This window comes from Amblyomma maculatum, chromosome 1 (assembly GCF_055883805.1).
Source record: "Amblyomma maculatum isolate TAMU_Amacu chromosome 1, ASM5588380v1, whole genome shotgun sequence".
Classification (NCBI taxonomy): domain Eukaryota; kingdom Metazoa; phylum Arthropoda; class Arachnida; order Ixodida; family Ixodidae; genus Amblyomma; species Amblyomma maculatum.
The window spans coordinates 391,174,006-391,246,094 of NC_139344.1; the positions used below are offsets into that span (position 1 = coordinate 391,174,006).

Sequence of the window (72,089 nt, forward strand, 5' to 3'; positions counted from 1 at the left end):
TTTTCCGCTTTTGCACGTCAGGAACACTGGTGCTCAGAGTTAAATTGCCTACCAAGGCGCCTTAGACTGTAAGAACAATCTAAAAACGCGTGATCTAAAAGGAGAGCCATGGAATCTTATTCTTTTTGGTACATCAGAATGGGTCGGTGCATCACGTAGGATACAATTAAAATTCTAAACAGCAGTTGCTAACTATGGGCCACGGGGTGTGTGTACTACTCCGCTAAACAATTAAAAATATCAGTTCTTGAAATATGAATATACCAAAATAGCCAGTGGCATCAAATTTCTTGAGCTGATGTAACATAGCCTGATACTAATAGTTTTTATTTTGGATGCCGCGGAAACGTTTCAACAATGAACTACTATAGCTGTCCCGGAGGAATTGTGTGTGGCGATTACTTGTTCACGAGTTGATCTGACTGTAAAGCAAGGCTGCAATTAAGCATAGGAATCAGTTGCTGAAAATAACAGTACAGACATATTTACATAGCATCACGGTGAAGTGCCTTCTGTTGTGCTTGTCTTTTGTTCGTCGCCATCGTCAGCCAAGATCTGATCACAGGATGAATTATGCCTTACACGTTTGTTAACCGAAGGGGCAATGTGGCCTAACTAGAGCTGTCGTTTTGGCGTGCTTTTGTGTGCAGGGTTCCAAATTTGCTTTCTAACGATCGTCGTTACACTTCGTCTAGACTATGATCTATGAGCGACGTTCGTGTCATTCAAAACAGCAAAAGCTACAAAGCAGCGGTCACCGTTTTTTGTGTCATGTGAACTTCTGCACATTCATACTATAGGTGTTCATTCCTCGTACAATTCTCAGTTGCCATTTACTGGTGGCGGAAAATATCTCCACTCCGTTTGAATGTTCGACATCCACGCTTGTATCTGGCAAAAGAATTGAGGATCGCTAGACACTTCTTATATGTATTTGAAATTCTGGTCTTCCAGACCCAAGCACAAAGCGTTCGAGAAGCTACCCGTGCACCACTGTGGCAGTGAAAAAAAAAAAGTCCTTTAAACAGTCCAGAGCAACTTGAATCAATTGCAGGACATAAGCAATAAAACAATGTTAATTAGTCACACTTAAGTAAATATATATATTGGTGCGCAGCTATCACTGCAGAAAGTAAACTGATGTTCAAGGGTGATAAGCAAGAATTTTCTGTTCATGAACAACAGTTTTCATACTGTTGTCATTTCGTAAGCGAAGCGAGGCACAAGCCAGTATTAGCTGATGGGCTCAGCTCCACCCCTAAACATGATTTGCCTGTGTTCGTGTCATGCTTCACCAAACTACCTGGAAAGTGGAGCCAGACATGTGCAATGTATGCAACCTGAGCCTCTGTGGGCTTACCTTTAGGATCCCAAAACAATATTAAAATAGCACTGAACTGTCAGTTCCAAACACCACGCTACCATCGCAGAGGATCTGCTTCAGACTGATGAAAACCTGAGGCTAATTTGTTAAGAAATCTAAACCAAGACATTCCTGAGTGTTGACGCCAAACAAGAGAGAAATAGCACTGAGTGCTCATCAAAGCGAATAATGCTGAAAGCTAAGGAGAAGGTGAAGCTGTTCAGGTAGGTAGAGTTATGACTGTGTGTGCTTTTCCGCAGACTTTTGGAATCGCAGGTGTCATTGCGGACTTGATACCAATCTGCTTAGACTTCCACCTTTGAATAATGTCATGGCTTCTATGTTGAACACACCACAAGCCAAAACATTCAGAAGTGCCTACAGAGAAAGGGTTCACATCCATATGAATTATGGCTGCAATTAAGATACAATTTGAACAGTTTCTTTTTAGATGCACTGGATTAGGTCATCCTGAAGATCTGAGACACCACCAGCTCACTACAAATAATGAATTGCACAAGTGTCACCGATTCTAAGCCAACTACCATGAGTTAACAACTACTGTTTGACGAAAAAAAAACCAAAAGTTAGTGCCTATGAATTATCTTCCATGCAATAGCATTGGCAAAGTGAACTTCAACATAGCAATCTTCATTATATTACCTAATATCAACAGAGCAATCAGAGTACAGTTGAAGCTTCATCGTAACTAGCATGACACTATAGACATGCCAGCATAAGTGATGTTTACCAAGTGAATATTAAAATAAAAAATTGTCTCCATTTCATGCTCTCTATAAGCACGCCAGACAAGATCTTGTGTTTGCCCTTAATTCCTTCATACTTGGATTAGATGGAATTATGTATAGAGGCTGACTGAGGGGTTTCAGTGAGCACAGAATATGTGGCATTGCAAATGTACATGCACCAGAACATGTGAAGCACTCCATTCATGGAAGACTGCGGATATAACCTGTGATTGCCACACTCAATATTGGCCCAAAGCAGCAGATTTTCTAGAAAAATGAAGAGCCCACAACCTAAAGATCAATGCTGTTTCTCAGGGTGCTTTTACAAAAAAAAAGAAAAAACTTTAAAATTCTACTTATCTGCAAGGTCCAAACTTAACAACTTGTATCACGGCCCTGGTTATTACTGCAGGAAGCAAAAGTACTCATAACCAAGAGTCTAACAAAAACAAAGCACACAGAAAAGTAAATGCTCATAAATAACACTTTCTACTCTGCACTACATGTACACACTACTAAGAAACGAGAGCATTAAAATGTAGTAAGGAATGAAAATAGGGCGCATTAGAAGTGGAGAATCCCATGATGACACAGTAGGAAAGGCATGATGATGACCCTCGTACCTACAAAAATGTTTCACTAAACGTGAAGAAGCATTCGATTTCAGCAGTGGGAATATGAATGGTGAGAAGCTTGTTTCTGGATGAACACACTTATGACTGGTGCCTCAGTAGGGTTGTTGCATGCTATCTGAAAATCAGGATATGCAATGGATAGGAAAGCTGCCACACTTCAATGTTTTACAAAATGGGCCGCACGGCTTCCTTGTATCTCAATGCAGGTTTCAGAAGTACTATGCTTGGCATGAATAATTAAGGTATCTGCCTTGTGCATCAAATCTATGCAAAGGCTTATGTTTTCTTGATCACAACCTGACTATGAAAAAAAAAAAAAATTAAAAGGATCTATAAGTACAAGGAGCACTCACCAATGAAGAGCAGGAATTCCCATGTATGCACTTCTTGTCTATGATCAATGCAAACTGCACTTGACACGAACCCTCGAACAGCCCAGACATAATCTACTAGCTTGCTTTAAGCAGAGTATACGGGGATCCTGGCAGTTCTTACTGCCATGGAACCGCTCAAGTTTATGTGGCATGAAGTGGCATCCACAGATAGAAACGTACACACCATGCACAGCTAAATCACAAATAAAGATGCAAATGAGAATGCAAAACTAGCTTCAAAGGCCTTTGATAACAGTGCTTAGTAAACTGCACATCATTTACATTTATAAATTAAGGTATTTCTATGTTGTCATTCTAATTTGTATAGGTGCATCCCTCTTTTATGTGGTCACAACAGTACCTCTGTGAAGCAAACTGCCAAGATGTTGAAACCTATGAAGCCAATTGATATTAAAGCTTGTTCTAATTTTTGCGCCTGAATGGTGGCTAGCAAAACTAACTGTACAAACTTGTGCAGAATTTACATGAGCTGCAGCCCGAGTACTGCAATTGAGATATTGGGCAACAATTAAGAGTAATCTGTATCAAGCAATTCTTGTGAAAATGCATACATAAGCAAATGAAATAAATCAAACACTAACAGACATACCAGGAGAGATACGCTACAACATCACGTTGCAGGCAGTGTCAGAATTTTCACAGCACAATGTGAATGCCTAAAGGAAACCTAAGCATATCAGCCCCACAAAGCAAAATGTAAAATGGGAAAAAAACAACATTCAGAGCCATCGAAGTGGCAGGCACCTTGCTGCTACAGGTTTCACAGCTACTCAATGGTGTAATGCCGGTAAAGATAGTTTATCACAATAGCCCTGCATCAACAGGTGCTTCAGGAAAGTGAATGCAGTCCAAGGTGTGTATAACACGCTATATATATATCACACATCTTGCAACAATTTTTGGTTTAACCAAGGCATGAAAGATCTATAACAAAAACACTAGGTCTATGACCAGAAACCTTAGATTTATGAACATTCCATAAAGCTGGCTCAAGCAGAAGGCACTGTTTGGTAGAGATACAAATCTGCACTAGCTAATTTAGCACATTGCACTAAGCATTTCATGATGCAGCATACGTGGCTTGCTAGGCTCTAAAGCAAGTTTATCCTTTGCTGCAAAAGCTTAGAGAAATAGCATGACAAAGACAAAAGTCCAGGACACTGCAGAGATGATACACTGCTTGAACCAATTCACTCAAATGTTAGCATGCATCACAACCGCTGCAGAGTTGCTCAATTTCTACTGAGCTCATTCACACAAATGCAAGGAAACAAATGCTGCCTGTTCATGGTGCAAACCTTAGGGATTACTAAATAGTATTTGAAATCCAGCAGCAAAGCTGCAGAAAGACCATGTGCACTAAAATTGAAGTAATTATCTACATGCACACAGATGTACAACTTCACACACTCTTTTCCATTGCAGCAAAACTTGTAGCAAACCATTCTTGCACACATGAAGAAAAAAAAAACCTAAACAAAAACTAAATTCACCAAAACTAAGTTCACCGGTACAGCACAGCTTACAGTAAACTATGACAAAAGTATACATAGCAAAAATGCTGCCTAGAGCATCAGTTTTCTGATGCTTTCAAATGCATTGGTACCAAGTACCATAATGACCCTGGCTTCTCCAACAATATTTGTGGTGCGAGATACCTTGGATCACTGTCATTCACAAGCTGTACATTATCATGATGAAATCCTTGTTCCTTCAGTCTTTTCATTAAAGTCATTCTCCATTCTAGATTAGTCACTGTAGATCCATTCATACCTCCTTCCGGAAACAGTGAGATTGAATCAGGAAAGGTCACACAGTTCTTGCAATTCCAGCCAGACGGCTCACTGCTTGTGCCCAGCGTCCAGTGCTCTAAAGCCCACCCATGGTTTTTGGTGAATGCTTTCAGCTGTGCCACTGGAAACGCAGCTGCCTTTGGTGGTGTGGCACAGGTCAGGTTGTAACGGCATAGCACACTCAACACAGCAAAGCTTGAAACGAAGGGGCTCTCTTGCTTCGAATTTGGCTTGACCGAGGTGTCCAACAAAGCTCCTGGCTTACTCTCCCAAAGAAAGCTGTACGCCAACCTCCGAACGTTCAAGTAAACAGGTTCTGAGAAACCTTCGTAAAGTTTGAGGAAGAGAAGAGCGTCGGCTAGTGGCACTGTGGTAAGGTTGGTCCAGACCAGAAGGTCGTCCAGGCGGAAGTCAGAGAGACGCTTCCAAAACAGCTGCTGAAGCACATCTTCAGCTGACACAGACGAGTTCTTAAGGTCCTTGAGGGGAAGGTATACAATCCTTGTATATTCCTCTTGACCACCAAACGTACGCTCTATGTCTGCTAGGAGCCGACTAGTCCTGTCAGCAATGACAAAAACATCTATGACTGGTCGCAGGTATGTGATCTGGAGCCGGAGGAAGTCTAGTTGTGCTGGGCCTGTCACAGTTGCAATGCTCAGAAGCCTCCTAGGTTTGACGCGACGTCTCACCCAAGCACCATGTCTTGTGCCGGCCTCAAGGAAGCTCGAGTTCCACACAACCTATGGAGGGTATGTAGCAAAAACACATGTTTTAAATGTCAGCCAAATTGTTCACCCCGAGCACTGCATGGCTTTAAAGAGGGCGACCACTTTAAGCACAAAATTTTTATCAGTGCAATGGAAAGCTGTCTAAGGTGCTTGATTCCACTATGTTTTGCCAGAAACAGTGTAGATTTTTACCGATCTAAGGTGGCATTTATGGCTGGTTGCAGTCACTGGAAATTGAAGCGGTGAATTTTTTCAATGAGTGCATCAGCATTTTTTTTGTCTGTCATAATGCCTGAAGCTATGATAGCATTTGCAATGACTACTGCATGTCGTCAAAAGATATGTACTGGAAACAAATACATTTCACTTGCCAGGCAGCTAGTAAATAGACATATTTAGTATAGACTAGCATCCATTTCAGTTTTTATGCCCCAAGCTGCTATGGCACAGCGATACACGCCTTGTCAAAAAAGTTTATGTGGACCATGGTTACCGTTCCATCCAAGAAGTGCAGAACACTGGCGCCATCTAGTGACGAAAGCTATATGCAAATCTACAATACAAAGGGAGTGCTGCTTTATGTTAAAGGACACATTTGAGAGAGCTAAAGCTGTAACACAACATGACGAACACTCCTGAAAGGAGAAAACCACTGTGCACCTAAAACAAACCAATGATGTTTTTATTGTGATGTGGTCATGTGACAGGACACACAAATAATGGCAGGACCACAAGATGACTCTACAGTATGTTTTACATGACTTTCAATGCTGAACAAAAATTACAGGCCCTCATTTCTGGGACTTCTAAGTCCTTACAACATAAAGCAATACCTTTTCAGCATAACCTCACGACATGATTTCGTCCATGATAAGCTCATTTATTAATAAGAGCAGGAAATAGTGATCTACAGATTAGACTAGTTAGTGCACAATAATTTTTTTGCCATTTTACAACTCTTCAAAATGCTCTGGCACTAACTTTACATTCTTGCACTGCCAAATCTCCACAGCTACTCCGCTTTTTCACTGACCCTGTATGTCTTGGAGCTCCTTAGTGGTCTGCAGTTTACCTAGTGCCCTTTATGTAGTGTGCACACTCGACTTGTACTCGTATTAAGGGACCAATTACTCCCTTATTATAAATTTAGAATGCCTAGGGCAATAACCCTAAAAATTGAACCAAATTTTACTTAATGGCATACATCATTACCTAGACGTAGTATGATATGCATGCAAATTTAGAGTGATAGCATTCTTAGCAAGAGATACCAGGATGTGGTAAATATATGAAAAACTGCCGACCTTTTGATCTTGCGTATAACAAGAGACCCAGACAACACACCAACTCCCAGGGACGTCCCGTTTAAATCGCTATCTCCCACATCCCAACAGGGTAATCCGCAGGACGTCCCTGCTAGCTCCCTTCTGGGCTATGTTCGAATCTCCAAAGGATCTCCGCGGGACGTCCCATTTACTGGCCCTTTTAAAGACCATGCTGAACACATTCCACGGCAGTTGTAAGGGATCATGCACCCTGTTGCATGAAAGCTAGTGAACAAGAACCACACAAATTCGCCTGAAATGTTCAATGGGAATCGTGTTTGCAAAAAGGGCATATGCCAATTGCAACAGTTAAACGTGGCGCCCAACTAGCACAAGGCACCCAACTTCTCCAAAAAACACAAATCAGCTCTAACTAATGGCTTTATTTTTATTGTCGACAAAGCAATGAAGAGGCTCAGTTAACAATGTGACATGTGACCTTTGTTAACTGCACTGCTAATAAAATATATAACTATCCAAGAGATAATTTTATATAGCTTTGCATATATGCAGTGTATAGCTTGCACATATCAGGACACCTTTGTTGTGGAGTATATATTGAAGTGCTTGAGAAGTGTGGTGATCACAAAATTGTGACTCCTCTGTTCTTTGCAAAGTGTGGATATGTGTGTAAGTTGTGTGTGCAATTTCTCAAGAACCACAAGGTTTTCGCTGAGTGGTTATTATGCATAGTATGCGACACCCGGTATATGGGCACATGCAGAAAACGTGCAAGTTGCAGCATGCAGTGTTCAACGCCCGCGAATATTGCTTTGCACATGGGCGTTTATCAAGTAAAATGTTTTTTAGGTAAATATTATTATATATGTTTTGAATCGTTAGTTCAACACAAAATAATTATAAGTAGAAATTTTGAGAATGGTCACCTCCAGCATAGTGGTTTTCCCGTTGAAATTCAACTCTGCCTCCGATTCTTCCCAAATCATCCCTGCCCTAATGCCCCAATAAAAATTAAAGATGGCAACTTGAGTCTGCTCATAACACTAACATGAGCTGAGATTCATATAACTGCATGCTTTTTACGAGGCCTCGACAAGACAGGGCCTAGAATAACAACCAGAAGAAAATCTAATAAACAATGTCCCAATAAGCTCCTAAAATACCCCGAACATGTCCCACCCCGGTATTGTTTGGGACGTCCTGAGGAAGTCACTTCTTATTTCATTTCGAATGTTTTGGGGGATTTTTGTGGGACGTTTCCGGACTTCCCTAGGACGTATGTGTGTTGTCTGGGGAGGTACACTTGCTTGCATTTTTGTTCAAAATAGGAGGAATGCAACATGAAGCAACCAGCAGAACAGCCGCAGCACCAGCAGTTACATACTGGACCCAGCAAAAAAAAAGCAGCATCGAAGATTATAATTGGAAGCAATTGATTCTTGGACACCACGGGTGCAAAAAAAGTCAACTGGTTCCAGTTGGGACTAACGGTTATCACACACAACTGCAGGCAGTTGGTGCACTCTGCCTTGTGCAAATGTTGTAAAGGGGAATTGAAATGATAGAATCTGCCTTTTTCACACAGCCACTCTGTGCATGCACACCTTGCCTTCTCCAGGTCCACTTGTTTAAATTTAAATGAACCTCAGCCCCAATACATATGTACAGTTAACGTTAGTTCCATGCACATGTGACATAAAGTGGCAGCTGTCAAATAAACACCTTACAAAGTTGTACTATACGGCTGCATTTCCTATTTGTTTGTTTTCAACCAGTAGCAGATGAGTTCCTGCCACTCCGCAGAAGGTGCCATATCTTGTGTAACAGATATGGCTAGATATGGAATAGATATGGCTCCTCGAGCTAGAGCCAATAGCAGTTGTTTATTGTGCAAAGTTACTCTATTATCAATCGCAGTTAAGGAAATCTCCAGCTGGAGCTAATGGCAGTTCACATTTACTAGACGAAGTAATATTGATATCATTCGCAGTTATTGTGAGAATCATTAAAACAATTAAGCACATAAACCTGCACACCAAATAACTTTTTCTACAGAAACTTAGTTCATAAGTTAGTGTTAATAAGGGGCAGTGCGCAGGCATAAATACATGCACATTCGGAACCAACAAGAACACTCAACAGGACTGCCCATCTGGTTTACTTGCAATTCTGGTTAGAGCTTGCAATCTGCCATTTTCACACCACCACTCTGTGCATGCATGCTCCTTTGCTGGTTTTTTCCCAACCCAGCTGCACATGCAGAGTTCATATTCGTTGCAGATGTACATGAGATACAGTTGTAGCTGTCAAGCAAACGCCGTCACTTTGCAAGTGGCTGCGTCTCCCAAGGATGTTTTCAACCAGTAGCAGATGAATTTTCCACCTCTCCCCAGAGGACCTTTAGTGAATAAGTGGATTCTGTGAAATGCATAATTGTAACTCTCTTAACCGAAAAAACTAAGTGGCCCCCATTTTTTTTTTTGGGGTGAAGAGGCGGACCCAACTCTTTACCTCAGGAACCAAATGAAAAGTCGAAGTGGGTTGAAAATAGCAACAATCTGACAGCAATCCAATTTATAGACCAATTTGGATTGCCAAACTGGTTTTTCTGATTGAAAGGTTATTCTAATTGATTCCTATATTCAAATTGGTGTCACCGTCTCTTAACTGAATTATCCAAATGAAAGACATGACACCACTGAAACAGTGAACTGGAATTTGCAAGACCACTTAGTGCTAAGTCTGAATGGTTCCACCTGGGTTCAAATGGCACCAAGTGGACCTCAAGTGAGCCCAATGTGTCTTTTTTTTTTCTTCTGCAGAGTTAACAAGGCAACAGTTAACTTACTCGCTAGAAACAAGCAAAGCGAAAAACCCACACCTGTGGAATTCCGCAGTCAGCGCCATAGTAGGCCTTGGCGCAGAGGCATTTTCCAGCCTTCTCAGAATCGGTGGCCGGTAGCGAGCCCCGGCGGAAGCACCACTTTCCGACCGCGTTCCCCGCCGACGGCAGCGGGTAGTAGTGGTCGCTCATGTCGGCGTTCTCGAGCAGCGGCAGGTGGAATATGTCGGCGGCGATGTCGCGGTACGAGGCGTCCCGGTTGTGGCCGCCGCCGCCGCAGTGCTGGCACAGGTCCGTCCAGAGGCCGCCCCCACCGCCGTGCCGTACACGGGACATGGTGCCCGAGTTGACTGCAGCTAGCAGGAGTATGACTACGTTGAACGCTATGAAGCAGCCCACGATGAGTCGAATGCGGCGTACGCTGCAGCACCAGGCCGGCAGGCTCATCTCCGCATGGGTCTGCTTCTTGCCGCCGCCCAACGCGACGTTCTCCGAGCCGTAGTGCCCTGCTAACGACAATTAAGGAGAGCAGTGGATGAGCACGCTTGTTTGGCCATTACCGCGCTGCAGCAATTGACACCTCGGGAAACGAAACGCTGCGGCGAACGGTAGGGTAGATGTAGTACAGGAAAGTAGCCGGCGCAAAACCTGGGTCCGTATTAGGAGTTTGTATCGTTTGATTGATTGATTTATAGGAAGGGAAAGGCGCGGTAACTGTCAACGTTTCCTTCGTGTCCGCCCGCATTTTCATGGTGAAAACACAGGAACCGTAAGTGGTGGCAACCGAACGGGCATCCGGTTCCTGCATCTCCATCAATCGGATGGCTCAATGTCAGGGAAAACGCGACACTTCTGAAGAGCGCGGACCCTGCGATCCAGCGACGCACCGTCCATCTGGCGGAAGAGGCCGCAACAAGCCAAGGGCTACCTGACAGCCTCTAATCCACGGGCGCACGACTTCCCGTCTTCCCCGGCCTGCGTTGTGGGGGCGGGAAGAGGACGCCCTTTTCCGGTGGAAATAAAAGTACAACCATGGCCAACCAACGAGGCAAACTCTGAATAAGGACCCAGGGCAACCCGAGTATCAATGACCCTGCAGCGGACATGGCAGATGACGCAGTTCAAATCTAACATGTGGCGTTTAATGCGAACATGTAATTAGAGCGATCGAGATATTGTAGCGATGAGGATGGATGTATGTCCCAAATCTGCAAAAAAAGACAAAAAAAAAAAAAAAAAACAAGACAGTGAGTCAAAATTTTCCCCGCCAAGTTCGACACCCATATGTGCAGGGTTGTCCACTTTTAGGGTGAACTCGCGAGCGTGTAGCCCCTTTCTTCGGAGGGCCCTTGCGTCCTACCCGGAAGCGCGACGAAGCCACGTGATGCCACGCGTAGCACGACCTCCAGGTCCAACTGTGTCTGCGCCACTTCGATGTGCGGCCGTGTAGAACGCAACGGCGTTCGGAAGAGAACGACCACCTCACCTGCTCGCGACTTGGGGGCGAGCGAAAGATTCCTGTGATAGAAAAGCGAGAAGCTGTTGCGATCGAAGTAGAAATTGGGAATTCGCAGACTGAGTCGCCGTATACCCTATCGCTATGCATGCAGAATCCACCAGACCTGCCAACCAGATCGTTGGCTTCGGAATCCACGTGAACACGTTGGACGGGACTGACCCAGTCATTCAAATGTGCTAAAGTCCTATAGGGAATCAAGCTGCACTGTGACCTGCCGTTCTGTTTCGCTGCTGCCCTTTTGCTGTGTAGCGTAATGTGCCTGACTATTGTCACGTGCACCTCACCTTGCCCGCGCTCACTGCGCGGATAAGGTATGCCTCCTGCAACAGAGTTGAGGCCGATGAATGCTAAAAGTGTGGCACATTCAAGACCGCAGTTCTTGAAGAGGTCAGATCGTCTCCGACGCGGTGTCGAAAGCGGTTCAAGGAGGCAATGAAGCGCGAGCACGAAAAAAAAAAAAAAAAAAAAAAACTCGAGAAACTTAGAATCGCCTATATACTTGTATGAAGGGCGAAAGCTCGCTCACGCAGCATCTCTAATTCGATGGTTCGACTACGGCTGTCGTCACAGTTGCTATGGCAACTGAAACAGTTGTAGCGTCACAGCATAGCTTCACAGCTGTAACTGTGACGCGCGCGAGGGGATCGAACCCACGGCGTTTATTGAAACAAACCTACGACCCTACTTGAACCCATGACCTTTTCGGGACTCGAACCACGACCTTTTCTGCTTCCGCAATAAAATTCATGGGCATAATTCCCATCTCATACCGGGACATGCTTCGATTATTCAAGATATGCGTAAATAAAGGAGCACGTTGTTTCGATAGTATAGTATAGAAGACAGCCCGCCCTCTAGACCTATTTGAAGAGGATAAAAATACAGAGGCAACAACCGTATGGTATTCGGCAATGCATTCTGCACGAACGCTCGATGAGGCATCGCGCAAGATCACGGTAAACGCATCCGACACTTCGTGTGTCACCTGAAGGATCACCCCGCTGTCCGCGCTCCGATCGGAGAGAGAGAGAGACAAGAGCAAGAGCAATGTTTTCCTCAAGGGGGCGCGAACCACCCAAGCAAAGCAGTGAGCTCTATCAGACAGTGCACGATTGTGACGTGCTAGTCGTTGAGATAAAAGCACCAAGAGCAAGCGACCAGGTTAGATTTTCAAAATCACAAAAAATATCTAAATATACAGTGCGCAGACGTACCCATCGCCGTCATTCTCGACACAGAAGGGAGTTTATCGCGCTTAGGTAGACTTCCTGACAACAAGCAAATACCGCGAATCCGGAAACAGGATCACACTGGCCGCCTATAAACTTGGAACGAGAAACACTGAGGCTGGAGACAACCCAGAGTGCACGGCTGTTGTGTGTCTCGCGAAGGACGCCGAAATGCTCGATTTTAAAGGGACACTAAAGAGAGAAAGGAAGTGGGGTTGCATCGATAGAATGCCAGTTCCTGATTACAAAAAGACCCCTCTTACTGAAAACAGAGCTGTTATAAGGTAGTAAAGAAGAATAACAGAAATACAGGTATCGCCACCACAGCCAAACGGCCGAGGCTCGCAACAACAAATCACGTGACGCGCTAGGGATCCCGGAGGCTGACAAATGCGAATTACGTTGCATGTTTGAGTGCAGTAGTACGTTTTTTCTCAAACATGATAACACGCTTTTATCATACGTAAACGACGGCGAAAAGACAACGTAAACGTTGCAAGGCAAATACAAAAATATATAGTTGGAGGCGCCACAGGCGCCCACTTCAGTTTTGGTTATGTTTCGGCTCAGGCATTTCGTGCGCACTCGGATAGTTTGTTTGAACCTGCAGCGCCTGAATTACGAGCTTGGAGCAGCAGATGCGCCTTGATGGTTCCCATTTGAGCATTCGGAGGCACGAGCGAGCGAAATCCGCTACCGCCGACACACTCCTTCGTTCACACTTCTGCGCCAACAAATCGCCGCCGTTGCCGCTTCGACCGCGACCTGACCGCTTGATTGCAGCTACGTACGCCACGAAAAGCATGCATATGCTATGTACCGAAGGAAAAACGCATTATCATTCAATTGTTCACTAAATCATGGCACATCTGACCAACATATACTGCGTCAACAAGACCTTCAACGTGCTATTTGCAGGCGTCGTAAACAAAAGGGGCATACTTGCCGCTCATACCAAGGAGAGCGTCGATATATTGCGCTCGTCGCCCGGCGAAAAAAAGGGCCTCGGGTAAAATGTAAAAACTAAAAATAACGAAGCACCAGAAATACATTACAAAAAGTTAAAAAAAAAACAATTTGTAAAAAAGAAGAAAAAGAAAACCGACAGAAGCGGTAAGACTCGAACTCGGCACTGCTTGCTCCGTAACATTCGGCGCTAACCGCTCGGCTACGCCGCGCCACAGGAACCTTCGAAATATTTCTAGTTTTTATGTCATGGCCCCATTTACAATAAAGTGTTTCTGCTGCAGGTCTAAAAATTACAACTTCTTGATCATCGGCGCATGCTGCCTGCTCTCACGTCTTGCAACTAATGTTCTGGATGCCTATGCGCACTATATTGTGCACTGGATCCATTTTAACATGTGGAATTTCACAGCGCTGGCAAATGTAGTGGCGCCGGCACTTCGGTCATGTTCTGCTAGCGTGGACGTAATTTTTGCTGAACACGGAGCAGTAGCACAAACCTTGAAGGAAAAAAGTGCGACGAAGCTTCAAAACTGACAAGCGCAGCAGCGAGGACACTATTTTGCTGGTAACTAAATCTTATTTGTATGTAAACATGTCAGGAAGCGTTGCGATGACCGAGGGCTCGGTTTGTTTATACACAGTGCAAGAAGGAGCGCAAAAGCTTGAGAAACATGTAAATTATTGTGCATTACAAGCGCTCTGTTTTTTTTTTCTTCCTTTATGAGCCCATCGCTCGGTAAATTACTCTCTTCATCGTTTTATTTATTTCGGCTGAGGCCGTCATAGCGAGTACGCTGTTGCCAAGTTGGCCCTTGAGGGATGCGACGCCGCGGGCCGTGCCGGCTCGCTAGCTGTCACGGAGTCTCCGCTTACGTCATATTGTGCGTCACTCAACTCCAACTACGTAGTTGGAGGCCACAGTTTGAATTCCACCGGCGGGAACAAGAAAAAACCTCAACTTCTTATCGCAATATCTCAGCAATTATTCGATTTTTTGCTTCCGGATATGCGGCGACAGTGTCACCAAATGTAGTTTATTAGATTTTCATACCATCTTTGGCTGTCTTTAGTGTCCCTTTAAGGGAAGATTGGGAGCTACAAAACCTGGCCAATGGCAGCGATGAAACGGTTGCAAACCAACTCAACCCGGCCGAACGGCGCCTACTGAGAACGGCGGCCGAACGGCCTCAACTGAGAAGCGGTCTCCTCGGCCGGGATCGAACTAGTGACCTTGGGTTCAGCAGTCGGGCGCCTTAATCACTGAGCCACCGCGGCGGCATGCGCTCAGATAAAGGCTATTTACACTTGCGAGTCGCGAAGGGCGTGCTAGCTGCTGTCGCATGCGACCAGGGAGCCGCTCAGCTCGACCAATGTTCGCACTTGCAAATTCGACCCGCGGGTCGCTTTTCCAGACTTGTCTATCTTGACTGTCGACCACATAGAGTAAAGCTGACTTCCGTTCACTTCTGCTCAGCCGCTGATTGGTTACCCGGTTTGCGACCAACAATCGCAAAGCTGGAAAATCGAGCAGTGGTCGAACGGCCTGCGACAGTCTCTTTTCGACCGAACCGGTCGCACGACCACCGCGAAAATCGCAAGTGTGAACGGGTCTTTATCGATTCTCAAGATGAGACGCACAAACCCTGCTCCATGCACTATCAGGAGGGGAATAAACCACTACTGTTCCTGGGTTGATCGCGCTGCGTCGGCGGTTGTTCCCGTCTGCCTCTGCAATCGTGCGCATGCGTGCGTGTCCTTGACAACTTAACTGTGAAGTGTTTCAGAGACACTGTACGGAAATGTCCTTTGAGAACTGTGGTGTCTGCACGACGGCAAGAACTGAGACTCGCCGCGAAAGTAGTGCACGCGGCGAAGTGGTTGCACGAAAATTTGTGTCGGTAGGCAAGTTGCGGTCTATTTTGCGTGTTCAGATTGGCGGGCCAAGAAAGTGGTATGCTGAAAACGGACTGCGCATGCGCCAGATGCGACAAGAGACAGACCTGAGCGCGGCGCAGATATATCCGTACATGACAGATATAGCCGCCTGCACGTGCGTCGGAAGCGGCTAACCCCTACTGTTTTCTTCGTGGCTTGAAATTCTTTCAGAAGACGTGAGAAGGTAAGCGAGCCAGACCCGGGAAGATGGAGACGCTATCGCCCGCGACCGCATCCCAACGCACGGCCCAGCCCTTTCCTACAAGGCTCTCTTGTTGTGACCTAGACGAGCATTGAGGGTAAACAGCGCAAAAAAGACGACATAAGAAGTGCACTTTCAACTAAATTTTATTGCTTGTCCCGCAAACATATATACTGGGAACAATCAACAAAAGAAAACGTAATGACATTGATAAACATAGATAGATGATAGCTCCAGCTGCGGACGACAACATTGCCTTGCATGCAGAAACCTCAATTCCTTCACAGTTAGAGGCACCGAGGCACTACTAACACAATCATCATCTACCTTCGCGATTTGTTTGCGGGACAAGCAATAAACTTTAGTTGAAAGTCAGCGCTCGTTTGTGCAACTATTTATGTCCTCGTCTTTTTTGCTCTGTTTACCCTCAATGGAACACCAACTTGCCCAAGCGTCTGTTTTAGACGAGCAGGCGCGCGCAGAAAAAAAGATATAGAGAATTCGAGCTGACCCTGGGAGAGGGCGCCGCCTCGCGCGAGCGGCGGGGGCTTCACTCTATCACAGCACTCCGCGCTCATTTCTGGGAACTTCCAATTTAAGAGTGCGTTGTGTTATGAAGGTTGGTTCTTGGTCAGGCTTAAGACAAGAAAATAGGCAGGCCTCGGCGTTTGGAGAAGCGCGAGCGCGCTTTTTTCAGCAGCGCGCTGTGTTAAGCCAGTTTTGGAAACTGCAGTATTGCCAATACAGAAAATAAGTCTTGAGGAAAGGAAAACTCGGCACCAACGGCACCTATTCGAAAGCACGACGCGAGAGGGACGGGATCGTTGGCGCCGCGGCTGCGGCGTGGACGCTAATGACGCGCAAATGTTGCAGCACGCGTTGTCGCTTTCTTTCTCTCTGAGCCCCACCTGCTATTTTGATACCGAAGGCCGCCCCCGGAGCAGCGGTTCAAGGCGGCCAGCCAGGCATGTGACACGAAGCGGCAGAACGGAGTAGCCGAAGCAGCCGCGTGTTTGGCATTAAAATATACGTGGACATCCGATAAAGATGTCCGTTCTGTTCATGTTAATGCTGTGGTTTCCGTGCCTACCCTTTGCGTTACCGACCTTTTAGCGGGAGCCAAGGGTGATGGGCTTTCTTACCTATGAGTACGCACAACAGCCGCAACGTTCAGCAGAACTTGTGTTTAAACTCTGCTGAGTGCGAGTTCTCGCATTTATGGGATCTGCTGCATACGATTTGTTGCGTTATCGCGATTGATGAAACTGCGCTTGGCTACACACAGCATCACCGAAGCAGCAACAAATGTTGTCAAACCGCAAATATTTTCCGGCCGTGTCATTTTCTTTTTCCTTTTTACTACACGGCTGGGGAACATAGTACGAACGCTGTTACTGCGCGTTTGCAGCAAAATTACCCTCCGGAGAACACTACCGTGGTGCATAAATTGCCTCCTTGTGTTCCTTCAGCTTGTGTTCAGCCATGCTAATGCGTGTTCACTAAGACTGCCCGTGCATTCCTATACGGGATGACAGTGCAACTTTAGGGTATACATACATCTTGGTCTTATCTACTGAGAAATAAACCAACTGTATAATTCTGTCACTGTACTTTTCGTACGTGTTCTCCGTCTGTCCTCCTCAGTATCGTGCAATTTCGTAGTTCCGATATGAATCCGCGCACGATTGCACGAAGCACATTTCCGAACATCATTTTCCAAAGCAAAGCCAAAAAGTCAGTTGCCACCGGTGGAGAAGGCATGGCTGCACAATCGTTCAGAGCAGTGATAGCTAACTCAGTGAAACCTACATTTAAACGGGAAGACTGCTACATCAACTCAACCATCGATAAAACGATATTGAGCGTAATTATGTGTTAATTTATTGTATGTTGGTAGGGAAAGTGTGTTTAATTTTGTGCTATTCAGGAGTTCAGAAATTCAGGACTAGCATGGTCTTGTGGTAGAGCAACCGCCTCGTGTTCGGGAGGTACCAGGTTCGATCCCTGGTGCCGCCGGGTACCCACCGGCTTTTCAATGGGTACGAGCTTTCCCCCGGCCTGGTGCTCGGCTCTTTGAGGTGAAATGTTTGAGAATGGGTCAGAGGTCTCAAATAGTTGCTCCGATGTGGCAGTGATCAGTTCCGCCATTGGACAACATTAAGTCCGTCTTGTGCGGCAAAAGCCCATTATGTGGCCCTTTTTTTCTGTGAACCCGACCTTTGCAGGTCATTAGTTTGTTCGAAACTTTAAGCCCTCGAAGGTGCACAGCAGGGTTAGCAGAGCCTCTTCCAAACGCACACCCCTGAGAGAGCCGGGCGCCGGGCCGAGGGACGCTTGTACCCATTTTACCGGTGGGTGTCCGGCGACGTTCGGCTATTGAGCCCAAAATCGCAGTATGCGATCTCAGAGTCGCGAAGTGCGAAAACTGCTCGTAACGTAACATAACAAACATTATGCCATACCAACGTAGCAGTTTGGTATACTTCTGTATATATATAAAAAAATACCAAATATAACTTACTGCTATACCAGTTTCCTATATAAATGTGCTATAGGAAGATATCAAACTGCTACAGTAGTTTGACTGCCATGCTTCCATAGGTCGGCGGAATCACTCATGAGTCGACTTCGTACGGATAAATCGTGCTCACATTCAGATCATGACATGAGTCATGAGTGAGTATACATACACCCCCCCCCCCCCCCCCCCTCCCATCCATTACTATCCACCACCAAATCCTATGGCGCCGCCTGCGGACCCGAACCCTCCCCACGCCTATACCTACAATCCCGCATGCACCCAGGTGCTTTCACCCCGTCTTGTTCCTTGTGCTTTCATCCCACCGCTACACTAACACATATCCTGATGGAGCACCCGGCTGATCCTCCCCCGCCGGGCTCGGAGTTCTCCACCTGGGAGGAATGGGCTGCAAACCCCCATCGGCAGAAGACCGCCCCGTCATCACGCGGGCCGCGGATGTGCTGAAGCGACATGGACTGTCACACATCTAGTGCAGTGAGGCCGTGCCTGGCTCGGGCTTGCGACCCACAGCAGTGGACAATAAAGTTTTCTCTTTCTCTATCTCTCCCTTGCGAACAGGGTGCATTTTGAACACGATAACTCTTGTCACTGATATACAACTTATGGTGGATACTGCCTAGTCAAGCCCTTTCAGACTTTTTGTTTATGCCTGCTAACAGCGTATAACATTAAACCCTGATTTTGTTTGATAACAAAATCAAATATGGAACTTAACTCTCATGAAAAACGGTAATCCAAACCAAGGCAAAAAAAAAAAATCGAAGCTTCCCACCTAAAGATAGCAACACTACTTCAGGTAAACAAATTGCTCAGCTCATTAACTCCAAATGTCTCTCGTGTGGAAATGAGTCGTGAGTCGAAAAGACCTAGTGAGAGGCTCCAGATGAGTCGCGATTCGAAATGAGTGAGTGAGCACCGGTGGGTAATGAATCGAGCTGATTGGATGCCCAAATGAGTCGTAAGTCGAAGTGAGTAGTGAATTGAAAGGAGTGAGTCAAGATGAGTTGTGACGTGACAGGATGAGCGTTATGTTCCCTATATCACCAAGCAATCACTCTCATTCAAGAAGGTCGCACAAAAAGTGAGTGTGGAGGTGCGTATGTCTGCACCGGAAAGATTGTCCCGCATATGCAAGGCCACCTGTCCTGACAGCAGGGTTCAAAATAATTGCACGATTCGGCATAGAAACTCCTTTGCACTGTGCACTGAATAAATAATCTACAACACACCGCTTTCGCGCGGCAAGGCGTATATACGGCAGTCAGGCAGATGTCTTAATGAGCGTTTAAGCGAGCACCATAGGGAAGTCAGGGATGCCGGTTACAGCAGTTTGGCGTGCACTGCAGTGATTATAAATGTAAGCTTGTAATAAAAAGTGCGAGGTAATTGGCAGAAATGCAGATAGATTAACGAGAGAAATTATCGAGGCGGCGCAGCAATCGAAAGAGCCGTACCTGAAAGCTGTGTCAGCAGTTCTTCATTGTCGCTGACAAAAAAAAAAAAGAAAAAAAAAAAGAAAAAAAAAGGCATTCTTACATTCAGGGCAGTGTGCGAACTGGTGAAACGTGTTCTTGTGTTTTTAGGCTTTTAAGCTTTTTGTTTGTAAATTATGTTGTCTAATCTCATACGTACTTTTTACCTTCATGCATAAATTTTTCAGCGCCAAATAAATCATTAGTGGAAGTTTACCGCTGGTGTCCATCCGTTGTGTTCTTTCTACGCTGTGGAACATAATGAGTTGTGAGCCGTGATAAATGAGTGAGCCCAGATGAGTCGTGAGTCGAAGCTAGCTGTGAGCCGCAACGGCCGCAGCAAATGGTTGACTCGTCTTGGCAAGTATGAGTAAGAATGAGTCCGAGTAAGTTGTGAATCTAAACGAGTTTATGAGTTCAAGGTTTCAGTGAGCATGAGTGTGTGTGAGTCTTGGTTTGAGTTAGCGCGCAGGCTGATCAAAATTTTGTGAGCGAGCCTGAGTGAGCATTCGTGATTTTGCCGAGGTATGCACGCTTCACGCCGCCTTTGGGTAGTTGTATTCGCCAAAAACGAGGTCTGAAAGCATGGGATTTGAGGTGCAGTCTTTGTCGAAAGTAGAGCCCAGGGGGTGTACTTCCGAGCCGTGTAGTGGCGCTGATTTAACATTAGTGGAGGTCCTTCCTGTTGGAGAGGGCAAGGCAACAAATCTTACCATGAAATTCGGAACACTTGAAATGCATTACAAAACCACACGAAGTGGCTCAGAAGCAGACCCCGTGGGCTCTACACTTATGACGAATGTACATATGTCGTTGGTTCGAATCCCTGTTGGGAGCTATCATCCAAGTTGACTAGCACTTGCACGCTATATGCAACTAGTTATCGCACGACACCACCCGGTATACTTTACAACAAACCTTTGCGTCACAATTTTGACACGAAAGTCAGGAAGACTGGCGCCACACAGCACACGGACGCCTCTTCGTTAAAAAAAAAAAAAAAAAAAATATTTATAGGAAGGGAAAGGCGCGGCAACTGTCTCACTTGATTTCTGTGGACACCGCAACCGCGCCGTAAGGGAAGGGAGGAAGAAGGGAGTGAAAGTGGAAAGAGAGAAAGAGGAGCCGTAGTGGAGGGCTACGGAGTAATTTCGACCACCTGGGGATCTTTAACGTGCGCTGACATCGCACAGCACACGACGCCTCTTCGTTATTATGACAGAACAGAGAAAGTAGAGAAGAAAGAAAAATAAGAGGGAGAGAAAGACGCGCGCCGCAACAGCCGTCGTCCACCACGCAAGTGGTGGCGGGTGCAATGACGGCTACAACAGATAAATTTCGGTGGCTGGACGTCGCCGTCGGCGTTGTCCCTCGTAACCAGCTCCACTTTCACTCCCACCTTCCTTCCCTCCCTTACGACGCGATTCAGGAGTACACAGAAACAAGTGTGACAAATACTGCGCATTTCCATTCCTGTGAACCAATTATTAAAGCGGCCACACCGAACTGCAGGGTGACATGTGCAGTAACCGAGAATTCACACACTCACAGAGAAAAGCACCATATTTAGATGTAGTTTTCATATATACAGCCGATCGTCCCTTAGCTTTCGAGGAAGGCCTGGCCCGGATCTATCCCACCTTCATTATCCTTCAAAACACACTGCTAAAAATTCGATGAGACGCTTGCTAACTTTGGCTACAGCGTTCTCAAATCAGTTTAAGATATTTGGGATGGTTCTTTCCCCTCGTCTGCAGCTTGTGGCTTAGCCTCTTCGTCGCGCAACGTTCCTTTGGGCTGCCTCCCGCAACCTCCCGATAACTTAATTGGTCTCTTTATTTCTCCGACCAAAAAGCTTCCTTCATGAGAGTCAAGAACTGTTAGTGGAGTGTTTCTTGAAGGAATATGTGTGAAAAACTAAAAAAAAAAAATTGTCTATAATTGTACATGCATGTCTTGCTCGAAATCATTGCCTCAATCTATCGAGAAAGGTCAAACAGCTGATGAGCTGCGCTCAAATTTCGCATTACGTAATAACGTAACCATCGGCAAAATTTTTTTTTTTTTTTGAGAATACCAAACAAAACAACTAGAAGCTTGCCGAGGAAAGGTTTGCTGACATGCTGATTCTTATTGTAACGTTATACACAACACATAAAACAAAATCATGTTCAAAATGGCCCTCCTAGAAAATGTCGCAAACTTTAAGATGATCGTTCGCAGTTTAAATGGCTGGGCATTAACGCAGTTCATGGAACGTCAATGGGAGATGGTCAGTTCGACGCTCCTGCGCTGTTTTCAGGCCAGGCGTGTGCACGCGGTCCCCGCTTGCGGCTTTGCGTCGCCAAACGGCAGATCTGCTCACAGCTGCGGCCTGAAAGCGCAACCCGAAGCCCGCCCTCTCACTATATTTCCGGACTCTGGCGTCGAAATGTGCACAAAGAAGCACAAGGGGGGACGCAACAATGAAAGCCGGATGCAGCTTGTCGCGCCACGCGCTGCCAAGTTTTCACGCACGGACTGGAAGCCGTCGACCCTCTTTAAAAAGTGGCGCGAACAGGCACATCGGCACAACTCTGCTTTGTGCGGAGGCTACGGGGAGACGAGCCCGCCGACTGCGTCGACACTGCAAGCAATACGAAAAAGAACAGTCCGCACTCAAGCTTCGCGGAGGAAAAGGCGCAGCAGCGATCCCGCAGTGGATCAACATCAACGTTAAAGAGGACATTAAAAAAGGGTGAAAGGGGCAGAAGTTAAAAGTTTCGCGATTAAGCAGCATGGCTTTAGCGTAGTCAGTTAAAAAAAAAATTACATCAAATTTGAACCACACATAGTGGTGGTCGTACGCACGGCTGTCGGCGGAGCCGGCGCAGCGCGCGCGCGATAAACGAGAGAGGAAACGCGTTACAAGACGGCGCTTTTCGCCAAAAAAAAAAAAAAAAAAAAAAAAAAAAAAAAAAAAAAAGTGGGATTCCTCATTCCTATATTTTTCGGTTCACGGGCTTAGAAAGAATCTAGTAGGAAACTTCTTTTTACCCGTGCTTTCAAATTCTAGAAATAATAATATATTAAACAGTAGAACGAGAGAAAGAGAATAGCTGCACGGTATGAAAGAGCACTGAACTAGGGTAGAGGTGTAGCCTCAGTTCGCAAGCCGAGCCAACGTTTCGGCAAGTGGACTTGTCACAAGTACCCTCGTCGAAACGTCGTCTTGGCTTGCGAACTGAGGCGGCCTCTCAACCCTTGCTCAATCCCCTTTTACCAAATTTCCGAGAGCACTGTGGAATCTGCACTGCAGAAATGTGAAAGCCTAAGCATTGCTGGTGCACACGGTACATCACGTTTGTTCTCATCATCATCAACTAAATGTACCGTTATAACAATTTCTTATGTCATCGTTGTCATTATCACTAACTGCAGCGTCATTGTCATCGGCTCATCGCTATTATCATCTCACGGTAGACAAGGAGAATTATGATGTGCGTTTCACGGTCCAATAAATGTGCGACAGCCCCAACGCATGAAGTATACTGCAATGCCGAGGCAGTGCATGCCTCTTGCCAGTACAGCCCCTCTGTTCCCGCTGTTCGGGGGAGGAAAGGTGCAGCCTCTTGTCGCTGGTTACCCACTGATGCGTGCGTACACAAGGATTGGCGCTCGGGCACCGGTCGTTTCGTTAGTAACCTAACCGCTGTTAACAGATATGGCATTGATTACGGGCAGCAGCGCCGTATAGCAGCGAGCAGGTGTAAGGTGGCAAGTTTGGTGTTACAGTCGAGAAGACACCCTAAACCACGCCGATTGTTTACTGCAACACCGGTAGCATCTTGTAATCGTCACACTCCCTCCGACTGAAGCGGGTGGTTAGTCATATTGGCGGCAACAATATCCTTCGTTGCCCCTGTTGGGGCTATTGCCTATAACGCCTGTCGAAAAAGTGTAAGCGGACCCCAACGAAGTGAATGGCCAAAAGAGAAGCCGCGGTCTCTTGGCTCCGCCGACAACCGCCCGTCTGTAAAGTCAGTTAAGTCAGAACTTGTTCGTTTCACTTGCGGCGCTTCACTAGTATATATTATCGTCATCACGATATGTCCGCTCAACAACGAACACGCGGGAGAAATGCTGCAATTACTTGGAAATAAAAGATGGAACAAACACGAAATCCGCCTCCTTGAACTGCTTTAGCGATGAATGAGATGTGCACGCGTTTCATATATACAATGCCAAGAAACTAAATATGAAGGCACAGTAAAAGGTAGACGAAATACACATTCACAACTCGCATGGCACCAGATATCGTTCTAAGTAAGATCTTTCGTTAGCATCTCTTTTTTTTATGGCTATATAGGAGTAACGCTTGGTGCACTTACGTATACCGGAGTCCCTCGGCGCCATAACGTACGCGTCTGTTCTACCTCTCTCCACGTGACTGAGAAAGTAATCGAGGGTACATGTGCTGTTTGTTGCACATGGAACGGAATCGCATTTAGCACAGCGAACGACCAAACGTCCTCATGCTACGCTTTGTAGACACGTGTTTCCCTGTTTTCGAGCAGCCTCCGTCTATATATAGTTTTCGCCCGATCGCGGGCTCTTCAACAGTGTGTTTGTTATTATTTATGTTCTGATATCTAGCTTGAGTTTCTGATTGCTTCGATCATGTTCCTGTTGACGTTCCGGTTTAGCAACCTTTTACCGACTCGGGTGTATTATTTTACCCGGGGGCTCTTTCAACGAGTGCTTGCTATTGTTTGTTATCGTACATTGCCGCCACCGGATGTGTTTCTTCTTCTCTTCTCTTCCCCTTCTCTTTCTATCTTCTTCTCTCTAGCTTTTCTACTTTCGTTTAAACAAGTAAATTTTCGCGTTTCAGTCGAGGATCTCCTAGATTTTGTGCTCGCGGCTCTCTCCTCGCCCTCGTTTTTTTTTTTTCTCTCTATTGTTTGTTTCAAACCCTTCTTAGCGCGAGTCTGTTTGTAAAGCTCGCCTTCCCGCATAAAGCTCGTCTCTATGCATTTTTGTTCTTTCACACCCGGCTTTTTGTCCCGGATACCCATTTATCATTTCGCTCGCTAAAAAAAAAAAAAAAAAAAAAAAACCGGTCTTGTTCGGTATCTGACCATTTCATGGATGCCTGATTGCCACGTCTGTACGCTTCCATAAACTCAGTTAGTTGTAGGCGCCCGTCCATGTCGTTTTTATGTCTATCGTCCCTATATGTTTCGTGCTGTGAAGCCAATAGGGATTATAATTATTTCGTATGTGAATTTGACTTCGCAAATTAGCGTGAATGAAAATTGCCATCAATCATAAGTTTGGCTACAGTGAGCCGTCGTGCTGTCTGTGCGTTAGAACTGTTAGAACGCTGGGTGGTATACGTACTACAGCCGAAACGAGCTGACCAGCAGCATCGTCTCTTACGTAAGAAAAGTGTGCAATGACGCAACAAATACTTGATTATGTTCTTTTTTCCATGAACATACGTCACAGTCAATGCGCTAGCGATGGGTCTGGAATGCAAGAGCGAACATTTCCACAAACTTTAAAGAAGAATGAAAATATTTTCCACGCCTCCCTTTTAACACTTGACCCTGATAGTCTTCAAACACGAAAGAAGCGCTTGACAAGCTTTGCACAACCTTGTAATTTGGTGTCTCTGCCCCTTTAAAGGGTCCTTTTTCCTTAATTCCATCTTACAGCTACGTCCTTGCTGAACCTTATTTGGGATCTATGCATATGCTACGTACCAATGATGCTGTGATCGGATTGGCAAAACGGTGCGAGAAAACACTGCGTGTTCGAGCCCAGCGCATGGCTGAGCTTGAGTCTGCCACTCGGCTGCTGCACAAGCCAGCGAGAGGAAGAAAAACACCTTCCCTCAGCGCCTTCCTCCTCACCCGTCAAAACGACCCTATAAATCCGAGTCGATGAAAATACAATAATAGCTCAGTGGGGCTCCGCCCACGGGCACGTGCTCCCGCAACTGGGAAAACGATACCAAGGAAAAACAAACCCGAGCAATACAGCTGCCCGACCACTGACTAAAGCAGCGGCACGACGAGGCGGATGAGCATTTCCAAACTTCACCCTTCATAAACTGCACACTTTACCGCGAAATTCGTCGCAGTGAAACTGCCGGCACATGCTCACCATGCCTAAGTAGTTGAGGTTCTATAAAAAAAAAAGGGGGGGGGGGGGGGGGCTTCTGCAATTTAGCTCCAAACTGATACGCATTGAAAGCAGAAGTTCTTTGTTGTTGTTGATGAATATGAAGCAATAATTAAACGCGGGGTAAATTGGTTAGAAAGTAGAAGAAAAAACCACCACTTACCGCCAGAAGGATCCGAACCCACGATCTCCGAGTTTCGCGCCGGGCACTACCACTGAGCTACGGCGACTATATACTGTTTATTCTTCTCGGGTATTTATGTTGCGTGTCATATCTATTCCTGAGAGCATTCGTCAACACCACCCTCCACCGTATACAGCGGCGGACGTGGAACGTACCATGATACCGCGAATGCCACGCAGAACGAGATGTATTGGAGAGGGTGGGAGCCGTGTGACAAACCTCTTACGTCGCCTAGCTATGACGTCAAGGCCGGGTAGAGGGTGGCGTCGGCGAACACTCTCAAGAGTAGGTTACACACAGATACCTAAGAAAGAGGAAGATTAAACGGCCGTCGCGTAGCTCAGTGGTGGAACACCGGGTGCGAAATTCGGAGATCCCACCGGCGGCGTGTGTTTGTTTTTTCTTCTATACGGTTTAACCAATTACCTCCAGGATTAATTATAACTTAACATTTATCAACAACAACAACAACAAAAAAAAAATACCCAACGCTTCCTTTTACTACGATGATATATATTATCTCGTAACAAAGCCCTTCGATCTTCTTCACTGCATTTCTTGGAAGATTAGCTTCACGTATAGAAGCATCGGCCGACTAATATGTTTTACAGCCGAGTTGTACAACCACAGCAGAGTAAAAGTGAACACCGATGACATCACGCCGCGGCGCAGATATGTTTGGTACCGGTTAACAATTGCCGCAGCGTATATGTAAGGTTTGGGTTATTGCAACAGAAGGGGGCTACAAGCTTTTCCGTATCCGCCGAGACATGTGCATCACGAAGTCTACGTATATACAACTTTGATATATACTGAATTCTTTGAACAGAGAAGCGCTTAGAACAGTGTTAATAAACAATAGAGGATCATTTAGACTGAGCCGAGCCGCTGATCATTCACGGATACCAAACACAGCTCAATGGTTTGCAAGCTCTTTGAAGCAGTCAATGAACAAGGCAGAGACGTTGCATACTTTCGCTGTATATCCCACTTCCTCTCTCGTGTTGCTGTTTCACTCTTTCAAGTCCTTCTTCCACACTAGACCACTTCCAAACAACTTGTCCTGTTCTTCGCATGGCCCGCAAGGTACACCTTAGAAGCCACTCCTACCACCCTACCAGACCGCCTGACACAGGAGTATGGATACATGGCCCACACTACCAAGAGCTGTTTGCATTCATTGGGGCCACAGGCCTGTATCAATATGTTTAGACCCTTATGCCGAAGGGCAAACTTGCGCAATAAAAAAAAATGCCCTTCTTCCAGAGACTGATTAGTTAATGAGACAGCTGCTATGAGAATAGACATCGCCAAACAAGAGCTCGTTTCCTCAATAAGGAATGCAGCTTGAACGCCAGTCAAAATAGGATCAGTAGCGATGACAGTTACGAAGACGGAAATGTGTCATGCTAAATTTTAAATGCTGCCAGCTGGAGTCGGGAGTGCCATGCTAGCGCAGTTTTAGAGCGTTTAAAATTAGAACAATTAGGGTTTTATTACGAGCCCACGTGCTATTTTCCACCTCGCTTGAATCGAAATGAGACCGCTGCAGTAGGTAGGGATCGAACCCGTGACCTCCTCCTAAGCAGAACAACCCATGAAAGCCGCGACTGCAGGTGCGAATACAAGGATCCGTGCGGTCACTGCAGTGTAGGCTGTCCGGCAGCTCACTGCGACGTTTTGTGATTTGAATTCGCCTGACGCCGGCTGCGTCAAGCTGTTACATTCCGGAACTCTAACAAGAGAACGTGCGCCAGCGACCGCCCACATCACCACAAGCTCACAAAAATTAGAGGGTCTCTTAGATGTCTCTTAAGAGGAGAATGACGAAAGCCTACCCTTCTCCTATCATTTGCCTCTCATTGTCTGCCTTTTATCGGCGTTCGTTGCAGTGCTACATATAATTACAATTGGTTTACAGGAAAGGAAAGGCGCAGTATGTCACACCTTCTCCCTTCTGGTTGGTCGCTTCGAATTTGGCGGCTGGTGACGTCACTCCTATGTCGACCAATCAGGTGCGCCGCTCGCGAAAACTGCTTTTTGTCAACGACAGTATGAGCCATTAAAGGCTCTCGCCTTAATACTGCATTGAAACGCAGGAGAAAGCAACACGCTCACGTTCGCTACATGAAACAGAACAGACCACATCAGCAGGTTTGATTAGAGGAAACCGAGAAAGACACGTATATGCGGAATGGAATTATATATGATGCAAATAGGCGGTTTCGAAATGCGTAGGACGAAGCTGGATAGACGTGAGGTTTTCGTGACACAAGTCTATCACGCACGGTGGAGAACCATCGATCCTAGTCGACGAATAATGCGATCCGCAAATAATAGGCCGGTCGCCATAACGTGTCCGCACTGTGCAACAGCAACGCTATGATACGCGACTACTAATAGCAAGGGAAGAATTCAGAATGTAACCTAAAGCAAAGAACGTGGAAATGATATTCCCGCTCGCGTTAGTACGCAAAAAAGCAAACCAACACCAGATGATTTTATAATAAAGCTTCGGCCCTCCCGAGTCAGTTCTTAATGCGGTTCACACCAATTTACCTGAATATTTTACCTTCTTCGACCAATTCAGAGGTGCGACGGCGCTTCTCCAGGGTGGTGTCTGCACACGACAAGTGCAAAGCGGCACAGGTACACAGGGAATAAAAACGGAAGCAGACGGGACAAGCGGTCAGGAAAAAACATCAGCAGCCATTGAGCGCGTTTAAGCAAAGTGTGTCAAGCGATAACATCATTGAGAATCACGCGAGTCATCAAGGTCAAAGGTCATTTCACCTTGACGATTGATCACTACCAGTGACCAATGGTCGAAGTGAAATGTCGAGGTCATCGCTAGTCAGCCGCGGCCATGCGCCAGTTCACCATAGCACACTATACTAAGCAAGACTTGTCGCTAGGCTGGCTAACCCCAAGTTTGACCTTGGCTGACCTTAAAGATCAGGTTGACGGAACGAGGAGTTTTCTGGGTTTGTACATAAGCATTAGAGAAATCATTCTAAAGGCATGCAGTATAGTGCGCCCTATCCTATCGCCTGCCCGTCTGTCCGCTCATGTACTTGCGCTCTAGCTGCCCCTACAACATGCATACCAACATGTTCCAGGAAGATGCTCACAGTGAATTTTAAGGGGACCGCGGGGACTAACAGGTTTCGGCCTGTATTGATAGGCAACCCCATTATACTTAGTGGCACCCCCGCCGGGGTGGCGCAGTGGTTACGGCGCTCGACTATTGTTCCCAAGGACGCGGGATCGAATCCCGGCCTCGGCGGCCGCTTTTAGATGGAGGCGAAAAGCAAGGCGCCCGTGTGCTGTGCGATGTCAGTGCACGTTAAAGAACCTCAGGTGGTCGATATTCCCGGAGTCCTCCACAATGGCGTCTTTCATAGCCTGAGTCGCTTTGGGACGTTAAACCCCACAAACCAAACCAAACCAAATATTAATGTTCTCAGAAACAGCCGCCGACACAACTTTAAATGAGCGATGGAGTTACCTTCAGTCGACCTTTAACTTGCATATTCCAACACATTCCATGTAGAAATTTTGTTGTGCGATGTATGGACGGTATTGCATTTCACCCCCATCAGATGTAGCTGCCGCAGCCGGCATTCGATCCTGCGACCTCGGGATCAGTAGCCGAAAGCCAAAGCCCCCCAACCCACTACGGCTGGGTCGAATTTTTGTGCTCCCCTAACGGTCGATGGTCCGCGCTCGGGATGTCAGTCTTCATTTTCCCTTTCGTTCGTAACCCCCCCCCCCCCCCCCGCTTCTCGCACGCACGCACACATCAACTCTGTTAGATACCACCAACCGGTAGCAAAACAAGATGAACACTGTTGAAATGGATATTACAAAATACTTCGTAAATAGCACAAATTTTTATATTTTCTATATAAGCACAAAATGGTAAGCGCAGGTTACGCTAATACTGTCAACTAAAGTGGTTTCCTGTTTTCCAGTAGTTCAAGCATAGCTACAAGAAAACCTTGGCCAACTTTTTCTCCCATTTTACTAACAGGAGGTAGACAGCGCGAATCAGACCGAGTGATGCCGCGCACTTGGCAAGGGAGAATGTGCTCGCGAGGAGGCCCCGACAATGCTCGCGTCATGTGTCTTGTTTTCAGAACACAGAGCCTGCTCACACGTCCCCATCCGTCACGCAGCAGCACAAGCAGTCGGACATACACAAAAGCAACGTGAGCGACGCACCCCTGCTGTGCGACACGCGATCGCCTGCAGAGAAGACGACCCGCTAAACAGCAAAGCGCGACAAACGCTCGCGGCTTGACGTGTTTTCGGTAGCGGTTATACAACAGCGAGTTGTTACAACAGACCGCGAGTAAAGACGCCCTAATAATGGCTGCCAGTGCTCGGCAGCAGTACGAATGTGCAATGGAGGTCTTCGTAATCATAACTTGCGAGACTTTCCCACGGACTTTGGGTTTCACAATTCCAGTCAGCAGATTCGTGACCCCGCCGGGGTGGTGCAGTGGTAAGACGCCCGGCCACTGTGTCAAGAGCACCAGGGTTCGAACCCGACTGCGGCGGCTGCGTTTCGATGGCGGTGAAACGAAGAGGCGTCAGTGTGCCGTGCGATGTCAGCGCACGTTAAAGATGCCCACCTGGTCGAAATTACTCCTCCACTACCGCTCCTCTTGCTCTCTTTCCACTTTTACTCCCACCTTCTTCCTTTCCCTTACGGCGCGGTTCAGGTGTCCACAGAAACAAGTGTGACAGATACAGAGCCTTTCCTTTCCTATGAACCAATTATTATTATCAAATTCGTGAAAAAAAAAGAAAGAAAGGGAGGTCTGGGGACTATCGCATCACGTGTCTTGCAAGGTTATACCAAAAGGGATCACCTTATGCGCTTATGAGATTAGCTAGAAGTATCAGCTTGTGCTCATGCGCACTGATGTCTAAATAGCGCTGGTCAGCGCACCGATGTTTCCTTCGTGTGCTGACATTCTCGAGCATACCTGGATCCATATATTATTCCGAGTTTGCGTCGTTTTCTCCCCGACTTCGAGTCGTCTGACTGGCGGAAACATCAGAACCGGAAGTGGAACAGACATCCGGTTCCCGCGTTTCCACCAATCCCCATTCTCAGAACTGTTCCAAAAACTGAGAAATCCGTGCCCAACCAGAACGGGAATGAACGCAAATGTGCGTTTCATGCAAGCTAGTGTTAACCCTTCGTATCCCAGGAGTATCGCTTTGCCAAACATTACGAGGCGACTGGTCATATACGAGAGGCGTAAAGACAATGCTTCCCAACAAGCGGAAACAATGCAGTGATAACTGATGCCGTATCAACGTTACGTTTTTTTTTTTTTTCTATATGATTAATCCATTCCAACTTGTCGGCATTACACCTACGTCGCCGCTGAGATACAAAGGGTTGAAACAGAATCGCAGTGAACATGTGCCTACGTGCCTCATGCAGTACAGTGACCCCTGTAGGGTTCCATTAAACACTCGGCGCACACAATGTGCAGTCAATGACGAAATAAGCCATCGTATTGCGAATACAGCCGCAACTGGTCCTTCTTTGAATGAAATTCGACTATGATGCACCGCCAAAGTCGCGCAACTTCAGCGAAGGCAAGCGTGAACGCAGTCTTTTAAAAATAATATTTGTTTCCTTCGAACTTTTCCTCTCTTTGCCGTGTAGCATAGGTAGCTGGAAACTGCGAAGCGCTTTTCGTAGCCTTGGCGGCAAAGGGCCCCTTTCTCCAGGAAGCTGATTGCGCTTTAGAAAAGAACGATTGTTATTACGACGTTTTTCCACAACTCCGCTCGTTCCTTCAGCATAGCAGGAAATGCAACAAGCCGGAATTTCGCAATTTAGGAGCGGAAGCGCAGGGTGTTCTCTTGGAGGTCATCAAAAATACTTGTGCTTCAGATTGTTCATGACGGATTCAAACATATCCTCGCCTCGACTACGCTAAGTGTAATTTCTAGGGACTTAACGACTATATGTGCAGTAAAAATCACTATATCATTTTAACAGGGGAACTTTGGCAGGAAGGCAGGCAACGGATCGCTATATTTTTTGAAGGACGCAAAAAACCGTCAAAATAGCTTGTCTGACTTTCTGCCCAACTGAGACGCTCTACATGTTGCAAGATTCACTTGCCTTGACACTGATTGCATGCACCTGTCATCTTTTGACCAATTACTTTTTATACATACCTATTACTATATTACCGGTTACTATTACCTGTTTTCATCACTCGTTATCACTGGCCTGGTCGCTTTTATTGACAATTTGTTATTATATTCCTTATTATTTTTTTGTTTCACTGATCTCAAGTGCACCTTTGTAAATAATAAAAAATAATAATAAATAGTATGGTGCACGACACAAGCTTAAGGTCAATTGCGCCCTAATCGCGCTCTGGAAATTGAGGAAATATTCGGCTGCGCAAATGTAAATCACCTGTGCCCAGCTAGTTAACCTATTCCAATTCGTGCTATTAGTGTCTTGCATCCGGCGTCTGCCTGCGACTATTGTGTCGTAAATCGGGTGCGGAGTTTAATGCTAACACGCGAATCAAGCAGAGTGAAACAGCGCAGCGTCTGCGCAGGAACTCTTCTCAGGGCTACATGTGCGCCTCGCCGCACGAGGTCATCATCGCAAAAAGCCCGTCGTCTCGTCCGGCATCGGACGGGGCGGACACCGCACAGGCGGCAACAGAGTGGGCAAGGCCTTTCCTACAGCGGCCGGCCTGACGAGCTGTTGTGACGCCGGAAAACTGGTTCGTGCTGGCAGACACCACAGCTTCGAGCTTTTCCGTGCGGGACGCATGCCCTTTGGACCCGCCTGTCAGACCAAGGGAGCAGCGACTAAACGAGGAACAACAGTTAACTCAGAGCTGGTTCTTGTCCTTTTCTCTTCCTTTCGAACTACAGCACAAATAGAGTTGGATAAGCGTCTGTGGCTGCTGCTGCAGCAGATAAGACCTTCTACACTGTTAATATGTGCAAACGCGGCTAAACAGAGGAGATAGGAAAGCGAAACGCGCTTGGAAGGTCACAATTCAGCATATCACAGCGCGCAGCGTGGAGCCTCGTTTGTGTTCCGCGCTTTAAACGCAGTTTTAAACACAGTTTTAAGCACAGTTAAAAAAAAAAAAAAAACAAAAAAAAAACATAGTTACGATCACTGCTGCGAGTAGTACCTATCCCAGTAAAACTGTCGAAGCAACACGGCGAAACGTAATGTATACAGGGAAAAAACGCACGGGGTAGCACGAACAGATATTAACACGACTGTCCAGTCATTCCCACTGCACAAAACATGAACACTAATCATCCCAAAACGAAATCATAGCACTTCGCTAATTTACAAAACTACCCACAGCCTGCTTATGTAGAACGTGCACTTGAGAAGTCAAGGACTACCGCAGGATTTAGAACTTGCTGATGGCTGCGCGGCTACTGAAAACATACGAACACAAGTAGCGCAGCTATGCATATGCGCTGCAAGCTACGCGCGGTCACGACACAGTTGCAATGCACGTTATGAAGCGGCAGATTATGCCGAGAAAGTAATCGCCCTCGGAGGGAACGACTTCGGCGCGACGGACTGCAGCGTGCGTGCCGAACGGGTTTGGCAGCTTACAGCCCAGAATAAGGCGTCAAAAGGTGCAAAGGAAGTCTTGCAGAACTATGAAAGCGGTCTCAGTGAAATGGTGAAAGCGAAACTGCGCTCTTGCGAAACGGTCAGGAAGTCGATTCCCCGCCAAAATGACACGCCCCATAGACATATAGGCGCCGGCTCGAAGCGATTTAAAATTTGTTGCACAACTGGCACATAACTCATGTATAGAGCACGCAAAAAACAAAACAAAAACGCGTCAATCAAATAAAGGACGGCGATATATTCGACAGAAATGATCGACCGCGATTATTACTGTACAGAGCAAGTGTGACAGATACTGCGCCTTTCCCTTCCTGTGAACGAACCAACCAATTATTACTGTTGGTTAGCAAAGAGGTGCGACAACACATCAGCAGTCTGCGGGTGCAGAGGCAATTATTCCAAAATCCGTTTCGATACTAGTACTGCTATATGCGAGGGAGTAACCTTTCATGAGTGTATTCTTGTTCAAACAAACCGGCTCTACGCGGGCATTCTCAAATTGTATCTAATTCAGGAACACATATCATGTATCACGCCATCAACTGAAGTCCAATTATGTTTTTTTCATTACCTTCCACTTGATCGAAAAACTTCGGTCGTAGTGCCTAAGTATTCCCACTGTGAATTGAAATCGTCGTTACCATATCAGCCGTTACAAACATCTATTAACGTCAACCAATACGGCACTTTCACGGGCAGCTCTGGCTCGGGTTTGAAAACAGAATGACCGAGTACCCGTACTACTCGACTCAGCGAAATGCAAATTATGAGCGGACTGTACTCACCGGGAAAATGCATCGTGTTATGTCGGTGGAGCCGTCCTGAAGGCACAGCGCACGCTATCGGCGTTTCTTGAGCATATTCCAGCGAGCCTTTTTCACGAAAGTCCGCACTCGCCAATTCAACACGACTTGCATTCTACAGAACCTATGGGCATCGCGTTCCCACACCTGACCCGGTTACCTCGCCGCTATTGTTGTTGGGACGACAGGCTGCAGCAGCGGCATTCTTGCGAACGAGAGACAATGGAAGGCTACTCGGCTATCATAGGTCGGCGATTAATGACCGGGAAAGCAAAACACAACGGCCGAACACACCACGGACTACCGCCACTACCGCGCTGCTAGAGCTCCTTGCGCATTTTCGCTCATGTTCTTCAGAACAGGTGCGACGCTGCTTCTTTGCTTTTGGGAGAGATGGCGCTGCAAGCCCGCACGTTTTTCACGTTTGCATTTATTGCGGTTGACAAAAACTAAAGTAATATTTCTCAATTTTACCTTTGTTTTCTTCTATAAATGTGTAGTTCACTCAGTTATTGCGTTTCTTAAATTTGAATTACAAGTTCATCCTTTTACGACGCCACGCAATGGCGCCTACAAGCGGCGCCTCCATGAGCGGCGCTCGGTGAGTAGCCATTTTGAGAAAGACTCATCGCCCAAATCAAACCTTCCCCACTGAAGTTCTCTTTTTCTTCCAGCGTAGCATTAAACAAACAGACTGCATGTACCGAGCGAATCACTGATTTTAAAGCGTATTCACTTGGCCGTAAATACTATATGATTATTATAGTAGAACAGACTTTCTTTTTTCTTTTTCTTTTTTTGTATGATGTTCCAATCATCTTGCAGCGGCAAAAAAGCAATGGTGGAACAGGATTAAAATTAAATATAATTTGGCGACAATGCACCATGGGGTACGGCGTCTTGTTTTACTCGGCTGTACGATCATAACAGTAAACGATATCACCTTTTTTATGTTCGATCATTTCGAAGAAGCCACTGTAAACAATTCTTGAGCTTAGCTTTTTTAGCTTTAGCTAGCTTTTTTTAGGCGATAAGAAAAGCTTAAAACGGAATACTTTTTGGCACAGAGGAACTTGCTTCGAACTTTTTGTCATATTCACTGCAGGCTCGAACTGTGTAAGAGTGGTCCGACTAGTTGACTTCTATCCGAAAGGAGCGACCGAACGCAGACCTCAATGAAAAGGTAATGCAATGCTGTTTTTATTTTTTGCTTTATTGCTAATTTTCAATAAATTGCAAAATTTAGTTTCTGCGAAAAGAAAAACTTATTTCCAGTAACCGATATGTATTCAAGAAAGGCTGCAGCAGTATCACTTCGCTGGCGGCAGATGTCTACGATTTAATGTACTCAAAAATAGATCAAAATGAAATTGTGTAAATTCTGATTTTGTACCTCACTAATGCATTTGAACGAATAAAAAAAAAAAAAATTGATGTTCACAATTAAAGAAATTGGATTTTGCGTACCTTTCAACTCATGGCCACCGTAGCTACTTCAATTAACTTCAAGAAGTAGTAAAATTAGATTGGAAATATAAAATATAGAGAATTGCAAACGACCAGGTGCAGAGTTCTGTGGGACCGTTCTTATTTATTTTCTATGCCAGTGACATAAGCATGGTGATGTTAAGTTTAAAAAATTCACAGGACAATTACGAAACTCCCTAATGCGAAATATGGCCACAGCTAGTTTTCGCGTTATATTGAGGCAAAATAATTTTAGACGCTTGTATGTATGTATGTATGTATGTATGTATGTATGTATGTATGTATGTATGTATGTATGTATGTATGTATGTATGTATGTGTGTATGTATGTATGTATGTATGTATGTATGTATGTATGTATGTATGTATGTATGTATGTATGTATGTATGTATGTATGTATGTATGTATGTATGTATGTATGTATGTATGTATGTATGTATGTATGTATGTATGTATGTATGTATGTATGTATGTATGTATGTATGTATGTATGTATGTATGTATGTATGTATGTATGTATGTATGTATGTATGTATGTATGTATGTATGTAAGGACGGACGGAAGGACGGACGGACGGATGGATGGATGGATGGATGGATGGATGGATGGATGGATGGATGGATGGATGGATGGATGGATGGATGGATGGATGGATGGATGGATGGATGGACGGACGGATGGATGGACGGACGGACGGACGGACGGATGGATGGATGTGCAGTTACAAAACGCTATTTTTCTCATGAGCCGAAGATAATCTCTCAGAAGAGAAAGAAGATACACGAGCGACATGTGCACCACCCTCAACCATCATTGTCAGTGAACCTGATTTGCTCAAATTTCTAATCTCAGTTCTGCAGAATGGTATCTCAAAAACCGCAATTATCACCTGGCCGTGGCCAATCCCCCTTGTGGATATGCGCCATCTTTATGAGGACAAGAACAACAACCACAGCGCGAAGCTCGTTGCTCTTTCTCTTCTGAGAAATTATCAGTGCCTCGTGATTATCTTTCGCTCAGTTACACCGGCAACGGCACCAACGGCGACGCGGCCCTACGACAGAACTGCCCTCTTAAAAAAAAAAAAAAAAAAAAAAAAAAGAGCACGACTTCGAACGCGACTATATATTGTTGCTAGAATATATATTCTAGGCGCTGAGCGAATATGTTCCCTACACAAAAAGAAGCCATTCATAACGTTTCGAATGCATACGATGATAACCATAATTGTAATCAGCAGCAGCCTAACTGAAACCCCTGCAGAGCGAAGGCCTTTCTCTCATCCTTGGAATTAACCTGATATTGTGCCAGCTGCATCTACATATTGACCGCAAACTTCCTTATCTCATCCGCCCAAAGGCCTAACTTTATGCCGCCCCCTGCTATGTTTGCCTTCTCATGGAATCCATGCAGTTAGTTATTCTTAGCGACCACCTGCTATCTTGCCTTCGCATTATATGCCCTGCTTATGCCCATTTCTTCTTGATTTCGACTAAAATTTCCTTAACTCGGGCTAGCTCTCTCTGAGCCCCTGCTCACTTCCGGTCTCTTTACATCACATCTACAATCTCCCTTAACGTAGTTCTGTGCGTCGACCTCAATTTAAGTTGGATCCTTTTCGTTACCGTCCACATTCTCCATAGGAACACTAAAATACAGCTGTTATACATGTTTCTCTTCAGGAATACTGGTAATGGCAGCATTCAGTCTCGTGGTCCGGATCTGCGATCGCTACCTGTACATATTAATAATGACATTACCCGCCCTTTCTCTTATGACATAAATCTAATTTCTTCTTATGCCTAGATATCTCCTGACCCCTTACATGCTTTCGCTGTTCTTTAGAGCATGCTTTATTGTTTTCACAATATACTTCCTTATGTTGTTTGCCTCAATCTTATAGATTAACTTTGATATAGCTCTGTCAGTTTTATCATGTCTGTCGTGTTGGAGGCTTGCATATGCTTTAAAATATCTTCATCAGGTCTTTCGTCTGCTTAAAGAGTTTGCCTCTATCACTATCCGACCACCAATCCCCACCGCACACTCGATAAGGATATGTCCGAAATTATTGTGTAGTGCGTCTAAACTAAGGTTGCCATTCTCCGGTAAAGACGAACAGCTATTCGGGAGCGAGAACCTGAATTATTCTGCTTGCCTCCAGCCACTAATTCAGTGATAGGTTGCTTTCTTATTAGGTTCTTCCGTTCCTCTTCAAATCTGAAGTAATTCGAGATCTTATCGTGATAAGGTCACGCATAATATCTTATCGATGACCTTTACATTCTGCCCAGTGCTAGGGCTATAGCATTAGTACCGTAAGTCAGTCTATAGCTAGATCACAGTATGAAATCTATGTCGTTCTTTTTTCTCTTTCCCTATTCGGTAATCTTCCGTGGCCATTTCCAGTTATTCAATTTGCTGAAGAATTATTCGTGGTTCGTAATATATTTTGTTCTTTGAGCACCAGTAACCCCTCCCATTATTTCTCTAGCCTACGCTATATTCACTCACTGCCTGGTAGCCAGCCTGCTTCTTGCCTATACCTTGGCATTGAAGTCTCCACTGCCGATTCCACGTTTCCATAGAAGCTTTCGACTACCTGGTCATCATGACAATGCAGGTGCGTATCCTGTGCTACTTTCTGTTCCACCTCATTAAGCTCGACGATAATCTATTTAATTCTCGCTAGTTGCTCGTACAGCAATGCTATACTTGCCTCACTAGGTAACGTCTAAAGCGTTGAATGCTGCTAGGTTCAGTTTCCAATTAATGGCCTGTCTGGAGCCGCAGATATTATTTGCACCATCCGCTGCCTGACAGGTCCAACCGTCGCCTTGAACAGTTGCTCCGCAGCCGCTGGGGACTGAGGGCCGGGGTTTATTTAAACATTTATACAGAAGGTGGTTTTCAAGTATTACATCAGGGTGGCCGAATGTTACACCAGAGTGCTCTTCCGGTGAAGGAGTACGTTCCCTGCTGTGGTCACCGGGTCCAGGTTACACCCCAGATCAGAGTATGCAATTTTATTGATGGGCGGCCTTTTTTTTTTTTTTTTTTGTTTATCCGCCGGTGAACTGCGCGGCACCGGGATTCGAGCCAAGGTACTATTGTACGCGAGGCGGATGCTCTTCCTCTACACCACCGCTGTCCCTGCCGATGTCGTCCCCTTAATTTCAGTTTGGATATTGTTCTTCGCATAGAAACTGCTTTATGGACAGACGGACTAATAGCGATTTTACCTAAACCGAAGTGCTGCGCTGTGCCGCGAACTAGCCTAAGAATGATAGGCATGCGCAAGTCTCATCGTTTGCACGATGAGCAAGTCCTTCGCCAGAACACTCATATGTTAGGTAAAAAAAAAAGAAAAAAAAAACCGTATCTCAGGAGCACAGTTATGTGAACGTTTATTTTATACAAAATATAAAAACTCTGTCTCTTAACCCTGACAAGTGCTTGGTACTCCGGATAAGTAAACAGAAAACGGTTTTGCAACATTCATGCACTACAGATGGAGCGACGATCAGATAATCTTCAGTTGTCAAATATCTAGTAGTTCAAATCGCTAACAACTTGAACTGGCATACGCATACTGACACTATCTGCGATAGTGCCCTTAAGACGTAAGCTGCCCAGATCAGCTCTATTGCAAGTGCAAGTTGGCGTCGCATAGGGGTTTGGTGCGGCCTCACCTCGAGTAGGCTTTTTTAATGGAATCAATTTACAGCTATAAGTGATGGCGTAGTGGAGGGCTCCGGATAATTTCGTCCACCCATGGTTCTTTAACGTGCACTGAAATCGTACAGTACACGGGCGTCTTGCTTCTCGCATCGAAAAGCGGCCACCGTAGCCAAAATTTGATTCCGCGCACCCTTGGGTTCAGCAGTCGATCACTCTTACAGCTGAGCCACCACTAAGAGATCAGTGATTAAGTGGATGTGGATGTAAAGTGGATGTACTGCATGACCGATGATTCTCAAGGGAAGCTTCAACCCCCCCCCCCCCCCCCCCCCCTTTTTTTTTAATGTCCGAGTGTTATCGTGATGTTAAGAAACACTTAAAAAATATGCGTTAAAAACTCGTTTCCAGAAAATATGAAACCTGTTTTTGGCATGAATGCAGTAAACTTAACACTCACTTTGTTTACTTGTTTACATCACGCCTGCCAAAAAGGTGCTGGTGTATCTTTAGGGTTGCGTTTATTTTTTTCCCTGCCTTTAAAGGCTCACGTCCACCCTCCGGTCGAAAATATTTTCTTCCCCGGTGACTGTGAGACTTCGCCCCTGGAGCGCAAGGCCGCAAAATGTTTTTGAAAAGAGTAACTAATAACACAGTTACAGCCACCGCAATCACCCGATTCTATCCTGCCTCTCTCCTTCCGTTCCCTCGCAAAGGTTTTTCACTATTCTGCCCGAGGTCGTCTAGCCTCCGCAATACAAATTCCCCTTCCTCCTCCGCGTTTGGCGGGAGGTGGGGCGTGGCTCTCCGCCAGCGCGAAAAAAAAAAAAAAAAAAAAAAAAAACGGTCGAGGGAGCGCGCGCCGCTGGATTCAGTCTGGTCGTGGCGAGGGAAAAGCGCGCTGCGAGCGGTAGACACCCATCCTTCTCCCGTCAGTCAGCGAGACGGACCAATGGACGTCGTTCGCGGTACGTACGTCATTATCGGGGCCCGTCTGGCCAGCGCAGGAAACGGTGAAGCTGGCTTCTCAAAGGAGAGCATGAGGGAGCTTTGAATTGCATTTTCGATGCTTTGCGGCGCGCGTGTCGCTGTAGAATTTTGCACAGTCTATCTCCGGTACCTGATCGAAACACTGGTATCCTTTTCTTAAAAGGGCCTTCCCTGGACAGTGGCCCTTTAAGCGGAAATGGCTCTCTATGTCCGTATTCTTTTCTTTCTTTGTCTTATTCTTTCTTTTTCTTTCAATCAACCATTTACGCCACGCAAATAACATTTAATTTTGGGTGTTCTAACCTTTTAGGATGCATCTGAGGAGCAAAACCAGAATCGTCTTTTAAAACACTTTCAGACGAGACGGGACATTCGTTCATTTTACCGTTTACAGTTCAAAAATACGTCTGTGACTAAGCGGGAAAATTTGCTTAATGGAGAAATCAGAATTTGCGGCTGCAAATTTTGACTGAAATCTCGCGGAAAATATTTCTGTACGTAGGGGCCGGCATTTAAGCTGGAGATTAAGGGGGTGATGTCTGCCGAAAAGATCTTGGCCGCAGAGACTACAGTGGACCATTTTCAAGCATAAAAGAAAAACCCATACCATTCCGAACTTACAGTGCATTATGGCGGAGCGGAACGAAATTTTCCACTCGTTAACTTAACTTTTAACGCATTTATTTTCCTACTTCGCTACGTTTCCTGCAAAACCAAAGCATCTGAACGCCTGAGGCTGTAGTTAGCATGTCGAAGCAGGCACTCATTTGAGATAGTTCACACCCACCAGGTTAACGTTTATAGCTGGTAATATTGGCCAATATCTTATTTTAACTTCGTCGAAAAAGGCGCGCGTTCTCATATTTCGAATGTGTCAATTGCTCAATGCGTCATTGATTTGCAAGCAATGCGCCCTGGGTTGCACAAATTCAATATATTCTCTATAATTCCACTTCACGCTCTTGATTATGGTGGAGGACGTGCACTCCTTCCTCGCTCTGGTTTTGCAACGCTTGATGGCGTTGAGGCAGTACTTGGAAAGGACGGCAGTGCTGTACTATCGGAAGCTTCCCTAATGTATATACGCCTGTTCCGGAAATGACGTCACCTCCATTCCGGCTCAGGTGCGTGCCACGATCACATTTACTAAAGAACCCAAAGGTGTTATTAGTCACATCCATAGTATTGCCATCAAAGAAAGTCCCAGAGTATACAGGAAAATTATGCTGTCTGATGGGTGCGCTGCCTTATGGTTATGATTAAAACCCTAATCCGCACGCTACTACCCCGAGCAACGCGTTGTCTTGCTTGGGGGAAGAGCAGCTTCAGCAATGCATTGCTACTATATGCACAACAACTGTACAATAACTGCTTAGCAAGGCGTTCCCAAGGCAGCTGAAGCCCCACACCAAGGCACTGCAACTGCGCAGCCAATCAATAAAAGAAACAGCTTTGGGGACAATAGTGTATCTCATTCCAGGCAACTGTACGCGAAGCTAGGCGACGAATGAGCAGAGTCTGTGCAACGCCACTTTAGCAGGATATTGAAATTTCAGCCAAAATTGTCAGCACTTGTTTTCTCCATCCTTCACACCGCCACAGTTTTGCGACTACCGTGATGCTTTGCTCGAAACTTTTTTCTGATGGGCAGCGGATCTGCAGAGTTACACATCTAAAGAACGAACATGCATTATATTTTATAAACAAGAAAGCCAAATGCCTTTTTAATCTATCCGTCAAATATTTGCGAGGAAATAATTTTTTTGATATCCCCTCCCCTACCCCGTTCCGTTTAAAAAGAAATGCAAATGCCCCTCGTTATTCTACTGCGCCATTTTTGCAAACGCGCGTCACGTTTTTGCCCAGCGCCATGATTACATATTCAGTTCTGAGTGGTTCTGTAAGAAACTAAGCGAATCTCAACCTGCCTACTCTCCCTCCCCTAGCTCTCGTTTTGCCACCATACGCTTAGCTGCCACACCGGTCCTGCCGATAAAAAATAAACAAGACAGGAAAGCGCTTCACTTGGCTGAAACCGCTTCGAACTTTCTTCTGGCTGTGTTGCTTTGTATCTACAGAAGCTTGCTTGTAAACACAGCCGAGAAAACGATTCATTCTAAACCGCAACACGATGATCACGCCACTGGCTTGGCCGAACATTTCCCCCAGGAGACCCAAAACTTTTCGAGGACGGATACAATCTAAGCCAAGTAAAACATTTCAAGCGGCCGAAGCTTCCGTGTCGATTTATTGCGCCTTGCTGATAAACAAAATAAAACCGGCGAGGGTCGAGTTAACATCGGGAGTGTAGAAAAGTAATTGACATGTGAACACGTCGGAGGCGCTGTTCCAATTGGTTTGTAAGAGCAATGCGACGTGACTGGAATTGAGCATTTGATCCGTGTCTGGAGCTAAAGAACCTTGCCAAAGAGCCGAGTTACCCTGTTTGTACACTAGCGTCACGTTGACGGACAGGCAGGGCACGATGTTTGGAGCCGGCGAACAAAGTTAACGATGAGCAGCTGGGGGAAGAAAACACTTATCCGAGAACATGCATATAAAACAATAAGCAGATACACTTGAGGCCGCTTACGTGTGAAATGGCGAATGCATTACGCTACTTTGTGAAATTAAAACGCTGAGTCATGCTACGGGTGAATCAATGCCCGACCATGTCACCTGACAACTACCGCGGCATGCCCGTAAGAAAGATCATGATGTAAGTTGAAAAGTGCATAAATATGAGGTTCCGCTCTAACCAAACAATATACAAACATGCCTGTATCTTAAGCATCGCGCGTTACTCGGGATTCAAGGGTCTCGGTGGGTTCGACTCCCAGCTTAAATGCTCTGCCAAAGTTAGCACCTCCTGCTAATTTGGACAGCATGACGTCACACAACAGCCGACCAATCAGTGAGCGGCAATGTCTCATGTGTCACCACCTGCCAGAGGCATGCTATAGCGATGTTTAGCGCCATCTGCAAGTACATGCCGCCGGATTTTCTCGTATGGATCGCCTTAAAATTGGACACATTATGAACCATGAAACAAGTGATTTAAGGTTCAGATATGACACGCATGGGACATTTCATGAACTTCATGTCTAAGATATTGTCAAATTTGTCCTTTTATTGCTATCATTATTACCAATTTTGAAACTTTGCTCTCTCTCTCCTATATCTGCTCTCCACCGGTGCTTCTTTTGACAGTGGTCTCTCTGCACTGAACGTCGATAGGGAATATGTACTTACGTCACAAGGGCGGCCATTTTGTGGTGCACGAAGCACGGCAGAAGGCTGCAGGCACTTTTAATCGGCTTATCGTTATCTATTTCGGCTTGCACTGCTGCGGCTTACTGTGCATCACAAAATGGCGCCCGTGACGTCACTTGAATACTTCCTTCAACCAATTTGAGTACTGTTGAATCTGCTAAAAAACCATGCCCCTCTTACGTACCCTCCACGGCTACATTATGTAGGAACTCTTAGTGCTCAAACAGATATATCTCAAGTGAACTTCGAGCTTCGAGGTTACGACGCACACAAATAAGCAAGTAATGTGACGGTATTTTGGTTACAATCTCCACAATACTTAATATTTTGCTGACGTTTGCTAGCCGAAGGCAAGCGCGGCTTATTCGTGCGAGAGAAAACGCCTATTTATATCCATTGCAATCTTCCCTGGAACTGCCGTTGAACTTTTCCACAAGAAATTTGATTTTTATTGTTTTTAATGCGTGAGAATTAGCACCTCCCTCCCTTCCGAAAAAAAAAAAAAATATCTGCCGGTGACATTGGCGTTAGCGGCGTCGATCGTTTAATGCCTCGATGAATCCTTTGAGCTCAGTTTTCATTCAAGATGCGCAATTCCAAAGAACAACAACAACAACAAAAAAAAAAAAAACGAACACAGCACTGTCGTCTTCATTTTCTTTTTTATTCTTTTCTCGTGGCAAACTATGCACTTAAATATGCCAGCTCTAACTCTATCTAAAAATCACGAGTATATGCCCGTGGCAGGTGGCATTACCGGGCCCTGATTGGTCAGCGTGTTGTGTGACGTCACGAGACCATGTGACACGGCCGGTTTGGGAGACGTTGCAAGCTCGGGTTTCTCTATTGAGATATGTACGCGAGATTGGAATCGAGCACACAGGGACGCTTAAACCCTCCCAGGCAGCAAAAACCATATGGGCCCAACATTGGAAATATGTTCACAGAGCCTGGCCTTACATAAGACCAGCGCACTCCCAGCATAATACAATATTGGCCCGGTGTGTCTTACTGTCTGGGTAGCTGTGTCAGACACGCTACCCCTGGTGACGCAGGAACGATCGTATGGCTTGATTAAAAGGGGGATTTAAATCTTTTCATGAGGACCTATCCCATAATCTAGTAGCTTCCAAATGTATGCTAATAAGTGTGTGGGATGATAGAGGCGCAGATTAAGAGATCGGTGATTAGGGGAGCCGCTGGTGGAAACCATTCCCAGGCAGCAAAATCCGTTGGCCCAATACCGGTAACGTCTTGGTAAAGTCCAGTACAACTTAGTACCAGTGCACTGCCAAGACAGTACCAATACTGGACCAATATGCATGCCGTCTCAGATTAATGCTGCTGGGTTATACCCTTAAAGGGGGAGCTTAAGTGGCACTAAAATCTGTAGCCGTCGAGTGAGCTGTGTGAACCCAAGGAAATATCTGCACTAATCTCATTTTCCACTACCAAGGAGCAACCAATGTTAGGTACTGTATACTTCTCTGACTACAGGGCTGTGTTCCTTAAAACTTTAATTCGATTATAACAAAATCACGTAGAACGGTGCCGAACAGTAACACAGCGCGTATAGGCTACGTGAATTTTATTGATCATCTGTGAATTTCTTTTTACGCGAAAGTCCTAGCTCAGGTGGAAATCGCCCATAAATCCGCATCTAGCCTCTAAATTCAATTGTCATTCTTATTCTGCCGCATACCATTACCAAAACTTTGCTAAACGATTTTAGAGAAGCTTATATGCGAAGAACCAGTCGTGTAATCGGCTTCATAAACTGTCAGACAGTTACGCGAAAACGAATAACAGTCTTGATTTAATACATAGTAGATATGAGAGCCGGTCGCAAAATGAAAACACCTTGCTTATATAGTCTTCTCACTCTGTGTGCATTGCGAACGAGCAAAAAATTATGCAAGGTCATGTCAGGCCTATTTTCTTTTCATCTGTGTGAGCAGCGAACACGAATATAAACCCACTCCCGGTTAAGAGCTGCGCGAGCTGACGTGAGCAGGCGGAACGTCACCAGCCCGGTAACAAATGTCGCATATTATATTCATTTTTATGACCGCACATACTAGCCTTTGCGTTTTTTCCCTGAATCCAGAGCAAAAAGTGACCTGGGAAAGCTAAAAGCATCTGCGATCTCGGAGCGGTATACTTCAAGTCTTGATGACAAGACGGCCTAATGCCCTTGGTTCAGTTTGTTAATGTGACCCGATGCAGTACTTATATGTCATGAATCTGGGTTTTCTTTTGATGTAACTACCTGCATAACCGGATAAGACTTCATAAGTAAGGGGCACATAGTTGGACAGCTTAACCTGAAACGATGGAATGTTGACCAAATTAATGGTGACTTCGTGCATTCGTGAGGACATGAACCAACTGCGAGGCGAGGCGTTTTTCTGTCCTCTTGCTGGTTTTTCTCTTGTATACCAGTTACGTTTATAGTTTCTACACGTGCGATCAGCGGTTTAACGCAGTAACTCAATCGTTTCAGGTTAAGCTGTCGAAACCTGTACAAGCTGAGCAACTTCCAAACTGTAAGGAAGGTGAGGTAATTTCTGTGGCATGAGCTCTATGCTGTAAAATGTGTGACGTGCTTCCCACTCTGTGATTACGCGACGAAATGTTAAACCCTTGAACATGACCGCGCGCTGAAGCTGAAAGCAATGAACGTTCGCAATACTCATTTTGCACCCTAGCGTGGCCATGAGGTTTCTTACCATCAGTAAAGTACTTTGCACTCTGCTTGGCGGGCAGGTAAATGAAAGTAGGTCCAAGAAAAAGAATGAAAAAAGAATGCTTCAGAACAACGACTGCTCATCGGGTGCAAAACAGGTATGTTTTGATATCAGTATTATGTCTGTCCTCTTGCTGGTTTTTCTCTTGTATATCAGTTATGTTTATGGTTGCTACACGTTGCTGCAGATGAAGTTATGTGATGTTAGGAAGATAGTGAGAGACCGGAAAGGGTGGCGTGATATGGTCCATAGGGTCACGAAGAGTCGGACACGACTGAACGACTGAACTGAAATGATTATGTCTGAAGTGTCCTGGCATGAGATTGTGCAACAGAGAGAACGTACCATAATTAATAACGCTTCAGCAGCACACGCGATGCCTAACGACATTTTTAAACCCTCCACAGAAAACTTCGAACTTTGACAAAGCGTGCGAATGGTCTGTCTTTGTTTATCCTTTCCTGTCTGTGCAAACCATCCAAAGAAATGCCGACAGAAAAAAAAGGTCACGAAGTCTCTTGGCCAGGCAGAAAGAAAAGTACAGCATTTCTCCCTAGTCGTTACCCCTTCATTAACCATCTTTCTGTACCGCTCAGCCCTGCAAGAGACGGTATAAGTCTGTGACGACAGAACATTGGGCACTGTATTTCGAGGTCCCGTGGAAGCCAGACGGTGCATGGGTGAGTTTTACTTGAGCCCGCTGGCAACGCTGTCATCGCAGAGGGGAAAGCCTCCTTAGCAGGGCCCTGCATCTTTAATGCCCCACTTTCGTTTCTGGCCGCGAAAGAACGAGTAAGGAGAGGCCAGCGGTAGGGAAAGCAACCGCGCTTAGCAGCGGCGGCGGAAATATTTCAGGGAGCGGAGGCGCAGCATTATGGCACCGGCGCCGCCGCCGTATATAGCTTACGGTGCATAAGGCTGAACTCCACGACGCCGCTGTCCCCATTTCTCTCCTTCTTTTCTCCCGAGAAACCTGGCAGACGTCCTCCCTTCCCCAGTGCTTGCTCCCCACGTTCCCTTTTGTCATCCGCGGCGGGGAAGACGCGCTGGCGCGAAGGCAGCAGTCGCGCCCACCAAATTCGACTGGAAGTCGCGTCCTTGTTACTGCAGACCGCCGCCCGAGGCAATTTGTGCGCGCTGCCATTCCGCGCTCGCCATCAATCTTCACCAGCGAAGCACAATATGCGGGGAACGCAGCAGAGCGGGCCCCTCCCACCCACTGTAGACCGCAGACGCGCGATGAAACGAACGAGTCCACGTCGAGCGAGGCGCGCGCTCTCTCGCGAGGCCACGCGCGCGGGTCTAGACTTTTCCGCGCCATATATTGCGGGCGAGAGTGGAACGTGCCTGCTATATTCCCTGCATCTTTCGCTTTTCCTCTGATGGATTTTGGATGCAACCTTTGCGCTTGTGTGCCTCGCGTGCAGTTTGGTGCGGTGGACGGCCACTACAGTTATGTGGCAGACAGAAAGGGAGAAACGAAATGGACTAACGTACGGATGAAAGAGCTTCGTTGCGTAATGGTTACTGTGCATGATGTAAGGAAGCGAAGCGATTGAGGTAAGAGGAAGGACTACCTTGTTGGCGGTTCTATTCCGTCATACGAAGCATAAAAAAAAACACAAGGTAATTCCTCTGGTTCTGGCGCATTTTTTTCATACCTCTGGAAACGCCTTTGAGTTCTAGAATGACGTATCAAATTTATCTCCCGGCAAGGCAGGATTTTTGCCCGGCTCAGCAAGCGTGTTTGGGTCATGTACATTTCATGGTTACATATTAAACTGGATAGGTTCTCTGTATTCAAGCACCGTTCGCTTCCCTTCTTTCCACCACCAGATACTCATGCTGCTGAACAAAAATGAGGGAGGGGATAATACTGTGATCTATTCATTCCCCAAACGGTGTCCTTAGCTTGCAATGCAGTGCAATCCCACATATTAGAATAGGAATGAATGAACGTAATAACTTTTATTAGTATAGAGAAAGGCCCGGGGCCGTAGTAGGATGATGAGGAAGTGGGGAAAAAGATCGGTGAAGTAATACTAGCTCAACTCCAAGTCATCAGGGCACAAGTCGGAGTCAAGTTGGGAGAAATCCACTAAGTGGGGTGAGAAACCCCACCTCACATTGCTTGTATAAGGCAACTTCGTCTACAATAGGCAGCAATGTCCTTCATAAGGCTCTGGAGACTAAGGAAAAAAAAATAGATTGAAGGCGATAGCACCTGTGGGTGTGCCATGTTTGGTAACAAATGCGTCCCTGCTTCGATCAAAGAAGGAGCAGAGTTATATATTAGATAAAATAGTCCTGACTTGCGATTAAGGTGGCAGTATGGGCATTTCAGTAAGCTGCGGTTTTGACAAATCGGCAGTAGCAATTGCGGACGATGCGGTGCTAGCCATTGTGGAGAATCTGAGGAGTGTAGGCAGCATTAGAACAAAACATAATAATGGAAACTTCAGCCCGAGAGAGCTTGGAGGTGTCCGCGAGAAAACGGATGGTTCCAGGAAGCCGACGACGAATTGCGTTCTTTAGGTGGTTCAATTAGGTGGTTTAGAGCAGCAGATAACAGCTCTCGTTGCTGCGGTTACGAACACGTCGATAATGAAAGTGTTAGGCGTGTTCGCAAAAAACGGAGCCGCGTCAGCCGCTCTGTGCGATTTTCGCCGCTGCGGGGACGTCATTGTGCTAATTTTTTGCTACTCTCGACTGTAGTCTAAAGGAGAGCTAGAATGAGTAGTATTCTTCCTATTCACATGACTCTGCGTCCCGTTGGAATGTCTGCAGTGAAATATGAACACGACCCGTATTCAGTGCTTGCGTCGTTTTAAGAAGTGCCGGGGTGGTGCAGTGGCAAGGCGCCCGGCTACTGTCCGGAATACCCGGGTTCGAACCCGACCTTGGCGGCTGCGTTTCGATGGAGACGATGTCAGCGCACGTTAAAGATCCGTAGCTCTTCACTATGGCGTCTCTCATAGCCTCAGTCGCTTTGGGACGTTAAACCCCACAAACCAAACCAACCTTTCTCGCCATTTTTGCCCTCATCTGACTAGCGGAAACATCGGAACCGGAATTTTTGGCAACCGAACTGTCATCTGGTTCCTGTGTTTCCACGATTTAGATGACTCGAGGTGAAGGCGAAAACGACACGTCTGAAAACGATAAAAACTCGGAATAAGGACCCATGTCTTGCCTGGTGGCATTCTACTAAGCCTCGGGTGGCGTGTATGGCATTGAAAAGTCCACGACATGGAATCGGAGCCGAAGGGGCCCATGACGGACGTAGAAAACTAGTGCGCACTTTGTACTTATTCGCGATGCCCTAAATGAACTGAAAAACAGAAAGGAGCGATAAAAGGAGAGAAATGCATGCTAAGAGCAGAATGTCTCCTTTCTTTGTTTCTTTTTATTTGTTTCCCTCCCAGCGAGCACAAGGAAGTCATTATTAAACAGTTCTTAGTAAATGCATAGCGCGTACGGGGTCCGTATTCATGAAAGGGTCATTGTATTCGGCAAGAATCTCAAATGAAGTGGTAATACGTAGAGCCATTCATCTCCTCCTTGTCTTCTGCCATTCAAATGATCCCAAACCAAAATTGCCGCAGAAAGGAGGAATTAACATGAAAAAAATAAAAAAAGAACGTAAAATGAAACGAGGCACAAAGCTGATTGTAATGCGATGAGTGAGACTGATTTGTCGATTTGTTTTTTTTTTTCCCTCTCTTTGCGGCTTTGCATTTGTTGATTTAGTTGTACTTTGCCCTCGAGCGACGAGGAACGAGGGTATTCGATCGATGCAAATTAGCGAGACGCCGCTGAAGGCACGTGGCTAAGGCTTAAGGAGCCGAGAAGGCGATCAATCTTGGGCGGCCTGTCTTAACCGGACCCGCCTACTTCGTCCGTTCGCCTTGAGTACGTGTCCAATAGCCTCTTGCGGACGAAATCAAGGAGACCTCCAAAGCATCAGGATGGCCCCTGGGGGGTCACCGTTCCTCCAGAACACCTGTTTTATAGGCCGAAAAGAAGACCTGGATTTTTTAAAGTGTGTTATAGCTATTCCAGCGCACTGATAAACGTATAAGTCGCTGCACATGATTAATAGGCTGTGAAATATTTTCGACATTTACTCCTAGAAAAGTTTCGGAAATTTGTTTTTACTCCTCGCATTTCATCGCAACTTTTAGATCAACGTATAAAACATTCGTTTGGTGACCGCTGTAGGTCACCGCTGCTTGCGGCGGAGGCTAGCCAGCCACCGAATTTTTATCTGTTGTAGGCTGTCAATGCACCTGCCACCGCTTAGGTGGTGGACGACGGCTGTTGTTCCGGCGCTTGTCTTTCTCTCCCTCTTCTTTTCTTTTTTTCTCTATTTTCTCTTCTGTCCATGGTTGTTTTGTTGTTGTTGTGGCTGTAGGAAGAAGGAACAGAAAATATACGGGCCTGCTACTGGCTCTGTAGCTTAGCCACCTCCACTGCCTCGTGCAGACAGAAGAGAAAATAGAGAACAAAGAAAAGGAAGAGGGAAAGAAAGACGCGCGCCGCAAAAACAGCCGTCGTCCGCCACCGAAGCGGTGGCGGGTGCAATGACGGCATGCACAACAGATTAAAATTCGGTGGCAGGCTAGCCCCCGCTGCAGGCGGCGGTGACCTACCTGCCCCCGTCCCATCCTCTCTTCTGTCCGCATGAGGCAGAGGAGGTGGCTCAGCTACAGAGCCAGTAGCAGGCCCGTGCATTTTCTTTTCCTTCTTCCTAGTGTCGCAGCAGCAACAGCACATCACACGGACGCCTCTCTGTTTCGCCTTCATCGAAACGCAGCCGCCGGCGGTCGGGATCGAATCCGAGTACTCCGGCACAGTAGTCTGGCATCTTAACCAGTGCATCAACTAGTTACATTTGGTTTTATATTCTACCAGCGCTAGCTTACTGCGCCGACAATATCTCTTTATAATCGCAATTTTCAATGCACTAGCTGCAGCCAGCTGTAAACTGATGTCCACACAAACATAACTGGGCTGTCTCCAAGAGGCCATTCTCATAACCACTTGAAAATAAGCAGTGACAGGTCGCTCGATTGGGCTTCCTCCTACAATTCGAAGCTGCAGTTTCCGCATCGCTTCGCACCATTAGGCGTACCGTAACCTTATTCCCTTTGTATACGCGGAAGTTAATGGATAAAGCTTCCACTCGCGCTAAACTCGAGTAATCCTTTAGAATGCTGCGCCATAGCCTCCTTTATACTCTGCGCTCACCTTAAGCCTACTGAATATTTCAATGGCCTCATGAAATCGTGTGGATGGTTCATTATTCCAAAGCACGGCCGTCAACACGGACAAGTGAAGCGAAATCAGCACTCGATTCAAAATGGCACACTGCCGCGAGAAATCTGTTATCTTATTCTATGGAGTGTACCTTGGTCATAAACAAGGCGCCAACAGGTTCTTATTTTATTTAGTCGCACATCGCGTTGCGTGCCAGAAAGCGAAAAAAGAGACGAATTGAGAAATTATGCGGGCTTACCTTTAATGCCTAAATAAATATTTTAGCCAATATTTCGTACCTGCATGTCACCACTGAGAAGCGACATGAGCTACAAGGAATAAATACCGACTAGCATAATCGATTGACAAGCTAATGTGTCTGTTTTTATTTGAAAAATTAGCCACTTATAGTTTGATTTTTCTTGCGTTGAGGGAAACACAGACATTTTGTGTTATTTTATTTACCAAATGCTGTTCATTGCTCTTTGGCGGTGATTACATGGCGGCTTACGAAATGGTAAGCCGGACAAGTACTGGGAACGTCCGCGTAGCGTAAGAGGTGATTAATTTAAGGCTTTTATTGCGAAAGCAATACTACTTTCACTTTTCAGCCCTTCGCGTAGCGAGGCGGTAGCTACCATTGACCTTTAGCGTGACCTTTGGCGTGCCGCCAAGCACAGCTGCGCAAAAACAGGGGCCCCAAGTCGCGCCTTCAACTCGCGAGGCGGTAGCTACCAACCGTGGCCTAACTCCCACTCCCTCCATGAGGGAGCCCCTTACAAAAATGCATGTAGGGTTTCTATAGAAATTCGAAAGCGTTGTGTCAATACACGCTGTTGAAAGTCTGTCGATAATCGGCAACATCTTGGGTGATGCAGTGTTGACCTCTTGTTGAGCGCTTATGAAATAGTGGCCCATGTGTTTCTTAAGAGCGCTTTTGGAATTCGCGCAACTGAAATTCTGTTGATTTCAGGCTCAAATGCTTCAGAAACTCTGCAAGTGACGCTTTTTGATTTTCTGCTACCGTTCCACTCCTGAACAACAGAAAATAGTACACGACCATCGGTTTGCCAGGAGCAAAAGTAGTACAGTACATCTCCTAGCTGCGATAAGTCACCACATTCTATGTTCTGTCCGACCAATCAACAATCCTGTCTGATCAGTGCTGGTTAATGAAAAGCATAGTGAGGCATAAAAGAACAAAACAGATCTTGATCTTTTAAGCCCCATTATACTTACTCACTCATTAACCTACACTAAACTGACTAAATTGTTGATTGGTCGAGCAGAACATAGAATGTGTTGACTGACCGCAGCAAGGATATGTGCTGTGCTACATTTGCATTAATGTAAACCACCTCGTGCCTGCTCCTGGCTAACCGTTGACCACGCAGCATTTTCTGTTAATCCGCAGCGGAAAGGGAACACAGAATAAAAAATGCGCGTTAATGAGAAAGAAAAAATATGCATCTTTGGTGAACCCATAACATGAGCTGGGTTGTTTATTTGCTTTATTTCAATTCATGTGCAAGGTATGACGCCAGGCTGTTCTTTGCGTAAAACGCTGATACGTCCGGGAACTCCTCGCATGTGATGCTGAAATAAACAATATAAATCATAATTAAGTTGCGGTATATACTAACCTAAAAATAGAGCAAAGGCATTTGTGCGCTGCTCCACGTCATAGCTCAAGAAATTTCTTGTCTAAAATGAGTTGTCACTGTCTTTCACTGCTTAGACGGCATCGACCGCCGCCTCCACAGCTCGGCAGCACTACCACATCGTTGATTTCTCCCTGATAAACAATATATGCTGCCGTCAAAGATCCCATTGTGAATATAAATAGCAAAGCGCAGGTCACAAGCATTACTACCCAGATAACTTGAAGCAAAATTACCAACTATAGGCCCTAAAATGAGTGGAAACAAAAACAAACACTGCAAAAATGGCGGAGCTGCACAGATTCAATAATCCACAATGTGTGACAGAGGCATATTATGACCTCGATAATGTGTCCGTCCTGCAGCGCGAGTAGCGTATCGAAAGAGTACAGCACTGTGCCGAACAATCCGTCAAAAACGGTCACCGGTTAAAAAAAAAGAAAGAAAATGTCGCCATTCGAGCTGGCGTTCCATCGGCCCCAGCGTGCGCGTAGAGACAAGCCTCGTTCTCTCTCTCTCTCTCCCCCTCCTTTTTTTTTCCGACGAGGCTGGTTTGTCTGCTAGAAATATTTACATGCGGGCTTCACCTTGTAGCACACACTGTACAAGACTGGCACAAACACGAATAGGAAAAAGTAAAACACTCACCAAAGTGCAGACGCTCCCTCTGCCCGCGCCGGCTTTTCGCCTAGAATCCAAAACGCCTGCGACTGTTGAACTTCTTAAACACGTCCTCCTTGCGCAGAAGCTGCCGCCCAAGAGCGGAGTCCTCCGAAGACTTAAATTCGTACGTTCGCGCTCCAATTTGAACAAAACGATCTTCGTGATAATCACCAGCGAAAAACCTACATACGGTGCTTTGTTCACAGTGCAAGATGCGACCACGGTGGCGGGAAAACGCCAACTGAACTGGCACATCGCCGCACTCAACGTACCCGCGTCTGCGTGCAAAGAAAACGGGGCTCAAAAGAACAGCTTCGGTGAAAAGCCGCCACCCCCGCTGCGCGACTGCTGAAGCCAAGGTCATCTCCGTGAAAACAAACCGCGGTGAAGGCAGAGAGCGGAGACCAAGCGGGAGCAACCCCTCCTCCCTCCCCCTTTTTTCCCCCCAGCCGACAGGATGCGACCCTCGACCTCTCCGGACATGCTGGCGCCGTTCGCGGGGCACGGGGGAAGTGGGATGCGGACAGGAGCAAGGCGGCGGCCGAATGCTTCTTTGAAAAGAAGAGTCCCCGTTAGAAGACGCATGCAATCTTGTTTTTTTCTTCTTTTTTTTTTTCATACGCGAATGTTTTTGCTATGCGTGTTAACTCTATAGTATGCGTGGGATCAATCCGTGATTATTAGAACCCCTCAATGTTTAAGGTGACTTTATTTTAGCATGGTGTCCACTAAGAAAGGAAGGAAAAGAAAAAAATAACAGTAAAATTCTCCAAAGACATACAGCGGTGGGGGATTCCAATACAGACTGCACCTCATTTTGCGGCAAAAAGCTACGGGCAAAAATACCTATGCTTGGGCAGAATGTCAGACCCTGAAGCATATATATAGTGAACTTTGGAACTGGTTTAAAAAAGCTCTGTCCTGCCCTACATGGTAGGTTCAATCTAGGATCCTGTTTGTTAGTATGATGACTCACTGAACTTGTTTTATGATAAATATAAAATATGTCCTACCACTAAAGTTACCTTCTGCGACATACAGAAGCTGATCCATTACGGATTCTGATTGACATTCAACGATGTATTTGCATTATTAGTGGAGGCTTTGCCATCATGAAGTTTTTAGGGCATATTTTCACTGTGTTGCGAAGCTTGAGCTAAGTGTGCAACGTTAATATGTACTTTTATATAACATGAACGAGCACGCAACTGCATGCTGCTCTTATATTTCCCTTTGCAGAATGTGGCCAATAGTTGATTACAAGTGAGACCAAAAATTCATAACGAAATTGTCACATCATGCTCTTATCATTTGTGCCTAAAACTACTTAAAAACATGGGTCAGCATGAACAGTACACGCTAATTGTTCGTGAACGTTGAAAACTGACAACAAAAAGCACATAGAAAAAATTGCACAAAAAGTCTATTGGGTAGAACACAATGAAAATTCTGTTGGCCCTGTAAAGATTGCATTCAGCTGGGGTTGAATGTCTATCGAAATTCAGTAAATTCAAAAGGCGGTCAATAGTCCAACAATAGAGTTTCAAAACTCATTTTTGTAAGGGCTAGCACTACAGCCGTAGTGACGTCATCCCATCTGCCGCAAAAATAGGGGCCCCAACTCGCGCCGTCGGCTCGCGAGGCGGTAGCTACCAGCCGCGGCCTAACTCCCGCTCCCTCCGTGAGGGAGCGCTGCAGCCGGAAAAGAAATTTAACAATTGAGATGACGCATGTACTGTATGTGGTAACTCCAGTGAAACGATTGACCATATTATACTTGAATGTAATGGTATCCATCCGAAAGTTGATGCAGGCGCAGTCATTGTTCCTGAAGCTCTGGGGTTTAGAGATACCAGTGACCGGGTGAATAAACCGGCGGTGGAAACTAGCAAAAAACGACTGGAAGATTGGTGGCTTAAAAGCAGAGAAATGACATAATGTGACTAAGGTAGAAACAAAAATTTAATAAATAGAATGATGGTTTAGTTAACCAATCTAAATCAATAATTAAGATATAGGTAGAAAAATGAGCACGATAGGTACTGCTACCACACCGTTTCAAAGGGGACGCTCCTATACTTCCATCCGTCCGTCCCTCCGTCCGTCCGTCCGTCCGTCCGTCCATCCATCCATCCATCCATCCATCCATCCATCCATCCATCCATCCATCCATCCATCCATCCATCCATCCATCGTCATCCCATCTGCCGCAAATACAGGGGCCCCAACTCGTGCCGTCGGTGAGCGAGGCTGTAGCTACTGACCGCGGCCTAACTCCCGCTCCTTCCACGAGGGGCGCTACAGCCGGAGTGACGTCATCCCACCTGCGGCAAAAACAGGGGCCCCAACTCGCGCCCTCGGCTCGCGAGGCGGTAGCTACCAACCGCGGAGCTGCAGTTGTGCCACATGCTCCTAAAGATAAGAAGAATTATGGGGCTGCAGCCGCAGCTACCGCCGGGGGTGCAACGTTGGACACTATAGGAGGTGGCCTAGCGGCAGGTGAAACCAACGCAGTCTCCAGGGATGCTTTCATTTCTGCTGGCCTAAAGGATGCCGTTGCAGCTGGTGCCGAAGCGGCAGTTGTACATTCTGCCTTAACCTCACCCACAACCAAGTATATCGTTGCAGCCACGGCACTCCTTGCCTCGCTACTAGTTATACATAGAATAACCAGGTAGCACCCCGCAATAAACAATACTTGAACCATATGCCGTGGCCAGAGTGAATGACTGCATAACCATAAGCATAACCACAAGCACCACAACCAGCTACACCACCAGCTGAACATAGTCGTAGCCATAGCTATTCATAGCAAACAAAAATGAACAAAAGCGACTTCGTCTTTGTTTACGGGACAGGTAAAAGGAAGACAGACATGCACAAATAGGATATCTCCTTTAAAGTGAAAAGAAAGCCCGGTTGTACATTGGTATGCCGGTGGCACAAAAATCATCCCAAGAACTATACTTTCAGGCAAATCTCGCACAAACGAACTAACGAGGAATGTAGTCCCACGTTATTTTTGGAGTATATTGAACAGAAGTTGAAGGCCAACTAAAACAAAAATTTTCTTTTCATGAAAGTCGCATTTCCAAACAGTACGCCAAGGGAGAGTACTAAAATGAAAACACGGGATTTGTATTTGAAGCCAGTGTTTCAGAAGTCGCTCGCGAAAACCTTCGTGTCTCGAACCGAAACTGAAAAAGGGGCGGCCATCACAATAAAAGCTGAAAATCACGTAAAAAGGGACACAATCGGACTATCGCGTCGTATACCATTTTGTCGGCTTTCTGCCGCTTGTAACTGTCTCAGCTAGTGGACACGCGTTATTTTCGGTTACTCTGAAGGATGCGAACACCGGTCCGATGAATTTGCATTCTTGAAAGTGAACGCCAACCGCCTACACAGACTACATTAAGTACAACAGGATCAGCCCCGCCGGGGTGGTGCAGTGGTAAGACACCCGACTACTGTGCCGGAGTACCCGGGTTCGATCCCGACCGCGGCGGCTGCGTTTCGATGGAGGCGAAACGAAGAGGCGTCCGTATGCTGTGCGATGTCAGCGCTGTTGTTGTTGTGGCTGTAGGAAGAAGGAAAAGAAAATGTACGGGCCTGCTACTGGCTCTGTAGCTGAGCCACCTCCGCTGATTAAAAAACTGATTTATTTATAGGAAGAGAAAGGCGCGGTAACTGTCTCACTTGTTTTCTGTGGACACCGTAACCGCGCCGTAAGGGAAGGGAGGAAGGTGGGAGTGAAAGTGGAAAGAGATAAAGCCGTAGTGGAGGGCTACGGGGTAATTTCGACCACCTGGGGATCTTTAACGTGCGCTGACATCGCACAGCACACGGACTCCACTTCGTTTCGCCTCCATCGAAACGCAGTCGCCGAGGTCGGGTTCGAACCCGGGTACTCCGGCACAGTAGTCGGGCGTCTTACCACTGCACCACAACCTGATTTTTATTTTATAGGAAGGGAAAGGCACGGTAACTGTCTCACTTGATTTCTGTGGACACCGCAACCGCCCCGTAAGGGAAGGGAGGAAGATGGGAGTGAAAGTGGAAATTGAGAAAGAGGAGCCGTAGTGGAGGGCTACGGAGTAATTTCGACCACCTGGGGATCTTTAACGTGCGCTGACATCGCACAGCACACGACGCCTCTTCGTTTCGCCTCCATCGAAACGCAGCCGCCGCGGTCGGGTTCGAACCCGGGTACTCCGGCACAGTAGTCGGGCGTCTTACCACTGCACCACCCCGGCGGGGCCACCACAACCTGCCTCGTGCAGACAGAAAAGAAATAGAGAAGTGACCCACCTGTACCAGCCCCATCAAGCTTGTTGGTTCCCTCTACCACAACCTGCCTCGTGCAGACAGAAGAGAAATAGAGAAGAAAAGGAAGAGGGAACCAACAAGCCTGATGGGGCTGGTACAGGTGGGTCACCGCCGCTTGCGGTGGGGGCTAGCCTGGCACCGAATTTTTATCTGTTGTAGGCCGTCATTGCACCCGCGATGTCAGCGCACGTTAAAGATCCCCAGGTGGTCGAAATGACTCCGTAATCCTCCACTACGGCTCCTATTTCTCTCTATCCACTTCCACTCCCACCCTCCACCCTTCCCTTACGGCGCGATTCATGTGTCCACAGAAACAAGTGTGACAGATACTGCGCATTTTCCTTCCTGTGAACCAATTATTATTTTATTTATTATTATTATTATTGTTATCACAATAACATCAGTCATGTTTTCTGCACTCAGAAGCGCATGCGACGCGCATGCTCTTGTACGCCGTACGTGTCCTTGCACCTCACGGGTGCACAGCGTTTCGACATGGTAATCGGGGGGGGGGGGGGGGGGGGGGAGGGAGGGGTATAGGGGGGGACTACAAAACTTCACCATTGCAACAAAGCTTTAGGACGTCTAAGCCAGGTTTTAGCCTCTGGTTTTGAGGCACGCCAGTCTTTTCCCAAACAATGGGCCCAGTTGGAATGAATGAATGAAAACTTTATTTCCACCGAAAGGGAGCCCTTCAGCTGCCGCCCCCGGCACGCAGGCCGGGGAGCGGGTCAGGAGGGCCCCGCAGGCTGAGGTCAGGTGAGAGGACGGCTCTCTGGTGCCCGTTTCTACGTCGCATCCACAAAGTTGCCAAATTCCGCGAAATGCCACTAGGTGGACGCATCGTCTGCTGCACAAATTTATAATTCGTTTGCAACAGCGAAGTGGGTCTCAACCTCATCCGCCCACCTAACTTTTTGCCGCCTGTTGCTACGCTTTCCTTTCCTTGGAATCCAATCATGTTGCCCATAACGACCATCGGTTATTTCTCATCGCACTAGATTCCCGTGATTCTTCTTCTTGATTTCCACTAGAATGTCATTAACTCGAGTTATATCCCTTACCCAGTCTGCACGTTTGGTTATCTTAACGTTACATCTATCGTTTTTCGTTCCATAGCTCTCGGCGTTGTCCTCAACTTAGAAAAACCCTCTTGGTTAGCCTCCACGTTTCAGCCCCATATGTGAGTACAGGTAAGATGCAACTGTTGTATACTTTCCTCTTGATCGGTACCGGTAAGTTGTTAGCCATAATCTGCGAGTACACTCGCCAAATGCGCTCCATCCCCATCTTATTCTCCTAGTTATCTCCTTTTCATGGTCCGGATCTGCGGTCACTACCTATCCTAAGTAGAAATGTTCATCTACCACTTCCAATGATTCGCTACCTATTGTAAACTGCTGTTCCTTCCCGAGGCTGTTCAACATTACCTTAGTCTTCGGCGTATAATTCTTTAGGCCTACTTTCCTGCTTTTGCTTTATCTAGGTCATCAATCAGTATTTGCAATTCAACCCTTAGTTATTTATCAAGCCAATGTCATCAGCGAATCGCAGATAACTGAGGTATTCTCCATCAACCCATATATCTAACTCTCCCATTTCAAGTCTCTGAATACTTCCTTTATGCAAGCTGTGAATACTACTGGGAAGATTCTGTCTCCTTCCCTAGCACCATTCTTTATAGGAATTTTATTACTTTCCTTATGTAAAACTATATTTTCTGTGCAGCTACTATAGATATCATCCAGTCCTTTCACGTATGGCTGATCTACACCCTGATTTCGCCGGAAGTGGATGCAGTAGCACAAGACCGGGTTAAATGGAGGAAAATAGGACAGACATTCGCCCTGAAGTGGGTAAAGCCCGGACGATGATGATGATGATGATGAGCAACAAAGCTACTCGCCCTAAAGTGGGTACAGCCCGGATGATGATGATGATGATGATGGTGATCATTATGAGCAACAAAGCTACTTTCCTAATAAGCATAAAACCTCGTTACAACTAGTTTTAGGACTCAGCGATCACATTAACAGGTATTGTAGTCAAAGCAAAATTTCGTTGCCTTTAAGCACTAACCGATTTAGGATTCCTTGAAAATATCCGACATGAATGCGTTCCATTCACCTATTGTTTCCGGATAGAAGAAAATAGTATATGCATTCGTTGTCGTCTCTAGCGTCACAATTGCCTTAGTCGGTTTTCACCTTCAGTCTAAATGACTTGAATTGTATACAAGGTTTAAAAAGAATGTTGATCTGACGTTAAGCTTTAAAATAAACTCCTGTTCTTTCCTTAGGTTAAGGGTTACAGGTAAAAATAGGGTTTTCCACATGTCAACCTTCGATGCCTGATTTTGGGAGCGTGTCTCTAACGAAATCGACATTTGTAAGCAAGGGCTTGACTAGTCCTGGTCCTCCGTGATACTAATTCTGTTTTAGGTTTGTGGCGTTGTGGAGGATGAGGAGGAGGATGAGAGGAAGAAGAAGGAAATGCAGGGAGCTTAACCGGCAGCCCTCCACAGAAGGAAAAGGGATAAAGAGATATAAAGCGGAAGCAGAAAAGAGAGTAAAAGGGAGAAAAAGGTCGCTAGGGGAAACAGGCACTACAAAGTTACAGTCTATGTAGGCTCACCGCTCTTAGGAAATGGATGTGTGCCTGGCAGGCCTTCCCCGCAGATTATCATCGCCGCCACTGACCGAGGGTCCTTTTCTCCGTCCGCGGAAATGGATCTGGGTTCTGCCATCACAGAGATCGTCTTTCGGTCCTTCGTATGGGACACCCAGAAAGAATATGTGAAATGGTTTCACACTACCGCAGACGTTGCACGCAACGTTATCTGTTATGCCAATAACAAAGAAATAGTGGTTTGTGAATGACACAAAGCCACAGGAGACACAGCAGAGTTCCTTCACGTCGTGGCACACAGAGTGAAAGTCAGAGCTATAGGTCCGGGCCCAGGGATATGAGATGTCGGTTCCAAAACTGACTCGAACACTGCGAGGCAATTAATATCGTCCGCGCCAGTGTTTCAAGTCTGCTTGCTGCGTGTGCTCTTTCCAGCACCAGTCGATGAAGTCTTGCGTAAAGTTTTTCTAAACACAGCGTCTCTTACGGTGGATGACCACGTCGTCAGAATGCCCATTACTTGCCTTCAATATTACAGGAGATCACCCTGAAATATTTGCATAAGCTGTATGGACGCAGTCTGCACATCTGCACCGACGGCTGAGTGCGTTGTTGCGAGAGCTGCTGAGACAGAGTGCTTTATATGCTCTCTCCAGTTAAGGGGTGATTAAATAAGCTGCCCTTAAATTTAAATGGAGTTTTAAGCGGAACATGTTTTATGTTGCAAGTTTGCACTAGCTGGCTTCTTTCCTAAGCTTACATTGATACTTGAGCGCATTTAATGGCGATGGCGTTCAGCTTCGTGTGCTACGAAATTTTCTTCCACTGCAGTTCGTCATATTTCTTTCTTTTTACAATCTCTTAGCTTTTTTCCTAGTGTATACGACCACATCTTTGCTTTAATGCGCTTAATGCTCCGCCGCCCTCCCCTCGTCCCTCCTATTTTTCCTACATTTTATTACTCCGAAGAGGGCGCTTAAAAAGATTATTCAGAGGTTTTAAAGGGGCAGGAGAGCTGACTTTGTAAGGAATGTAGATTATAGCTTTCCTAGAAGAACGAAATTCCGGACTCGTAAATCGTTATTTAGGGAACTGTTTATGGCGAGCTATTACGCTGCTTTAAAGAGAGGGTTTGACAGCGTTTTGTGACGTCATGCAGGTGAATTACGACGAGAGGTCGTTCATCATTGTCAGCGTGGCGCTGCTTTCCCGCTTTCGCCTTGTTTCTATAGGCAGCTTGAGCCTTATGGGCGCGCTAATGGCATTGTTGCACTTTCACCTTCGAGAATGCTGTGTGGGCTTCTGTCGGCAGGCTTGATTTCTGTATTGAAAAGAAACAAACCTTCTTTCAAAACCTCTCGTAGCCACCTATTGGCGGAAAGAAAAAGGAGGGCAGTCATTTGTTTTACCATGCATGAGAAAAAAAAAATGTTAAGACTTGAAAGCTGTGAACCACTATGGCTTCGAAAAAAGCTACATTTAAAAGAAAAAATATAAACTACATCACAATGAGGACGCAGTTGAAGAGTTCTCGTCCCCTCAGCTGTCGTTGCAATGCCTCCAGCTGTTCACCACGGCATGGAGGAAGCTGCGCACTTGGAAACTTAACTTAATTAAAAACAAATCTTTCAGTCCACACAACTAAATATTCGTATGTTTAGTCAGCGGCTCGCACCAATTTTGGGTGGCGCGTGCGATTCGCCATACAGTTTACGTGTTCTGACTGTGTCCGAGCCGAACATACGCAAGCCGAACATACGTCCGTGTTTAGAACGAATTCCAATGGCACATGCTCAAGGATAGCGAAGTCGCCTTCGTCACGAAGTGTTTTTTAACGTGCTGGCATTAAGGTTATCTTTCAGCGAATGACTCGGCAGCGCCTTAGGCCTGTAGAAAATTTTCGGATTGGTTGGACAGGTTTAGCGTCACACATGGAGTGGTGGAACTGAAAAGCGGTTAATTCGTTACATGATTTGCGATTACAAAGTTGTAACATGGCTCAAGTGTCACGAGGACACCTCATGAGGGCAGGTGAGTAAGTTAAGGAAAATGAATTGCACTGAAAAGACAACTGCAATTGAGATGCGGGGACCTTTGGATTAGGGTCAGACGTGTTACCCCTATGTCCACGCAAGCACGTTCGTGCGGCTTCGTTAAAGCGGTGCTTTATATTTGCATCGGGTGGTCTTGCCCCTAATATAGTAGCTTATATGTTTGCTTATCAAGGAACTAATAAGTTGTGAGCTGAAGTAAATTTGGAAGGCGTTTTATTCTGATAACAGCATTCCAAAATTGTTATAAACGCTTGCTTTCGGTCTGATTTTGCTCTGTTCATAGCACATAGATTACAGTTTTTTGCGTTTACGTGTTGTTTGTGATTCTTGAATGACACCTTTTCCGGTACATTTTGCAGGTGGTGGCGGTGCGGAACCTAGTTTACAACCGACGTTAAAAGCCTGCTCTGGGGTCGTTTTCTGAATGCTAGACACTCAAACCCAAATCGATATGGCTGAGAGAGTTTCGCACTTGTTGGAATTCTGGAGGAGTTGCCTTTAAAAGGTTGTTAAGCGAAAGCTAAAAATGGGAACATGTTTTCCTCGGACCACTGGTTGAAGTTCCACATTTGACTAATTCAAGATCCGGACTGATAGCTCGTGAAGTAGTCTTCGGACTCCTCGATAGTGCGTCATAACAAAAACATTCTGCGGTAGAAGGAGCAGAATTACGCGAACTTCTTGTTGTATGTATATGTACACCAAATTGCATTCCGTTGCGCTGTATGAGCGCTCCGCCAACGCCGACACAGCTAACGTTGTTGTGAACTTCGATAGGAGCCGAAAGGCCCATGTGGCGCAGGATAGGTACCGACGTTAAAAGAAATTTGATGGCTGAAGGCAAGTCACTCTCAGCTGTCCACTGGAACGGTGCGACTTTGTGCAGTAGGCATGTAAGAGGGTAGGCGATATGTCAGCGAATATTTTAACAAAGCGACGAAAGTGAGAACATAGTCCTAAAGAGCTCCAAAGTTCGCTCGTTGACTTCGGCGCTGTGAAGCTGGTTGCAGCCTTAACCTTCTGGGGATCCGAGTTAAGTACGAGACTGCTCTTTTTCAACGCCTTTCAATGGCGGGGAGGCTGCTATACTCGGCACAAGTCTTGTCGAATGTCACAACATCTTCCAAATAGCACGAATCTGCCACTTCAGTCGCGTAAAATGGTGTTCACAAATGCTTCAAACGTGTCGAGTGCATCGCATAATCCAGAAGGCTTAACGTTAAACTCATAAAGGCCGTCGGATGTTACAAATGTTGTCGTTTCTTTGTCAGTTGCATGCATAGGTATCTGTCAGTAACCCGATCTCAAGTCAAACGTGGAGAAGTAGGAAGCAGAGTGAAGGCAGTCGATATCATGTCCATGCGTGGAAGCGGATATACGTTTTCTTTTTTTCCTTTAAAGCGATAGTTCTACTTCTTCTTAGCCAAAACTAGCTGGCCGATTTGACTTTCAAATCGCAGAAGTGCACATGTTAGTCATGTGACGCGCCGCGTACCAGTTGCTCGCCTCGCCGCTGTGAGGAGAGATTGAGTGAAGCGAGTGCGTACGTTCTTCGCGAAGCTGCAACTGCAGCTGCTCTGAACCACGTGATATGTGAGAGAGAAACAACTTTATCTCTAAGGATTGGAAAATTGTGCATGGCTGCACCTCAGTGTGACCTCTATAGAAGGGTGACCTCCAAGGCCCAGTTAACAAAAGCTTCCTGAGTTGTTATATCCTGTTTGAGCAGCAGTTGATTCCAGCTCTCCTCGGAGGGAGCTGGCAGGATCATGCGAGGTGGAGGCTTGACTTCATATCCCCATGAAATGTGATCTTGGGTCGCCAGTTCCTGTCAATTTAGGCATGCAGGGTTATGTTCCGTGTTCGTAATAAACGACGACCTACGGGGGGCTTACAATGGATCGAATCTTGATCCTTCTTAGCATCGTGGACTGTATTTTGTTAATGTACATGCATGCGTAGGTGGATAAATCCGTTTTCTATTCTTATAGTAGCTAGTTATTTCATGGTACGTGGTCAGTGCTTCACCCAGGGGGTCCGAGAATGAGGAGCTGATCAACCGGTTCGCCAGACCTCGGGCTATATGCTATCTGCCTTCTCATTCTCCGGATTGCCTGAGTGAGCTGGGACCCATACCAATCCGATTAATGTTGTGGAATGCGACCCCGCAAGATGAGTGTTGCCGCCCTACCGCGCTTTTTTAGAAATCTGTAATGGCCCGCATTGAGTCACTTAAGACGATGCGCGTCGATGTATCCGCGATGGCTGACGCACCGGCAGCTACTTCGACTTCTACAACTGAGGCCGATTTAACCACAGCCTTGTTAATTATTCCTTTTGCGCCGGTCACTGCGCATAATGTAAATTTGTGGTGGGTTTGCTTACCTGTACGTATACTACATGGGGTTAGCGGCCATACTTTTCTGTCAACACATCAACTCGTGCTGTTCGTCTCGAATCGTGTCTGCCTTGAAGCGCATTATTTGGTATAGGTTTGATGATTAATAAGTGTCGTTCGGCCTTCCGATTTCATTGCAGGATTGAGGACGCACGGCGCCTAGTCATGTGATGATGCCATTTGGTGAAAATGTGAGGCGTGCACTGCCTAGCTGTTGCGGAAAGCCATGGAGGTGGAGCCGCATGCCGGGCCGCATCCGTCGACGGTGCATCGCAATGCCGGGTTGCTTCAGACGATCCTTTCGATAAGAACCCCAGGTGGTCGAAATTTCCGGAGTCCTCCACTACGGCGTCTCTCACAGCCTGAGTCGCTTTGGGACGTTAAACCCCACAAACCAAACCAAACCTTTCGATAGAGAGCATCACGAAGCAGAGTTGGCGAGGAAGAGAGCAAGGCAGCTGGCTCAAGTCACAGCTGAAACGGATGAAGAACTGATGTTCTCCATCCATTGCTGGGCTTGAAAGCTCACAGTCAGAGAGAACAAGAAAAGGCAAGAGTAATTGTCTGAAAAAATTACTGTCAACATGAATTGCTACTATGATCATCCTATAGAGTAAACGTAATTAACTAATTGCAAAGTAGGAAAGAAAACAACATGGTACCGGTGAGATTCGAACTCGCGGCATCTGAATTTTGCTTCCAGGTGCGAAATTGTAAGGTCGTAGGTTCGGGTCTCACCAAAGGCAATTGTTTTTTTTTTCTACTTTGTATTTAATAGTCTTGAATCTTTAAACAGCACTAATTCACGTCACTAGAAGCAATGATATATATACCGGGTGTCCCAGCGAACTCGGACCAAGGTTTTAAAAATGCAGTGGGCCTCAGCCCAGTGAAACCAATTTAGAGCTCTTCATAGTTGCCTAGGGTATTGTCTATATATATATATATATATATATATATATATATATATATATATATATATATATATATATATATATATATATATATATATATATATATATCCTTTCGATACGATCCTTTGTCAAGCTTTCAACATTTCGCGCAGGAGACCTTTTCCTTATTTCTGGGAAAAAATTTAATGTATGTATGTATGTATGTATGTATGTATGTATGTATGTATGTATGTATGTATGTATGTATGTATGTATGTATGTATGTATGTATGTATGTATGTATGTATGTATGTATGTATGTATGTATGTATGTATGTACGTATGTATGTATGTATGTATGGTGGTGGTGTGTAGGGTTTAACGTCCCAAAGCAACTTAGGCTATGAGAGACGCCGTAGTGGAGGACTCCGGAAATTTGACCACCTGGGGTTCTTTAGCGTGCACTGACATCGCACAGCACACGGGCGCCTTGCTTTTCGCCTCCATCGAAAAGCTGCCGCCGAGACCGGGATTCGATCTCGCGTCCTTGGGAACAGTAGTCGAGCGCCGTAAACACTGCGCCACCCCGGCGGGGTGTGTGTGTGTGTGTGTATGTATGTATGTATGTATGTATGTATGTATGTATGTATGTATGTATGTATGTATGTATGTATGTATGTATGTATGTATGTATGTATGTATGTATGTATGTATGTATGTATGTATGTATGTATGTATGTATGTATGTATGTATGTATGTATGTATGTATGTATGTATGTATGTATGTATGTATGTATGTATGTATGTATGTATGTATGTATGTATGTATGCATGTATGTATGTATGTATGTATGTATGTATGTATGTATGTATGTATGTATGTATGTATGTATGTATGTATGTATGTATGTATGTATGTATGTATGCATGCATGCATGTATGTATGTATGTATGTATGTATGTATGTATGTATGTATGTATGTATGTATGTATGTATGTATGTATGTATGTATGTATGTATGTATGTATGTATGTATGTATGTATGTATGTATGTATGTATGTAGCAATATCAGCAATATCTGTATCTGCATGTAGCAACAAATACATAAATAAATAAATCAAAATGAAAAATGGTAAGAACGCTGTTTCCTTTTTATGTTCATGCTAGCTGATTTGTCGCATTTATTTGCCATCGCAGCGATTCGGTTAGCTTGCCAAAACAATCGTTAACAGAAGCATACTCTTTGTACTCGCTAATATTTTTGTAGATAATGCAGTCATCGGCAAAGAGCTTAATGCTGCAATCGATATTGTTGTTGATGTTTTAATGAAAATTAAAGATAGTAGGTTTCCCAGCACGCGGATCATTGTAGGATGACTAATGTGACGAGCACTGTCGTAGATTTCATATGTGTAATCTTGTAACCTTTCGATTAGTTTACTATGGCTCACGCTGTCAAATGCTTTTGAAATGTCTAATATAGTTACAGTATTGCTTCTCTCTCGTCGCCAAAGGTGCCCTTTTTTTTTTAAGCGGGAAATACTTTGAGAAAATTTTGTTCTTAATTTGCTACAGAAAGATAATCAAGCCCCTGGAAATTTTGTTTTATGAAAGATTACGATCTCCTAACCTAATACAACAAAAAAATTTGTTCGGGGAGTTTGGGCAGATTGCCTGGTGTGCTGACTCTTGGCATGGAAGCTCATTCTTTTGTCAGTGTTATTATGTATCGTAAGTGCTACTTCGCGCAAAATGCTACCGATCTAATTGTATGCTATTAAAAGAATGGAAGAAGTGTTCATGAAGCAGCGAATACGTGACTTTTCGAAAGTGCAACCGATCTCTCAGAAAACAATCGTGTCGTCAGGGGCGGTTACTCATTCTGCTATCGTCGAACTAAGATTAATTTCTCAGAACACGTTACGACCTTCTGTCAGACTGTCGCCCTCTTAAACGCAAGCAGAATATACGGGGCTCGAAAAACGGCTGGTTGGAAAACGACCGGTTTGCTCTGAATTTATTTCAGTCGTTCCTCCCGTAGAAAGGTTGAGCATGCACTGGACTGATATATGGCTATTCCTCTTAGAAAAATGTGGAGAATCCCCGGCGACGGTAATGCTCGAGTGCAGTACAGCGTGCATGCGGGGCAGATGTTTTACTGCTGGGTTATGGCTCTGGATTAGAGTTCAGTGTTTGTGTTAGCTGGCGCTGCATTAGTCGATAGCGTACAGAGCTTGTTCGGCAAAAGCCGTCGTCGAACCCCAGAATTGAGTAAAACGTATCAGAAAAAGTTCTATGGCGCCGGCATGCGGCGAACACCGGAACTTCATCTAGACGAGACATTTCATTGCCATGACAGATGGCTCATCCGCGTTTTAAGTTTGAAAGCGGCTTTCACAGTCCGAACTGCGCGTCCACTTTGACCACCGTGACTTTGAGCTCTCAACGCGGAAGTATCCCTGGTGGCTACAAGTCGCTATTGTGTCATAAATATCCTTAAGGGTCCCTCTTATTTTTGATCGCGGAAATCTGGAAAGAATCTCCTTCCAAATCTGACAGTTCACCCTTCAAAAGAAGCTCTGGGTGCTTCCGTCAGATGCACATACTACCTCATATACGGATGAACGCAAACGTTGGAGATATCTGACCACGAAAAGGTTTGTGTGGGGTAAGGAAACATTAGACAGTAAAAAAAAAAAAAAAAAAAAAATCGGGTGCTTAAGATATTAGACCACGATTGCCGCGGCCAGCAACATTCTTTCTTCTCCTTTTTGACCATTATTTTTAATAAGCCACCGCAGCCACGGCCCCCAAATAAACAAAGTCAACAGCATGCGGCGAAGAGCAAAAAACTTCGTTCCGACGGCCGCAGTACCCTCGCCGCCTTTAAATATACAAAGTAAATTTGCCCCTTTTAAATTATTTATCTTCAGGGTCAGCCGAATTTCACCATCGTCAGCCGCAGTCCGGCATTGTGCTATAAAGAATACGACTCGTGTATTTCCTGCGATATTTTTCGCTGACGTCTGAAGCGAACAGCGACGAGAGAGAGAGAAATGAAGGGAGGAAAAGACGAAGAGAGGAGTGGTCGTAAACAACGAGACACAAACATTACATAGTGGTTCGTGGCATAGATAAACATTATTCAAAAGTTAACGTCAACGAGTAAAAAAAAAAAAAATGACTGACGATCTGCGGAGTCTAAAAATGCGAGCTACGCGGTCGATATAGAAGAAAAAGGAAATAACAAAAAAGTTTACCAAAGAAGGATATACGCAGTGAGGAGGAAACGCACGTGGGCATAGCCCAGGCTTAGAAATATGGCTAATCGTTTATTTACGCGACGCGTGAGCTCTCCCACTATAGCAGCCGCGCTCGATAGAATTTGGCTGAGTGCAGCTGGCGCCGAGCGAAAGAAACAAAAATAATGCGAGAAAGAGAAGCCGCTTTTGCGCATGAATCAAACATCAGATGATGGCGGCGTCGGCGGTCATGTCATGGCCCAAACTCCTCTCCCTCGTTCTCCTCTTCTTCCCCCTTTGTTCACCTCTTTTCCTTTCGCCCCTGCTTCCAAGTGCGGTCGCTGCCTTTACGCGGTGTACTCCGGCTGGGCTCCTTTCTCGCTTAAAGAGCCATATTGCATGTCGACCACTCTTTCTCTCACTTTCCTTACTACTTTCTCATTAAGTTACGCCTCCATGCAGTACGCGTTTTCAAAGCATGGTCGCTTTCAATGCTCGTCCTTACCTCTAGCTTCATTGACAAGATACACATGCGCCGGCCACTTTTCGTAAATCATAACTCCATCCCAATACCGTGATAGATGTCGGATGGTGGGAGCATGCGTTGCTGTTCATGGCCTTTGCTCCAACTTCTTTGTGTGTGTGTGTGTGTGTGTGTGTGTGTGTGTGTGTGTGTGTGTGTGTGTGTGTGTGTGCGTGTGTGCGTGTGTGTGTGTGTGTGTGTGTGTGTGTGTGTGTGTGTGTGTGTGTGTGTGTGTGTGTGTGTGTGTGTGTGTGTGTGTGTGTGTGTGTGTGTGTGCGCGCTCTCTTTCTCGCTTAAATAAATTACCTGATATTGTTCTCATTTTATCACTCTTATGTGCTCTTCCCTGAGCTCTCATCCGCGCTATAAGGACTTGGGTAATGAAAGCTGCATCAGACCTTTTAGCCAGGTTAGAATTATTTGCGAGCTCGATAGCTGCTTCTCTTGCTATCCGTGCCTCGTTTCAGGGCTTTCCTTATTCCTTTGTTTTAGTTTCTCTGCTGTTGGTATTCACTGATGACCAGTAGCGTATGGGCTCGTCGCGCCGAGAAGCCATCGCTGTACCCAAGTTTCAGAGGGAGCAAACGGGCTAGCGCAAACATGTGGCGCCGCCATGAGGCGGACACCAAAACTCAGAGGCCTGATAAGTCACGGCCAAGAAAGATGGAGCCTCAACGTTCGAGTGAGAACTGTGCATCTGCATCGAAATCTCAATGCGGAAGCGCCCCAAGGGGCCACAAGACGCTATCACGTCATGCCCTTAAGGAGGAGTTAAAGCGTCCCCATAGTTTTTAATCATCTCTTCACGACATACTGTTACACCAATAATTACACAGGTAGCTTGATTCCCCATCGAAGTGATAACTATACGCGCTGACAACAGTGCTCATTTTCCGGCTGAGCGTCGAAAAGAAAAAGGCAAAGATAGATTCTATAGTTCGAACAGGGCATTTCTTTTTCTTTCAGATTTGTTTGTGAAGCAGCGCAATATATAAAAAAAAAATCTTGTTTTCACTCGGAATGAGGCAATTACAGCGATCCCCCCATCCCTCTATAAACTAGTCAGTTATTTAATGGTGTTAAAAACAAATGTTGAGATTCTTCCTTTTTTGGAACTTCACTTTTGGAACTTGCCTCCGTAAGTGCGCACTACGTCTCAGTATACGGTACTGCGTAAGCCCCTACTCCCTGATTTCAAACAACTCCCGACGTATGTCAGCGTAGCGCTGGTTTGCACGAATATGCCTTGAACCCCATGACATGCCGTTTCGCTCGCGCGTACTGCCTACACTTGTACACACGCCGCCTCACTGAATTCCTGCAAGCTAAAGAAACCTGCACCAGAAGGCCGCATAAACGCGAATTCACTAATTGGCATAAAGAAGGCGCCCACCATTTCGAGTTCTTAAGCTTCGACGTTGCCGCTCCGACTTAGCGAACCGAATCATCCCCCCCCCCCCCCCCCCCCCCCTCCAGCTTTCTTTCAAACTCTGCGCCACCGAAAAGAACGCTGACACCATGTAGGCCTTTACGTCAAGCGTGCTTTCCGTCCTAAATCCGGCCCCGTTCCCTTTTGCCGTGGGAGCTCGCATGCTTCCTCGCAACCAGTGCCTCTGTTCGCCCTGATTGAGCGCAAGCACGTGTAATCCCAACGGCTGACTGACTTTGCTCTTTTTTTTTATTTTTTTTTGTCTTTGCGCCACCGTGTTTCGTTTCGAGGCTTACTGCTTAGAATGAGACGCTGGCAAAGCTCCGACCGCTACCGCGGCTTCCCGCTA

General features: G+C 45.9%; 1 protein-coding gene across 2 annotated transcripts; it reads right to left on the reverse strand.

Moving 5' to 3' along the window:
• Window positions 1-3,053: 3,053 nt before the first annotated feature.
• Window positions 3,054-34,836, reverse strand: LOC146208538 (beta-1,4-mannosyl-glycoprotein 4-beta-N-acetylglucosaminyltransferase-like). 2 transcript variants are annotated; one of them, XM_084594564.1, is made up of 3 exons: window positions 34,463-34,836; window positions 9,834-10,300; window positions 3,054-5,678 (listed from the first exon to the last, which is right to left on the reverse strand). In XM_084594564.1, the coding sequence occupies exons 1-3, from the start codon at window positions 34,473-34,475 to the stop codon at window positions 4,716-4,718; spliced, it is 1,443 nt and encodes a 480-aa protein (XP_084450690.1). In that variant the 5' UTR covers window positions 34,476-34,836; the 3' UTR covers window positions 3,054-4,715. The 2 variants fall into 2 exon arrangements, with proteins under 2 accessions (XP_084450690.1, XP_084450682.1); XM_084594556.1 differs by having other exon boundaries at window positions 9,834-10,303.
• Between the last annotated feature and the right edge of the window lie 37,253 nt (window positions 34,837-72,089).

What these genes read in the sequence shown, in the direction of transcription:
- LOC146208538 (XM_084594556.1), bottom strand. An exon ending in CTGACTGCGGAATTCCACAG is followed by an intron (nt 5,679 to 9,833) that starts GTGTGGGTTTTT and finishes TACCCTCCATAG; the next exon opens with GTTGTGTGGAACTCGAGCTT.